Source organism: Patiria miniata, unplaced genomic scaffold (genome assembly GCF_015706575.1).
Source record: "Patiria miniata isolate m_02_andy unplaced genomic scaffold, ASM1570657v1 HiC_scaffold_9, whole genome shotgun sequence".
Taxonomy (NCBI): Eukaryota; Metazoa; Echinodermata; class Asteroidea; order Valvatida; family Asterinidae; genus Patiria; species Patiria miniata.
In genome coordinates this window covers 8,629,173-8,688,431 of record NW_024037076.1, presented here as the reverse complement: position 1 = coordinate 8,688,431, position 59,259 = coordinate 8,629,173, and the positions used below count along the sequence as shown (strand labels likewise).

Below are 59,259 nucleotides of genomic sequence, written 5' to 3'. Positions count from 1 at the left end.
TTAAGAATATTTAATACCCTTTGTAAAATTGTTGAGAACAGGCTTGGCTTAGTTTGTATATTTGCTTTGTTTGTATATTTGCTTTGTTTGTATTATTTTCACAGAGTATTTCATTGAATTTTATATAACTGTCAATATTGTTTCTTTAATATATTCATGTGGAACTTGATCAATTCCTTGTATACACCTTGTAAATACTTGTACAGTTACAGAGTTTTATTTCCATGTATTGGTTGCATTATTTCATTTATTGCTCTTATAATGATTTAAAACAATTGTTAAGGTTATATGGAATTATCTTACATTTACAATCGTATTTCGCAAAATTAATTTTGTTTACTTTTACCTGCTTACATAATTTACAGATCTGTTATTGTTCTTTTCTTTGAAATAGTTAATTGAATTTGACTCTAGTGAGAGAAACAAATACCCAGAAAATATCTGCTTGGCAAAAACCAGGTGCCTTTTTTTTTGGTGGGGGGGGGGGGGTGCTCAGCATGCACTTTGAGTTGCTTTAGAAATATTCTTATGCTGATATATGAGCACTTTCAAGGAACTGGGTTTTTGTAATCAGGCTTTCCAGTACATGTATTCGTACTTTCCGTACTTTTTCCTTGTTTGTTTGTTGTTGTTTTTACATTGAACCTATCTTTCCTACTTTTTTTCTTGAAGTACCTACTTTTGCCTGCTTTTTTGTCCCACAACCTCGAAAATTGAAATCTCAGTGAATATTGTTCATAACAGTGTTACACACTGTCATAATGTAAATCAGACATTGGCCTTTGGCGCAGGGCTACTAGCTGCAACTAGTGTACTTACAAGAGCTTATTAGTTGAGGATGTAGCACAAGTGTTTTGAGTACAGAACATGCCAAACGAGGCTATATGGACATGGGGGGTACAATGTACAACGAATACTACATGTAGGCCTACGCCTAGGCCAAGTCTGAATGCCCGCAAGTCCTACTTCTATCCCGATATTGTCCTCCAATTATAGTCCTGCTTTTGTCCCTTTTTTGTTAACATTTTGAGTCCTGTATACTACATTTTCACCTGGGTCTGCTTGAAAGCCCGTCAGAATAGAAATTTGCCCTCCTACCAAATGGTGGGAGAAAGTGTATACATCATTGTAATTGACACAATAGATCTAGAGGCGGTAGTCTTTAAACAACTACTCCGAATGTCGGATGGGTTACTGCGGCTCTTCTAAGTAATTAGGAGCGCTCTATAATTATAATTACACAGAATTCGAGTCTTTGTCCAGGGATTTATATTGTATAAAACATTCTAGGTGTTTTTTTAAAAGGTTTTTGCTTTGAACATATATGCAAAAAATGAACTTTGCTTTCGTTTTATGAGACTCGAAGTAAATATATGGACTCTTGAATTTGTGTAAGTACATTATGTATAGAAAAAAAAATCTAGTTTTGCTGCTATGTATAAATAGTTTATTCTTTGTAGCTGTTGCTAGTTCGATAACAAATACAGTAATACTCTCTTTTAAATATGGAAATAAATTTGATCAAATGATAATGGTTTTGCAACTTTTGTCATGAGCACATGATGGAATGCTATAGCTGGATTTTGAAAATATATTTGTAACATTTAATAATATCACACGTGATTGTGAATTTATGTATTGTATCTGTGGTTGTTGCGCGCGTCCGCGTAAAGTTCCTCCGTCAAAAGTTTTCTCCAAAGATTTTTGAGCTCCAGGTTTGACCTTGCATTTGCTCGCCACTAACTGCAGGTTGTGGGTGGGTTGGGGCGGTTGGGTATCCTCCATCTTTAATTTGCAGTCCATCAAAGTCTGATTTTTTTTTGGGGGGGGGTTATGGTTGGATGAGTTCCCTGTAAAAAACAAAAGTAGATGGATAAGTAGGCCTATACGCGTAATTAACTGTGGTGCAGGGACAAGTACGCCTATTATGTAATGTATGTGCATGTGCTGGAGGCGCGGGGGGGGGGGGGGGGGTTCTGGACGACCTTAAAAATTAGTGATAGCCACCTATATAGCATGGGCATGTTTCTTTCTGTTGGCCGATGTGACAGTTGGAATTTAGGGGTGATTGTTAATTGACAGTGCTTTTGGTAGGTGTATTGGAGGTTGGTTTTGTGTTCTATTATTTATCGATTTATTTTTATTTTACGATTACTTTACATTTTTGGCGGCCAAATCGGGAAATTCTTTACGGTATATCACTATACGTGTGCTTTTTCAAAATTCGATTTTCTTTTCCCAACGAAATTTAAAAGAATATAATGTCCTGGAACAACTAAATTTGCTTATTTTCTTTTGCAGGCCTTTATACATGTTTTAAAAAAAGTGGATTTTACATGGCGCGCTCCAGTTCAGAAATTGCGCACACTATTCAGATAGGAGTGCGTCCCACTCTTGATTCAAAAGTGGAAATTAATTAATGGATTACTTGTCACGATGGGCCGATTTTTTTTTTTCGTGTCTCATTTGAAAGCTCATAACTAATGTAATGCTAGAAAATTATCAATTCAATATGGAAATTAATCTATTTTTCAAGGTGCCACACCAAAGAAGCACGTATACATCTTCAAGTTAAGCACTCCACGCAATGGGAGTCAGGCATTTACTCCCGGCCCCCATTCCGTCAGCTGAATGCCTTGCGTCATACTTACAGTAGGACTGGTATGAAGTTTAGGAAAAGAAAGAACGAAGTGGCTATCGTTACGGCACTCGTTGTTTAGCGCCCTCTACGATATTTTTTTGATACGCACGCAGGTATATAATTATTTGTTTCCACACGTTTTATCGAGCAGTGCGCCAGCTCAGCCGATAGAGGGTAGGATTTTGTACCGCGAGGTTGCGGGTTCGAAACTCAGTTTTGCACTCGAATTTTTTTCCTTTTCTAACCTGAGGCTTTGGAGGATTTTTTTTAAAAGGGAAATAAAGTCCGAATTTCATAAAGTTCAAATTCACTTTTTTCCTTCTAATTTTATATTTTCTTGTCATGTTTTTTTTATAAAAGATGCCAGGTTGCAGTCTACCGTAACGATAGAAAATGGGAAATGCGATACGGCTGCCGTAAGAATAGCCACTGCGAAGAAAGAAAGCTTTGACCTTTTTTATTTTCATACTTTCTGACAATTTTAAAGGACTTTATACCCCTAATGCATATTGCAGAGAATAAATAACCAATCGATGGCAATCTGGTGCATCCGAAGTGTCAAATTGAACATAATAGTTAATACCAGTACGAGTCAAGTGCTTTTTAAATAATTATATGCCTGGAGAAAATAAATTGACCAATAGGAGAGCTCGTTTTGGCGTGACGCTTTCTTTTGTAAACAACAACAAACGTGAATTGAGATCTCGGCCGGCGCTGTAATTCTGGACGTACAAAAGTGAGTTTGATGATTTTCTTGTGTATCTTTTCTGACCTTATATGAACAGTTGGTTTGGAACAATTAGATTCATCAAAACTCGAAGGAATTTGCATAACTTGACCTGACTTTAAACAGAAAGATAGCTTTGTAAAATGGTAAAACTGTCGTCTGCCACCGCCCAATCCATTTGACAGCGCAGTGATGCGTACTGTAGTCGTGTATTTCCGACACGTGGTTGTTTTGGTTTTTTTTCTTTCGAAGTGGCTATCGGTACGGCGGCCGTTGTTAAGCGCCCTCTACGATACTTTTTTGATAAGCACGCAGGTATATAATTATTTGTTTCCACACGTTTTAGTGAGCAGTGCGACAGCTCAGTCGATAGACGGTAGGATTTTGCACCGCGAGGTTGCGGGTTGCATCTCACTCTAGTCTCAGTTTTGCACTCGATTTTTTTTTGGCAGTGTATATTTTGCCGGAGACGGCAAACCTTTAGTAAACGTTAGTTTGCCGGATATGCACTGAACATGCGCAATTACTGTTTTTTTGTACTTAAACATTTTCCGGTGACAAGTTTTAGTCTGGCTCCATGCCAAAATTATCGTTGTTAGTGTTACCTCGTATTCCCAAGATGGGATTCAGACCATTTTATAATTTCGGACTTTATTTCCCTTTTAAAAAAAATCCCCCAGAGCCACAAATCTGAAAAAGAAAATGTAATACTCTGCAAAAAAATGTTTGAGACATGTTAAAATATAGTCCGAGTAACTTGGACCCAACTTGTCGCCTTTTTTAACATTTGGACATGGTCTGGCGATAGTGGGGTCCAAGCTAATACCGCGACCTGGACAACATCATCCTGTCACTGTCCCCAAAACCAACATTTTCCAACAAAAAACATCAGATTTCACCTTCAAAACGGCCTCCAAATTACTAGATATGCCAGGGTGGCAAGGTACAAGTAGACATCGATAATTAAGATGGTTGTACTGAAGTTTACTTACGATCCGGAAAAAAGTGAAATTTTCCGTTCATTTCGGAGAGCTCCCCTCGCGATTTTGAACACGTTAAATTTCCGATCGTGTTTAATGTTTGAACGACGCGATTTCTTCTACATGCCCAGCGTACATTCTATGGTCCCCGTATCCCGAGTGCGATTCCGTTACCGAGCGCGCGCGATGCATCGATTATGATAATGAGTCACGTTTGTAAACACATACATGTGCATTTCGAACTGTAAAAGGGAATCGGGAACCAGCTTGAACTGGTACCTGCCATAAAAGCTGCGCTAGTTCCCGACTCCCCTATTATCGTTTGAAATGCACATGTGTTTACAAACGTGATCCAGTCTACTCATTATCATAATCGATGCATCGCGCGCGCTCGGTAACGGAATCGCACTCGGGAGCATGTCATGCTACAAAGGTTTTCAAAAACGGCGAAGACAGACAAATTAATTGCAGAACATTCACTTCTCTCACTCAAACATTGTTGTAATTAAAGTTCCTAATCTCTATTACGTATCGTTTTTTAAGGACGATTTTTCTTTTGTTTATAGCTGTCATTCTAACGACTGGCTGGAAAATCTTGTAGAGGATGACCATCGACAAGGGGCGAGGCCCCCCCTCCCCTCCTCTCCATGTTCATGTGGATGAGGTCACTCCGGTCCACGTTCACATCAAGAAAGGGGCTAAGAAATCAGCTACAGCTCGAGCGGTTGAGGTAAACTTGTGTGCAGTGTGTACATTGCATTTTCATACAGGGGACACTTTATAATTTATAAATTTGCTGTACATTGTACATCTTCGGTATGGATGATAAACAAATTTAGCAAGTTGGCGGGAAGTCTTGAGCTGAGCTTGACGCCACATTTGAGAGTTCAATGACTCTGATGGGTTGAACAAATGTTATAACCCTAACCTACCTTCAATCCTCTCCAAAATCCTTCCTTTCCAAAATCCTTCAAAACCTCATTGCAAAACGGAGGACTTTGCAGGATTGAGGCTGTACGGCAAAAAGTGTGGCTGATTTTTGAAGATTGCACTGTGTCAAGGTGTTGGGCCAGACCTTGTGTTGTTAATGCTTATGCAGCCGTGCATACATTAAGCCCTATATTATACTTCAGATCCTCCATACTGCTCCAGGATGTCACTGGCTCTGCCTCAACATATTGACAGTGATTGCTGTAGGATTTTGCAGGATTGAGGCACTGGTCACCCCTCCAAGGACCACAGTCATGAATTAACGGAGGATTGTGTTGGATTGAAGCTGTAAGCTTTTTTTGCATGGAGGCATTTGGAGGATTTTGTAGGATTGAGGTTACATCGTAGCAAAAGTGCCCAGGGATTTTGGGGTTAATGTTATTTTTCAGTCCATCATTTGCAGCCATCCGAGATAGTAACTGACGTGTTATTGTGGAAAAACATACTTGGTTGAAAGATAATCAACGAAAGAAGGCCTTTCCAACGGTGCGTCTTAAGACGCACCGTAGGAAAATTTAAATTAGTAGTTCGTTTTTTTATTCGGCGCAGCGCGCGCAAGCATTGGCATGACGCACAGGCCCGCGCGGTTGCTATAATTCGTCGGATCAGTGCGCGACATCGCGTATAGCTGCAATTCAAAACATGATTCAGCAACTTTTGATTTGAAATTGAGATCCTAGAATGCTGTTTCTTGGAATATACAGCTGAAGCTGAGCTGAAACTTCATCAGGTTAGTTGTTCAATATCCTTCATTAGATTTTGAACACTTTTGTTGCTGCAAACGAACAAAATGCACAAATTACAAATGATGGACTATTATCTTTAATACTATATTTTCTATCACATTGATTATGTCCAGGAAAAGCTGAAGGAGAGCAAAGCACAAAGCAACCGTAGCTTTGGGGTGGGTAACCTCAGACCAACAGCCTCCTCCAAAGAACCCTGGGTGCCGGCTCCTGGCAGGTCCACCAAGGGAAAGAAATTCTCCTGGCAGGTGAGTGTCAAATACAAATGTTTAACCCTCCTGCTACTAAAAAAAGGTCACAAATGGTTAAAATTTCCTTCCTCTCCTGCTGGCTTACTCTTAACAAACCAACATTGACCAATGGGTCACTTGACCAATATTGATCCAGGTAACAGCATGGCTCAGAATGCATGTTTCCATACATGCCATAGGAGGGTGCTTGAACACGTTGGAGCAATAGGGCGTGTTCCCGGCGTACATGTTTACTTGATTCTGACTAGTGCCCCTTGTACAAAGACATTGGCAAATACACAGTGTAGGGGAATCACCAACATACCGGTACCTGTAGGGCTGGATATCTCAGTTGGTATACATGTAGCGCTGGTGCGGTAATCTGGAGGTCGCAGATTCAAACCCCGCTCCTGTCAATCTCTTTGTGCAACTTCCCCCCTCCCCAAAAAAATGTATAGTAATAAAACATACACACTCACTTTAATGCAAATCTCTAGATTTATTGAAAATATTCTTGTGTAAGCCTGTGAATGAACAGCCTCGACTTTTTGGGTGCGTGCGTGTTTTTCACTTACCCTCGCCGTGAGATATACTGTACGTAAATGACGCTGACCGGCTATTCAGAGTGTACTGCACACGTATTTCGAAGACTGCACGCCCTGTATGCGCTTGCGTGTTACCTACTGCACATCACGTCACGTACAAACCTTTTTCAAGACTGCACAAAGTCTGTACAATATGGATTCTGGAAGTCTCGTTTTTTTGCACCTTTTAATATGAATCCTTGCTAAATAACGCCACGTCAAATCTCATGCTTGATGGAGGCTCTGATGGGTTTGGAAAAAAAAAAAAGTTTGTGTGCATTGCAGCGCTATGAAATTGGAACCTGTTCATCTCAAGCTTTTCCTGGCAGCAACTGTGTACATTTCCACTTAGAACTGGAGCATTCCCGGTATCAAAGTGTTCTGCTTTCCCCTCCTTTTTTTGGGTACTAGGCAGGAACGCATTCACTGGAGATCAACCCACCGGAGAGAGATACAGTGCATGCCACAATGCGTATGGAGGACCTGGATGAGGATTATGACGATGCACGATTCGGCCAATATGAGAAGAAGATCGACAGCCTCATGACAGAAGTAGGCACCCTGAAGACAGAGGTACATGTTCATCAATGTTCAACTAGATTTGTATGCTAAAAGGCATACGTGTAGGATCATTTGATTTTCAGGCATTCTATGCGTTTCCAATAATAACACCACTCAAAATCTAAAGAAGAATGTTCTAAACTTAACCTGTTGAAGTTTCAGCTCATTGGATCCATGTATGATACCTTTTGAGAAAGCCGTGAAAAACCATGCACAACCGTTGCTTTTAAGCACTGTTTATTATAGATAATATAGGTATGGTTTGAAAGATGCTTTCCACTCAATCGTCCAAATCTGATAATTTTTTACAGAGTTATGAGTAACTTTCCAAGAGAGGTCAAATCGACCACGGGACCAAGTTTTCAATTTTAGGCATTGGGACAGAGGTAGCCTAATTGCCTCTGTGTGGATGATTGCCTGGCCTACAAAAAATGTGTTTTAGACGTAGAATGCGTAACCAGCATGGATAATGGTTTGAAAGATGCTTCCCACTTTAAAATGAGACATCAATCGTCCAGATCTGATAATTTTTTACAGAGTTATGAGTAATTTTCCTAGAGAGGTCAAATCGACCATGGGACCAAGTTTTCAATTTTAGGCATTGGGACAGAGGTAGCCTAATTGCCTCTGTGTGGATGATTGCCTGGCCTACAAAAAATGTGTTTTAGACGTAGAATGCGTAACCAGCATGGATAATATAGGTATGGTTTGAAAGATGCTTCCCACTTTAAAATGAGACATCAATCGTCCAAATCTGATAATTTTTTAGAGAGTTATGAGTAATTTTCCAAGAGAGGTCAAATCGACCATGGCACCAAGTTTTCAATTTTAGGCATTGGGACAGAGGTAGCCTGTAATTGCCTCTGTGTGGATGATTGCCCGGCCTACAAAAAATGTGTTTAGCGAGTAAACACGATTCTAAACTTTTACTTGCTATCACCTCATGCAAAAAAATGTTTAGCATGTAAACATGTTCACAAACTGATAGCAAGAAAGTGTTAAAGACTTGTGTTGACTCGCTAAACACATTTTGCAAAGAGGATTTGGAGGATTTGGGAAGGTTAGCATTAAAGCTATAGTCCATCATTTGCAGCCATCCAAAAAGTAACTGGCGTAATTATTGTTGAAAAACATACTTGGTTGAAAGATAGTAAGGGGACTAAACTCCCTGTGAAATGATTCTTTCTGGCAAGCTGTCATTTTGAAGAAATCAACGAAAGAAGGCCTTTCCAACGGTGCGTCTTAAGACGCGCGCAAGCATTGACACGTGCGCGCACGTGCACCCGCGGTTGCTATAATTCGTCGGATCAGTGCGCGACATCGCGTATAGCTGCAATCGGCTCAGTGAGAACGCGTCTCGGATGCTGAATTCAGGCCCAATTCAAAACATGATTCAGCAACTTTAACTTGAAATTGAGATCCTAGAATGCTGTTTTTCTCAGAATATACAGCTGAAGCTGAGCTGAAACTTCATCGGGTTAGTTGTTCAGTATCCTTCATTAGATTTTGAAAACTTTGTTGCTTCAAACGAACAAAATGCACAAATTACAAATGATGGACTATATCTTTATAGGGAATATAATTTTCTGATGTGGAAATGTGGACAACGTGAAGAGGTATACATGTACTTGAAACGGTAAAGCTCTCAGTAATGTTATGTATTTTATATTGCCAACAGAGGAAGCTGGAGCGCACCAAGCGTGAAGCGGAGAGGGCCAAGGAAGAATTGGACATCTCCAAGCGTCTCCTGGAGAACCAGGAGGAGGAGATAATTGACTACAGGGAGGAGCTCAAGATGACTGAACGAGAGAATGAGAAGCTCAGACGCTCCGTGGACGTGCTCAGGAATGATACAGACTTCTCAAGGTACAGACAAGCCTCTCTCCTTGAGTCATTTTGTCTAGAGTTAAAGATATAGTCCATCATTTGTAATTTGTGCATTTTGTTCATTTGAAGCAACAAAAGTGTTCAAAATCTAAAGAAGGGTATTGAACAACTAACCTGATGAAGTTTCAGCTCAGCTTCAGCTGTATATTCCGAGAAAAACAGCATTCTAGGATCTCATTTTCAAATTAAAAGTTGCTGAATCATGTTTTGAATTGCGCCTGAATTCAGCGTCCGAGACACATTCTCGCTGAGCCGATTGCAGCTACGCGATGTCGCGCACTGACCCGACGAATTATAGCAACTGGGTGTGCGTCGTGCCAATGCTTGCGCGCGCTTCGCCGAATAACAAAACGAACTACTAATTTAAATTTTCCTACGGTGCGTCTTAAGAAGCACCGTTGGAAAGGCCTTCTTTCGTCGATTACTTCAAAATGACAGCTTGCCAGAAAGAATAATTTCACAGGGAGTTTAGTCCCCGTACTATTTTTCAACCAAGCATGTTTCATTCAACAACAATTACGCCAGTTACTTTTCGGATAGCTGCAAATGATGGACTATAGCTTTAAACGCTGTTGTAAAAGCTGTACTATGAGATGATAAAGTGTTTCTGTACCCTTACATGCCTTAGGGCACTTTTCAGATTGTCTTGTATCTAATGAAAGGCATTCACACACCTTGTCGGTATGTGAAAACCTTTCATTAGATACCAGATAATCTGAAAAGTGGTCCAACTTCAAATTCAAGTCCTTTTGTTTAATTAGCTGTATCTCCAGACTTGGACTGGGACGTCCAAATGAGATGAGATAAAGTCCATTGTGTAGAGTATACCTTCAGACTCTATAGTTTTTTTTTCTTCAGAAAGAGAGTGCTAGTATTATGGACTGACTTCTACATTTTTATTGACATTCATTGTACATGTAACCGGTTAAGTCAGTATTGAAGTGTTTTTAAGTTATTTGAGAAGAAGTTATATTCTGCTGAAGTTGTTAATCAGTTGGCTACACATTGTACATGTATATGTTCGGCGTCTGTCTTTATGAAGTTCCAGTCCCTAACACTGCAGGTGTAACATCGCATATGAGTTATAGATACCGGTACCTTTCATTTGAAGTTACTCATTACCCATCCACCTACACCATGACTGCGTAATACTTCCATTTCACTCCAAACCCTTTACCCTGCAGAACCTTTCCATTCATGAAGCAATAATGAGGCAGCCCTTTTTTTTGAACTGGTGAACGAAATTCCCTCCAAAACATTGCACATAATTCATTGCTAATCATAGTTTTCCTATAAGTAAGACTTAGGTTTGCATGGCGGGCCTACTAGTACTCAATTAACCCTAACCACCCCAACTCCATCAAAATCCATCCCCCATTTGGGTGGATTTTGGGGGACTAATGGTCCAGAAGGCTAGGCATGACTGTATATTGAGTATGATGGACTTGGGCCTAAAAGCCTGAAGCAGTACTAGGGGTATCCCATTAATTTTCCTAGCTTCCTGTACTGCCATTGTAATAAAAGCCATGTGTAGCAAGTCCATGAATGTCAACCAGTGCGTCAGTGGTGGATTCCTTTAAGTCATGTACAGTTTTGTATTAGACGGACAGCGATTGGTGGATTTTGATGGAATCGGTCCAGTTCCTACATGTAGTTAAAGACGCTAGGGAGTTAGAGTTAATGGGAGGCTTGCGGTACCACAATGTGAATGATATTTCTTAGTGAGTTGTTTGGGGCTCAGAAGAACCAGTTTTAGCTTGACGTTTCCAACAGTGCACTGTGTTAGTCATCAGGAGGCTCTTGCTGGTGTAGTAGTTTAAGTAGTGGATGCATTATTTCCTGATGATGATAACGGTTTTGCCTTTTCTCTTTGCGAAGGGCTGAGAAGACACTCGTCAGCACTGAGAGGGAGAGACTCCTCAAGAAGCTGGTGGAGGTGGAGCTGGATGCGGAGGCTGCCTCCAAGCAGGTCACTCAACTCAGGGATGCAGTACACAAACTCAGAGAGGTATGAAGAGATTGCATTACATGTACTTCAGGGGTCAATATCACACACAAAAAAACAAGGCCATTTCCATTATCCGCTTGTTTTTGTTTTCTGTATATAGGAAAAGAGGATGTCTTCTCACGACAGCAAGATCTTAGGCAAGCAGCGAGAGCTACTCCTGCAGAAACTTGAAGACTTTGAGAGAACCAACACAACGCTCAGACAAATGCTACGGGACCAGCACAAGTCCGAGGTATGGTCGCTGACGACACAGCATCTGTGTTTTTACCTAATTACCTCTGCCAAGGAGGTTATGTTTTTATCAACGTTGGTTTGTTTGTTGGTTTGTCTGTTAACAAGATAACTCAAAAAGTTATGGACAGATTGCATTTTTTGGGGTGTGGTCCTTGGTACAAGGGTGTGGGGAGCTGTGGTCCAGTGGTTACGGTGTTCGATTCGTGTGCCGTGACTAGTGTGACGGGGAACATGGTGCTTGTGCGCTTGGGCAAGATACTTTACTACGATTGCCTCTCTCCACCCAGGTATAGTAAATGGGTACCTGGTGGAAAGAAATTCCTTCAATGCTTGAGCGCCGTAATGGCAGCTGTGCTAAAGCCAGGGTAATAATAAGAGCCCCAGGAGCGTCACTTTGTGACAGACATGAGCGCTATGCAAGACGCCATCATTATTATTATTATTTAACTCTCCTGTAGTTAGACCATTCAAAACACCTCAAAATCTGGGTGCTGGCAAATTGGAGGGGAAAAAATGCTGGACCTTTTAAAATCCTCCAGAATTTATTGTTACTGCACTACCACACCTTTCAATTCCTTTCGAAAGGTATTGAAAGGCAACTTACTGAATTTGCCCACAGAGTTGCTTCACCTTCCGAAACCTTTCGAAAAGTTTCAAAGTTCCAGCACTATTTCACCTTTCAAAACCCATTTAGTCAGGCAAATTTAAAATGTTTTGAAAGGTCTGATAACTCTCTCTGCCAACTGCACTGGGCATAGCAGGGTTAAGTACGGATCTGGGTCTGGATCCAGGATTTTTTTTAGAGGATTCTTCACCATTATGTGTGTGTATATGTGTGTGCTGCGTTCATGAGTTGTTAAGACCGCCCATGCCAATACACGACACTGCAATAAACCGCCCATGCAAATTCACAGGCCATGCCAATACACAGGCAATAAAATACACTGGTAATCGATGCCAATACGACGACACTGTTTTTCATTTCATTTCATTTCAGAAACATTTATTTCCACATGAATAAGCACTTTAGAAAACAAAACAATTGTTACATAAGAACTATTAAGTGGAGGCATTACACAAGAAGCCGGAGCTTATAAACGGAATGCCTTAAACACAACAAAAAATAAATATATATACATATAAACAATACTGAAAAAGGAAGACTAAATTCAAAGACAAAACACAACAAAACAATGAAAACAGAAACAGACAAACAAACGAAGTGGACATAAACTTAATCAACTATACAGACTGTCATAACAGGTCTGTAAACTGACCTCATATCGGTGCAGTTGATAGGTCAACATATATATCAAACCACTTAAAACAAGGTTTTGCAGTTACACACTGTAATCAGGCATGCAACTTTTCCTTGGATCAGCTGATTTCCTCTTTTTTCATTTCCCATGTGTGCCATTGAAAATAAAAAAACACTGTACAAAGTCTGGGAAAGATGTGAATTTCCTCTTTTTTGGTGACTTCCCAGTTGCATGCCTACATAATCCGTAGGGTTTTTCTGGTAGTTGGTGACCAGCCTGTGCACTAAAATATGCAAGTCTAGTGGATATATGCGAGTATTTCTTTTGGGTGTACTGACAATATGGGGGGAATTGTTGGCGGAGGTTTGAGCTCTCTCGGTGCTTTCTAATTGTATTCCATCACATTTAGCATAAAAGAAAAGTGTAATGATAAAACTTCCAGTTGTGGTCTTATGAACATGTAGCTCAGCTCCCAAAAATTGTATTTCTACAGGCAAAACGTGACCAAACTGAAGAACAGCGCGACGTCCTGCTCCGCAAGCTGACCCAGTCCGACGCGGCCAACCAACGCCTGCGCGTCCAGACCCTGGAGAAGGACGAAGAGGTCCAGACCCTGCGCGACACCTTGGCCTCGGAGCGGGAGCAGCTGCGATCGGTGACGGACCTGCAGACCTCGGTGGCGGCCACCCGGGGACACCTGCAGAACCAGCTGCGCAAGCGGGAAGGCGACTGCAACCGGATGGCCGTGCAGCTGCGGCAGATGGAGAACCGGCTGGAGCAGCAGCAGATTGAGGCGGACCACCTGCAGGGGTTGCTGACGGCGGCTAAAGGGAAGGCCGGCGCCGACAAGGAGGCCCTCAAGAGAGCCACAAGGTCAGGGGGTGTGAAGAATTTTGTAAATACAGATATGGGTTTTCATGAATTGTCTCGGGATGTGTCCATGTAATCATGGCATCACAAGCCAATCCCAAGTCATCACAAGTCAACCATAGTCAAAACACGAGTCATTGAGCCTCATGTCATGAGAACCTAACCCTTACATTAAGCACTGTGGATATCAGAATTTCCAATAATCGATATATCAGAATTCCAATATCAAGAATATTCAATATATCAATTATCCCGTGTAAGCGTTAAAGGAAATGTCCCATGTAAGAGTTAAAGAAAATGTCCCATGTAAGAGTCAAAGAAAATGTAAAAAACAATTCAGACAACTGAACTTTTTCTAACCAAAAAAATAAAGAAAAAATATGAAGTCCCAATTTTCCAACAGCTTTCTCTGCAGTGATCTGCTCAAACTTTTAAAACAAATCTCAGCACTGAGATTTTGTCCAAAACGGGCAGTTTCTTCTGAGGTTTCTGACCACGAATTCCAGCTAACGCAGAGCTCATAGCGTAACCGCTTGGCATGTCCTGATGTTTTTATTTTCAGTCCAATGCTGGGTATTTTTTTCATTATAAAGCAAACGTTAAAGACAAAGTAAAAGCACAAACAGGAGATTTATTTTGATGATAAACTGAGGCATTTTCGATATTTTCGATATCATATCGCAACATCGAAATGTTCAAATTTTGATATTGATATCAAAATAATATCGAATAATTGAGTTATATCGACAGTGCTTACCTTATCCTAACCCTAACTGTAAATTCAATTGTTCCATGCATAGTTTTAATCAAGTTGTCACAAGTCATTAAGAGTCAGTCCCAAATCATCATAAATCATCAGTAGTCAATCACAAGTCAAACACAAGGCATCCATTCTTCAGGTCATGAAACTTATCTCAAATTTGTGACATAGTTTTTTTTACCACTGTTTTTTCCCTATCGAACCCTAGTATAAGTTTTGAAGTATAGATGGTCACCGAAAGGGGGGAATTGTGGTCACACATTTAGACATTACAGACCAGTTAGTGTTCTGAACAAATTTGTATAGTATTAGGTGAATCTAAAACATTCAGAGCGAATATATATCGGAACGATAGTTCCAGGATGTTTGTGTCGGAACAGTTTTGTTTCTAATCACTGTCTGAATTGAGTGGCCTTTTGTTTTAGAGTACAAAAATGTTGTCTAAGTATTAGATATTGGCAGACTCAAATTGGCTTTCATGATATCTTCAGAGTCCAGAAAGACCGTGCCACACGGAGCGAGGATGCCGTGGAGAAGCTGAACATGCAGCTGCTGGAGACGGAGACCAGGCTGGCCGACTCCGCCATGGTTGGAGATCAGTGGAAAGCCCGGGCCGAGAAGTTGACCAAGGAGAAATTGCAGCAGGAGACTCAGAATGCTGCTCTGATAAGGTATGAACGGTGGGTGGCGCCTTGATGTGAGAGCTCCAATCAAAGGAGACACAGTGAGTGTGCGCACTGGCTCACGTGTGAAGTACGCACAACTACAGTAAATTCTCATTAACTCGAATCAGATAACTCGAGACTCCGTTTATCTTGAAGTAATTCTCCATTCCCTTCAAGCATGTCAAGAGAATAGGATATTATGTACATATTATGCACCAATATCTCCGTTTATCTCAAGACTTTTGTTCGGCCAGTCCACATAAGAAACTGCTGTCAAAACAAAGAAGCGCAAACAGATTGCGATTTTTTTTTCATGAGTTACTACTGCGCAACACATTTCATCTTTTCTCGCGGGGGTGCAGCATAAGGTGGGTAATGTGGTCCAATGGTTACGGTGATCGACTCATGTGCCGTGGTACACGGGTTCGAATCCTGGCCGTGGGAACATGGTGCTTGCGCTCTTGAGCAAGACACTTTACCACTATTGCTTCGTCCTTCGGAAGCCGTAGGTCCCGTACGTTAAAGAACCCTGTAACATATACATGTATCTCTCATGTACTTCATTCATCTAACAATAGACATAACTCCCAGTGCCTTGAGTACCTCAGTACTCCGTTGCGCTAATGCCTGAATAGGTTTCTGCAATCGTAGCCATACAGATACAGACAGATACAGATACACAATGCATTTGTGATCGGACTCCAGACCGTAACTGCAACAAATCCTGGCTGTCGAGAAAGCCTGACCGCTACCCTTGGCCTAATTGTTACCCGCTCGCCGGCAGTGCAATTGCTGGCTCTTTGCAGTGGGCATGTGATCGCATTGGAAACCTTTGCAGATGGGCTTGCCTGGCTTTCGAGTTAGCCTGATCGCTAAAAAGAAAAGTAAAGGGGACGAACCTGTGTTCACAGGAACGGAGTGCCCATCTCTTTTTCATAGCGATTGGGCCAGACTCATATGCTGCTGTGGGGGGATCGCCACACCTCCTCCACAGCGAGTCTGTTACCTTCCCAGCATTGAATAATGCCGGTACCCATTTAACACCTGGGTTGAGAGGAGTAATTGAGGTAAAGCACCTTACTCAAGGGCACAACACGCATGGCCACGGTGGGGTTCGAACCCACAACCTCTCGATCACGAATCCTGTGCTCCACCGCTAGACCACACGTGCCGACCACAGGTGTCGCTACCGCTGGCCCAGTTGCAGCTTCTACGCTTGCGCACCCTCCCATTTGCCATGTGACCACACATGGGAAAAACCCGAGCGTGGTATGTTGATCGAGATAAACAAACAGCACAAACTTAAAATTCCCTACACGCAGTTACACAATTTAAGTGATTTATTGTTACGTTTTAGGCACTTTTTAGGCAACAACGATATGTGATATGAGCAAAATGTACATTTTTAACTTAAAAATTACACATAGGGATGAAGTTTAAAACAGTAAAACCATTCATGTACATAGTACACGTGTAGATACCATGACTGTAGAAAAAATCAGACACCTTGCTCAACTCAAACTCCAGATAACTCAATTTTTGTTATTAATTTCCTTGAGATTTGACTATGAGGAAAGTTTACTGTAATTGTATTCTGAATATGCACAAAATCCTATCCTTATATTATTTTTGTCAAGGTATTCTTCCTTTTCATTTGGGAAAAGAAATTTAACCATGTTAACCAGGAAGTACATGTACTTGTTTTTAATTATTACTACTTTTTGTTTGAATTGTTGACAGGCAAATGGATGACTTGGAAGACAAACTGAAAGACGCTGAAATGAGCTCACGGGTGACAGCAGATGACCTGAATCACAAGCTACACGGCAAGTCAACTGAACTGGCCACATTCAAACTGGAGAATGACAGACTTAAGGTGGGTAGTAAAATGCCACACAAAATATAGAATTGTATGCCCTTTGTCTCCCAGTATGTTATTTATAATACTCTCTTGCCTGTGTGTGTATGTACATTTTTGATTGTTCAAATTCTTTTCAAGTTTCCATGTTCCACAGGTTATCTGTTTCTCTGACATTTTAAAAAATTTCCTCACAATTAGATTGAATAAACAGTGGTTTTTAGAGGCTTTCAGAAAAAAACAACACCCATTCTTAGATATATTTTACCTCATAGCTGCCTTCCTATTGTAATTCTAACACCTATTGGGTATTCTTCTGGTACCCTACTAAAATGCAACAATATCCAACACAATTGAAATGGGATCCCTGCTATATGCAACAGTGGGAGCCGAAAAAGACCACGCCGAGTTTTGCAAAATGCCGGTAACGGTCGTCAAATTCAAATTAGTACATGACGCAGCAAAAAGTTCGCCCCTTGTACACGATGTGAGTAAAAAAAATATTTTTAATAAGCAATTAGCAGTTAATAAAACCTATATTATACTTGGTAATACTCGGGCACTATCCGATTGTCGACGAAATGAATTCGGCAAACTTCGGACATTTTCGGAAAAAGGAGGAATTCCTTCCGTTTTAGTCACGTGACGTAAATTATAATACAGTGTATTACCGGATGCTACCTGACCTTAGATTCATCAGGAATAGTCAGAATCTATTGGTATGGGAACCAGACTAATCTAACCTACGCGCTTCGTGCTTGACCGAGAGAGGGCGCGCTTTCAGGCCAAGTCTGAATTACTTGGCTACGGCTGGATTACACACGTGCCTGTGGGAAGTGGCTGCGGCTGATTACCAATGACTCGTGTGTTCATAGGTGGATCTATCCCAGGGGGAGATGGGGGAATGGAAACATGTCGTCATCCAATATTTGTTGGGCGGACGACACCAAGTTAGAGGGCGCTGTTCTGCGGCGACCACCCGAGTGTTTTTCTGTTTCAACATTTTCGTCAAATTTTGTTTGTTTTCTGGACTTGTGTGAACTGTTTTTGGAATTTTGATGTTTGCTGCAATTGTGTTATGTTGCATAGAACAATGTCGTTGTGGTATGTACTGACTTTCGTGTTAATTTTAAGTGTTTTCTACCATGTTCTTGCAAAACCTACCGGGCCATTTGTACGTGTACTGAACTAGCAGCCATTAGCTATTGTGTATACGAGGGACGCATTATTAAGTCTGAGGTCATCAGGCAACGGCCTTCCCAGTCCAGACATTCCTGCAGAATTATGTCCGCCACGCCGCAAAAGAGGGAAAAAAGGAGGAATCCGAGTCGGGAACCGCCGACGAGGTTTTAAGCCACCAGCACCTGATTTCACGAAGCGCTGCGACCCGTCGCAACTCAAGTTACGACGTGTAACACGTCGAACTCGCGACGCGTCGTATCTTCCATTTCACTAAAGTTGCGATGTGTTGAACGCGTCGTAAGTTCCTTGACAACGGCTTAAAATACGTCGCAAGTTACAACGTGTCTAGTGGTCATCGCAAAATAAGAAGAGTCATTTCTAAGCCAGTTTTATACCACAAACATTACATTTACGAGATTATAATACCGAGGCAATGTGTGAAAAGTTGTAAACAGAAAATTCATGGAATAATTGTGAATTAGACCGGAATATTAGAGTTGAAATTTCACAGTAGCTATACAGTCCACTAAGAGCTTGTTTTCCTTCAAAATTACATCGCACGGCCGCCATTTTGTTTTACGTTTTAACAAATTTCGAGCTGAGATCCGACGACTCTTTGTTGAATATCAGACGACTATATACTGTACGCTGACTAAAGACATAAAACAGTCACCGAGTTGTGCTATAAATACACCTACGACGCGTCGCACTTACGACGTGTTTAGTGAAATGGATCGCAGGACACGCGCAGCTGCGACGCATCGTAGAGATATACGACGCGTCACAGCGCTGCGATGCATCGTAAGTTACGAAGAGTTTGATGAAATCGGTGCAGTTCCCTCAATCATCACTGGAAATGCCCAGAGTTTGAGAACTAAAATGGATGAACTGAAAGCTTGTACCAGTAATCGTCACAAATACAGGGACAGCTGTCTAATGTGCTTTAGTGAGACCTGGTTTAGAGATATCGATACCACGCACGACACAGATATTTCGTGCTTCATCTGTGAGCATTTGGACCGTACACACGAGTCAGGTAAATTAATTGGAGGGGGTGTGTGCATTTACCGTATGTCAACAAAAACTGGTGCACTAATAAATTATCCTCCAAGTGCGCATAGATTTTAGCTTAATGTACCTACCGGTAAGTTTGCACTGTGTGTTCCCCCAAATTGTGTAATAGCTCTCAAATAGGCATATTGGTTATTTCCATCCGTAGCTACCGGTAAGTAAATCGGACGCACCCTAGCATAATATTAGCGACGTCGCTCCGTTGAACGCAATACTCCATATACTACGCACGATGACGAATCACGATCATCCGACACTCGTGAAGTTCGCGTGACGTTTCGCCTCCCTCGGTACTTGTTTGGTAGTGTACAAATAATAAGTCATACTCCGCAAATTTAAGCTGCTAGGTTAATTTAATTTGAAGTTCGAAAATGTTAAGGATGAATATATCTGACCATTTGTTTCAAACAGACTGCACTATTTTATTACCAACCCAATATTGAAAAATAAACACAGCCAAGAGTACATGTACATGTATGTCTGTTGTTGGCCCTTCATTAACTAAATTCCAGAAGTAGGTTTGGACAAATCATGTCAAAATGATTTTAAAAAGGTCTATACCTGTGATTTACTTACAACCGTTAGTGTGTGACACATGTGAATTAAGAAACAGTGAACTTAAACGTCGAGATTAAACTATGAATTATAATTAAATTATAAAGGTTGTTGATGTTTAAATTAACTTTAATTGATATTTCCCAGATAAGACAAAGTATAAATTACGCTTTAAAATAGTTATGGCTACGGATTAAATTCAAGCAATGGAACAGTTATTTTAAACCGTAAATATGTAAAAGCCTTCAAAAGAAGTATTTTGAACTAAATAAAAGGAGACTAAATTTAAAAAGCAGAGAAAGCTAGGCATTGTTAGGCCAAAAAAAAAATAAGTCAGTCAGCGCGCGCATCGATTTTAATCATGTGTGTCGATCTTTTTTTTCTCTCAAAAATGTTCCGCGGTAGCTCCAACAGCGCCCTCTATTTCCGCACCTTCTCAATTTATTTTACCAAAGAGCACCAAGGAATGGGAAATTGCACCAAGGCAAATGATCGAAAGCACCAAGGCAAATTATGGAGGACACTTGGTCAATGTACATGAGGACACCTAAAAAGCAAAATAGTACCCACCTTGTCTGGACAATTCAAGCTTGAAGAAAAAAAAAAAAAAATGCGTGGCCGCGTCAATTCCAGAACTTTGGTCTGACCAGAGACCGAATATTTTTTTGGGGGGGCCTTATTGATTGATTGATTTTTCATGAGCCTTGGTTGGATTTACGTCAAAATTTGTTCAGTAAATAGAAATATACGTACAACACAAAAAGAATTACATGTATAGCATATTCACAAAGCTGTGGCTGAGAAAAAAATTCCCTAAAGTACCTGTTTACTACTACGGGAATATTTAGACACAGATGCTAGTATGATAAGAATGAAGTTTGTTTTGGGACTCAATTTCACTTTTACTATGAAGTAATACATTTACCTCGTATTTTGTTTAGCAAAACCAGCGGTCCTAATTCTCACTCGCAAAATTTGTAAAACACCCAGTCTCCGTTGGCGCTAGCCCATGAAGCGATACCAATACGTACTTGGGTTACTACTCCCTGGTGATGTGCACCGGCGTCCCACTCCAAGAAAGCCACCTCCTGTCCTCCTTTACCAACCCTGACCACGCCCCCTTTGTAGTCGATCCAGAAGGGGCGGTATTCATTGGCGTCAACCAGACCTGCCTCATCGTGAGTAGCATCCACGCCAGGGCACTCGACATAATAGCAGGGTCTCATAACTGCGCGACCATTCACCGAACCTCCAATATCTAGTATAACAAGAAATTGTACAAACTAAAATGTTCTTTCAGCTTTAAAAGATTCCATAAATGCCCACAACCGAATCAAGCTTTGATAGATGCAATGGTTACATTCAACTATCTCCACACTGAAACTTACCTTAAAATACCCTTAAATATTTAGGTGTTGTCCAGTGAAAGTTTATTCACAATGCGTTGGTGTAAGTGTTGGTTGGTTTTTTTTGGGGGGGGGGGTATGAGGGAAAGTTTTTCTTGAATGAAAATCCTGAAAATTGGTCAACAAGGGATCGGAGTTCAACGATTCACCTTCAGCTACTACATTTTTAAAAATACACAAGATTTCTATCCAGACATTCAGACTAATCACTTACTCATCTCGGCAAAGATGGACCCATGTGTGGTGTTCTCTGAGAGGGATATTGCGGCATCTCTCTCGATCTTCACAGCGAAGTCCAACCGGAAAGGCATGCTGAGTGGCTTCAGTATGAACTTGAACGTGTGTGGGTTTGCAGTCACGGTAGAGAAAGAGCAAGCTGTTTTACGAGTCAAAGTCAAATCATTTAGTCATTTTATTTTCAAAGCACAATAAACTATGACCTTTTGACTATTCAATTAACCTACAGGACTACTGGTGCGTACCACTCACGCAAACGGTAGAGAGAACCTGTCCTCGGCCCCCAACGATCGTGCCAACCCTAGTCATCGAAAAACCTGCTGCCAAAATGGCAGCCAACAGTATGCCTACTACAAGCGTCACTGTGAGGATAGCAGTTTTCAAATCCTCGGAATACTTAAACTATTGAGGGTGATATTTCGTTTTTGAAATATGAAGTCTTTTGAGATTTTCGATATAGAAAACAACACATTTCGGCCGAAAAACGTACCCCGTTCTTGTCAACCATGTTAAAAAAAAATCATTTATCCAACGGCTCAGGAATACAGTTCACCCGTGTACCGAACCTTCACCGCTACTGTTCGTTTTAAGTGGAACGCGCCCACGTCTTCAATCAGTGTTTATTTTGACTGAGTCTGTATTCACTTTTTTGTTTTATTACTCTCTATTCTATGTTAAAAAAATCACGAATATGAGTTCAATCAATTGGCATACATGTCTTTTCAATTTGCTTCGACCTTTTATTGTTTGGAGTTTATAGCAAAGCCATTTCATTTCAAAGACAAAATAAATTTTGGGAAATATGACTACTTACAGATATTCTCATCGAGTTGGTCTCTGTTCAGCCGACATTCTTTTCTGAACGCCGCGAATGTCTTGTCACGGAGCGTGGTCAGATCATCGCCGGCTGCAGACTTGATCATGGCGCTACACATCTCTCCTTGAACAGGTTGCACAGAGAAGAGGGCGGCCACACCAAATGGAATGAAAACAGCGAAACTCAAACGCATTTTTCGAAATCAGTCAGCAGAATACAAGACTGAACTACCAGATCAGCTTGTTACGAAGCCCACGAAAATCAGACTGAAAATGCTCGAGGAAATCGTTGTTGAAAATAAATTAGCTTTACTCAACTTTTGGTTCCATGGTAACGTTAATTATCTGTACGTCGTAATATTACAGAGTTGTCAAGGTAACAGTTGACGCGAACGAGGACAACAAAATAATGGGCTTTCTATTTTGCCAATATCACGCATATTTCAAATTCAAGGTTTCAGCTTTACATGAACTACGTTTAGAATAATACGGCGTTCTAGGGTTGCTGGCAAGCAATTAAAATGCACCCACAGTTCCAATAAAGGGCAAAGCAACAAGATGAAAACAGTCAGTGGCAGATTTGTGTTATGATTGGCGGGGGGGGGGGGGGGGGGGTTTCCTTAGCGGTCGCCCGCTCGCCAAATGCGAGTGAAAACAGCGGCGGGCGAGTCAAAACCCTCCTCTCAGTAGTCCGACGGGCGAGTCAAAAAACTGTTAAAAAAAATAAAGATAACGAAGTTTTCCCTACAGTATTTTTCAATCAATCAAAATAAAAAGTTAAGGGTGATACAACACATGAATACTTTTGCCACGCCGACCGAAATAAAAACATCGGTAGTTCGAATTCGTATCACTCCATGTATATTCGCAGTGCGCTGTGCATTGAAATCCCAACGACGAACATGAGGCCAATCAACGTGTATTTGCCATTACACATTGTGCACATGCAGCGCACGTGATTTACTTCGTCTGCAGTCCACACGGTACGGTACGGACGTACGTACGTTAACATCGTATTCGTATCATGCAACGTGGTGAGGAGAAAACTTTCATGACAGTTTCACTGCCAAAACTTGTGCCCGAACGGATTCTTGGGGTGATTTCTTGAACACTAAAACGAATGTACCGAAAAGATGAGGACAATATGAGATTCGAGGGGCCTATTTTGAATGTAAAGACTAGTGAATGTAAAGTGGACCGTGCTCCGGAAAACGTTATGGATTGACGTGACCAGCGTAAGTTCGTGGGTCGCCCGCCCGGAGCGCTTCTTGGCTAGGCATGCTGATTGCACCATTCTTCGCTAGAAATGCATGGCGCGCGCAAGAGATGTTTTTTTTTAAATACTGGCCTTCTCACTCATTTTCAAACAAGTTAAAACAGTTCAGTTACTAACTTGGTAAACTCCCATTAATACCACGATTGTGTGCAATGTTTTCTTGTTCCTCAAGATAACGCTTTTTTAGTTCGTGTTTTATCAAAACATGTCGGAAATAGAACACCTAAAGCCTTAAGTTCGGAACGAAGCACACTGCATAAATTTTGATTATAACTTCTCCCCCTATTTGATTCATGTTAATTAAAGCCTTGGTCTATGTTAAATCATGGACGATTAAAGAAATATTGACATCACTTAAAAAGGAACTACTTGCAATATTATGTACATGATTAAGATAATTGCCGATTGTATTCATATTGCATAATTTATTCTCAAAAATACTTATGGTGATTTGATTGAAAGTTACTATTAAAACATGTGGGCTAGTGAAAAAGGTTGCGGGCCAGTGAAAACTCTGATTTACTGGTCCGGCCGGCCAGTAAAGGAAAAAGTTAAGGGAAACCCCTGGGGGGGGGGGGGGGATGTAGAACACATACAATGATCAGGCCTGCCATTTAATTGTGTGTTGCAATGCCCATTGAAAATCTCACTAAGCATAACTTTCAGTTATTGTGTTTCAGGAGCTTCAGCACTTGTACTCTCGTAGCCTATTCCAATTTGGAACATGCGTTGACCCTGCGTGGGAACGTTGGTGTATGCGCGTGCACACTTACTCAGGATCGGCCTGTTCAAGCTGAGAACATGCCGGGAACACAATGCGTTCACACAGTGTTCCTAACAGGAACATTCCATACAGAATAGGAATGTTCCGACTTTTGAGGCGCTCCCTTAAGAACATTCTCCATTTCTAGAGGGCATTTTTTTCCCACCATGAAAATGTTTGGAATAAAAATTGACATTTGAGCAATTTCTTCCTATGTTTTTGTTTTCAGTCATCTCTAGCCACTGTTCAAGACAAGTTGACCTTTGCCACGAGTGAGGTGGACCAACTCAAGACCAGTATTCACGATTATGAGTCCCTGGTTGGCGAGTACAAAACACAGGTGAGTCTTCCTCACTTCCATTGCTCACACTAGTTGAAGTGTTATCAGTATTGTCATTATTTTCGGAAGAAAGTCGATTGTGACTAAATCTGTGTGACTGTGTGTAGCTAGACTAAACCATTTCATCCATTAAGACAATTTATCAAATATGTGTTGAAAAAATATTCAGGGTTTTAAGTTTAAATTGTTTGCAGAAATGATTTGGTCGTGTTCATTCAGACATGTCAGATATCAGACAGAGAAAAAAACTTTCATTTGCTTATATTATTGGGGACAGTACAAGATAGATTCCCTCAGCTAGTAAATATGTTGTTTTGTTATACCTTAACCCTGCTATTAAAAACCAACAATGTAATAGCGGAATTGCTGTAATCTGTTGGACATTTAACATCAGACTTTTTTTCCCGTAAGACTTGGCAATCTTATGTCTTTGTTTATGTTAGATACAGCAGCTTGTAAAGAAAAGGCTTGCATCAAATTCATATGGTAGCTACAGTGAATCTGCAATCTTGATATTGGGAAAGACCTCGTTGATGTGCACTCTTTTGCCTTTATTGATTTTCAGTACAATATTCCTTCTTCTTGTAGCATCCATTCTCCTATTTTAAGCACAGATCAAGGGTATGTGTCCATTCTGTCTCGATCATCTGCAGCTGAGATTTTTTTTAATTTCAGGCCCATATATGCGGTGATGGGTTTCACTGTGTTTGCTTTTATATTGGACCATGTGCATCAAATAGTGGTGTTCTGTTTGCCCGCAAAACCCCTCTGCGTTTCGGAATATTAAAGTCAGATGGCTTTTAAAACCTATGTTTTTGCTTTCTGGAAATAAGTGCATTGTAACATCTCATAAAGAATTTTATTTAGATATTCCAGAACCCTTTAGAATAAGCCTTTTCGGAGTTCCAACTGCGCGCATTCGTAACCTGTGACAACGCACATTGTTTGTCTCAAATGCCCTTTGACAGTACCCACAATGCACAAACAGCCTTTTTGTAAAGTCAGTGGCGCGATGATGTCAAAGGCCATTTGAGACAAACAATGCGCGTTGTCACAGGTTATGAATGCGCAGTGGGAACTCCGAAAAGGCTTATTTCACGTGGTACATGTAGCCCGATTTGACAAATGGTCTAATATAAAGGCATAGCTTTGCTGCTTGTTTGGTTGCTCCAAAATTAACAAATCATTTTGCACATAACGCTTTGGCTTACGAATGCTGGAATGTGCATAATGCTTGCTTGGGTATGCAGTTTTCTCAATTGTTTTGTAAGGCTGCAAAGAAGTACCGGTACAGAAGTATGTGTAACTTATTTCCCTCTCAGATTCTACGTTTTCGGGTTCTTAAAATTGCATCCTGTCTACAGGTTTTGCAGTGCTTCACACAACGACTGATACATGTACATATGTTTAATGATTTTGTCCCTCTTCTTTTTGTTTCATAGCATGTGTTGCTGAGGAAAATATAATGACACTATGAATGCTATTCAGTATCCACTCTAATAAATATAGCCGTTGACGGTTTGCATAAAATGCATTGCATTGAAACAATCACTGCTTGCTACAACTTAAATATATTACAAGTACATTGTAAGTTCATAATTTTGTCAAAGCACCAGAAAACAAGTACATGTATGAAATAACAGCTACAAATGGATTTTTTGTTTAAATAATCATAACCAGTGAAATATATGGATAAAGTTGCAAAGAGAAATCAAATACGTTTAAGTAAAACTAGAGCAGAACCTTCCATAGGTATACATTTTAATATTGCAGGGTTGTCAGTTCAAACAATAAATCAGCTTGGTCAGCTTTGCAAACACCCCAGTACATTAATACCATAGACAAATTATAAAACCTAGACACGACATTAACTGCTTCTACGTTGTAAATTCTGTGAGCAAAACGGGCTGCGTCACGCGGCCTGGTGTGATGTGGGAATGATCATGTGGCTTCAATTTACGCGCATGCTTCATATGTATACCACGAATGTTCAGGCCATCGCCAATGCACTTGTGCACAACTTAGTATTGTGTTTCCCGCACGGGACCAAAATATTCCAAATAACGTGTGCAGTGAGACTGCTCTCTTGCACGAGGTGTTGCGTAATACGCGTAGCATTTTGCTCACACTCACAGTCGCAATAGCAAATGTCGTGTCTAGGTTATACAATGTATTAGGCCCCCAAAAAATAATAGTTCTGCTTCCGGTTTCCCTACCTACCCTATTCTGACAGCCCCTTCCCTATTTTTTGTATTGGAAAAAAGAAGATAAAAAATCAGAAAAAAACACCCAAAACCATCACTTTATACCTTTTACCCTACACGCAGAGGCCTCCATATGATCGTACACAAAAATATTGGCAAAATAAAAAAAATTCCCTACCTACCTACCCTATTTTCGAATGCCATGTACATTGTAATCGGAAGCAGAACTATTTTTTTTTTGGGGGGGGGCCTTATATGTCTCTATGTCTATGATTAATACGGTACATTCCTGCCTAATCCACCAAAATCAACCACCGTGCGGTTAACCCAGTGCATTTGTTTTGCATGGAAATGAACCCAGGACATTGCAAGAACTAACAGGGCTGCACAAGTCTTGGGTTCATCTTGTACAAATTTCAGATTCTATTAAAAGAAAATGTATGATCACCATGGATTCCAACCCTTGGGTTCGGGGACAGATGGATGAGTTCTAAAGGTGTTCAATTCTGATGTTAGGGTTCAAAATTGAAGCCAACGGTAGCACCTTAGAATACAGTCTTCATTGCTTCTTGTTCGTTTTTTCAGATGAGTAAATCTCGTCGGGAGGCTCTGGATACGTCCCTCCAGCTGGAGCAGGAACAGCAACAGAGGAGCCGCAGGGAGCAAGAGGCAGGCAAGGAGATGGATATTGTAAGTTGATTTCTAGAGGAGACAAACAATTAGAAGTTTTCTTGAGTTTGGTAACAATGAATTGTTGACAGGGAGCCAATGTGAGCTTTTCCATTGTGAAAAAAAAAAAAGGGCAATTGGAAAATTCCAAAATTCATGAAAATTACAACTCTGTTTCAAATACACATCAAATTACAGCTTATTTCATCATCTTTCATTTTCTGTTTATTTATTTATTTATTTATTTTTATTTTTTTGGGGGGGGTTAACCAATTACTTTTGTGGAGATTATTCCAACCCTTGATGATCAGTGGAGTTGGTTATAATGCAATCTACATGCACTGTAGGATCAATCCATCGAGCGCCGCGCTAGACGTCCAAAATGGCGGATCTTTCACTGTTCACGTGATAAGGTCACATGGATGCAAAACCTCAATATGCATAATTTTGCATACATGTGAGGGAGTGTCCAAGTCATTGCAGTAACCATCCCGGTAATATCCAACTACGAACATTGTTAATCAAATGAAGCCTTGTTTTGAAAATGAATCTACACATAAAGTAGCGTCTTTTGAACGGATTTAAATGTTGATAATTTCTCTCAGCTGAGGAACCACCTCGAGCGGAGACTTCAAGAGCTGGAGCCCCTGCCAGAGCAGCTGCGTAACTCTGAGCAGAAGCTCCTGGAGGCCACCGAGAAACTACTCAGCCAGGAGAGACGGTTCTCTGAGCAGACGAAGGTCATCTCGGATCTCTCAACCAAGGTAAGGCTGTGTCTGAGTGACATTGGTTACGGCTTACAATATTCACTTTGTTGCCTGCTGTGGCAGGGTCCATGATGTTTTTGTTGATTTTGTTCTTGCTCTATTCTCATCTTCTAAGGTTGACCATCAAGCTGAGCAGGTGGAAGCAATGAGAGACAAATGGCACACAGCACAGGATGAGAACAGGTCCCTGGCTTCCCAAATGGAGTCCTTCCAAAGGTACGTACTCAATAAACAGTGGCTAATGCAGGATTTCTTGACAGGGAGCGGACATGATTTTTTTCCAGTCGACAGCTGTCACAAAATAAAAAAAAATGTGGGGGGGGGGGGGGATGGTGGCGCAAAGATTTATGCCATGATGACATCATGTTTCATGTGTACTTGCACCTCCGAGTACGAGTACTTTATAGAGTACTTATTGAGTGAAAACAATTATATCATGAGTAATGAGTGCAAACCAACACAAAGGAAATTGATCCTCTCCACCACCCAGTGCAGTTCAGTGAGTATCGATATAACGGAGCACGTGTCTCCAAGTGAGATTTTTTGCATTCAAAACTAAATTACTTGATTTTTTCCGAGTCCTTATAATCGACCACGATTATTTTGATGGTGGAGTACAGTATCGAATAGTGGAGTCCAGATAGTTTGCCACTCGAGTATGAGTGAGTTCGAGTCTGAGCATTTTGATATTTAAGCATGATGAGCGTGAATACAAGCATTCTCAAAACGTACTTGAGTTTGAATACAATAACACATCTAGCTTAGTGTCTCAGTTTTGTTACGTACATAATAAGAAATGAGGTTGTCATATTTTTGTCTTGTGATATGAAGGCGACTACAAGAAGCTGATGACCAGAACAAGGAGCTGCATGCCATTATTGCCAAACGGGAAGAAACCGTCCACCAAAACCAGGTAATGACATAAAACTTTACACCCTCAACATTTACGAAGAAAGAGAGAGAGAGAAAGTTAGGCCATAAAAAAAGGCTCCGAGTTCTGGTATGCACGCGCGTCGCCGTAGCCATGCGCGTCAACAAAATTAAAAAGGTTTTTTTTTTAATGTAAGATGATGTCTCAAAACTGCCAAACTCACTGGAATCCTGCTGCTGCACAATTTTAACGTGTTTTTAGATGGGTTACGATCGAGGAAAAGCTTTATGTGGCCTCTCGGGGCTCCAATATATTTTGCACTAAATTTAGTCGGGCACCATTTGCAGTCATCAGCCGACATTTGAAGTGAAAAAAAAAGGAAAAAAAGCCGCGTCGCCGCACCACTTTTGGGGCAAGCTCCATACCTGAAACCGACGACTTTTTTTTTTGGCCTTGGAAGGCATTCCTAATGCATCGAGTTAAGACGCATTCGGAATAAGAACAATCGTGCTAAAAAGACAAACTGCAGTATCGCCGCAATAATTTTCCCCAAAAAATATCTCTTCGCGAAACATCAAGACCTTTTACAGTGGTCAATTGAAAGATTATCTGAGAAGCAAGGTAAGATGATAATGTTGTCGATGATAATGTTGGTAGATTGGCGTCAGTAAACTACGTTCTTGCCCAATTTTGTTCAGTTTAAAGAACATGTTCAGTGGTTTACTTCTCAATGTTAGAATTCAAGAATGCAGAAGTGCAGGGTGAACCTCACAAAAGTGCCATGTAAGTCAGAGTTAAGCAACACATTAAAAATGTTGGTTTTTTCTTATCTAGTTGAGAATAGAAGACAAAACGCGAGAGAATTCCAGCCTGTCCCGGCAGCTTGAGCAGGCCATCAGCGACAGCCGGCGCTTAGAGGAAGAATCGCGGGAGAAAGCCGTACAGCGAGAGCGCAACGCCCAGGCTAGGATCCTGGACCTGGAGGCACAGCTGAACCGAGTCAAGGGGGAAATCCACCAGTCCAAACGAGCCAAAGAAGACGTGAGTTGGTCTTAGGACTTGTAATCGATACAATTTGGATGGATGGGGAAAAAAAAAACACTTTTGGGGCAAGCTCCATACCAGAAACCGAAGACTTTGTTCTGGCCTTAACACAAGCTAACTAGGGAATATACAACATTTGCAAACATCAAAAAATAAAACTACCAAGTTTTTACGAAATACCTCACTAGGATGTTGGTATATGACAGTCTAAAGCATCCTGTAAAATTATGGCACCTGGTGTCGAGTCATTTTTAAGAAAACGGTATTTTTGCATACATTTCCAACGATGGTCGGCCGACCACTGTTGGAAAAACCTTACTATTTTTCAACTACTGCTCCAGATTTACATTTTTTTTCCAGTCCAAATTGTGTTTGCTATTGGTTACATGTTCTTGAACGGGTGCAGGCTAGCTGGACTGGTTCCCTTACCTTACAATTTTCCGACATCTATAAATTGGTCCATTTTATATTTAGTGGAGTCAGGGAACCAGACTACTTGAACATTGTTGTTTTTCTTGGTTTTTCAAGCATTTTCGAAGACAAAACTTCAAACATGTCAGTGTAACAATATTTGATCTATTATACTAACCCCTCAAATAGTTCGTTTCTGAAAATTACAGCAAAAGCCAATGATGTACATGTACATTCCCTTTAAGCAGCACTATGCAATTGGACCCTAGTTGGCCAATAAGAAATCTATTTACAAATGCACTCCTTTTTCCTTTCTTTTTCAGGCGGAGCGTAAGTTCAACTCCCAGCTGTACGACCTGAAGGATCGCCTGGAGCAGTCACACAGCACCAACCGCAGCATGCAGAACTACGTCCAGTTCCTCAAGAGCTCCTACGCAAACGTCTTTGGTGACACCTCCCTATCCGGGTCCCCTCTAAGGGGCCACACACCATTAAGGACATGACAGGGTGGACCTTAGCATTATCAGATATAGGGGTGTACTATGGTCAGGCAGATGGGGGTGGATAAAAAAAGCAAGGCTTTGCAAGTGGGCTTCATCGCACATGTTAATTTTGCCCAACTTATAACTTATACTGTGTAGAAGAAAGTCCATTTTATTTTTAGAATTAGAGTCCTACACAACTGTTATGATTAATTTTGGTCGACAAAGATATACACACGCTCAATTTAAAGTTGCATACCCTGTTCTTTTTCAACTCCCACCATCAAAAAATCCAATTATTTTCTCAATTGCGCTTTTCCCAGCAATTTAAATGAATTGCTGTAAGCCTTGCGCATTGATGTACATCAATAGTTTCCACACTTGAAGGAATAGTTTTTATATACTTGCCATTCATAGCCGCAGCAGTGCTGTTTTCATTCAGGAAATAGGTATACTGGTAATACCAAATTAATACTAAACACAATATGCTTATCGTAAGTGCATTTATTTTACTAGTGTTGGGAAAAGCCCAGCTTCACCTTAGAAACTATTCATTTTCTACATAAGGCCAAAAAAAAAAGTCTCCGGTTTCTGGTATGCGCGCGCGTCGCCGTAGCCATGCGCGTTGGCAAAATGAAAAAGTTTTTTTTTTCAATGAAAGATGATGTCTCAAAACCGCCAAACTCACTAGTTTGACTGGAATCCTGCTGCTGCACAATTTTAACGTGTTTTTAGATTGGGTTATGGTCGAGAATAAGCTTTATGTGGCCTCTCTGGACTCACATATATTTGCACTAAGTTTAGTCGGGCACCATTTGCAGTCATCAGCCGACATTTGAAGCAAAAAAATCGGGTAAAAAAAAAAAAGCCGCGTCGCCGCACCACTTTTTGGGCAAGCTCCATACCAGAAACCGGAGACTTTTTTTTTTGGCCTAACAGGTACTTTTATTGTAGACGGTAATAAGTTGGATAGGAATCATGATAAATACGTACTTAGAAGACACTTACATACATGTTGTAGAAGTTAAAGGTATAGTCCATCATTTGTAATTTGTGTATTTTGTTAGTTTGAAGCAACAAAAGTGCTCAAAATCTAGCGAAGGGTGCTGAACAACAAACCTGAAGTTTCAGCTCAGCTTTAGCTTTATATTTCGAGAAAAACAACATTCTAGGATCTCGATTTCAAATCAGAAGTTGCTGAATCACGTTTTGAATTGGGCCTGAATTCAGCGTCCGAGACACGTTCTCACTGAGCCGATTAAAGCTACGCGATGTCGCGCACCGATCCGACGAATTCTAGCAACTGCGCGTGCATGTGCGTCGTGTCAACGCTTGCGCGCGCTTTGCCGAATAAAAAAAAAACGAACTACTAACGGAAATTTTCAACTGTGCTTCTTATGACGCACCCATTCTTTCTTTGATTTCTTCAAAATGACAGCTTGCCAGAAAAAATAATTTCACAGGGAGTTTAGTCCCCTTTAATCTTTCAACCAAGTATGTTTTTACTACAATAATTACGCCAGTTACTTTTGGGCTAGCTGCAAGTGATGGACTCTGTCTTTAAACTGACTGTACATGTACACAAGGGACACACAGATCAACTACATGTATATTCATACCAAATCCAGCAGTAGTAAAATCACATGATTAGAGGGCATCAATACCTGTAGTGCTGGCTGACATGAGACAAGATTGACCTAACACTTTTTGTAAATTTGACAAATTTTATTTTTCCTTTGATTTCTTCTTTGTTTGATTTGAAATAGTTGTGTGTGTGTTTACGTTACTTAAATTTCATACCTTTACCTTTATTTTTTGTGCCAGTTAAACTTTATTGACATAACTTTAATTCTGGGTGTCTGTGGACTGAATGACCAACATTCGCAAACAACCCAAGCCACCTGATTAAAATGAAATTTCAATTTGTCGAAACCAAGTTTCATATTTGTACATCCGTTCTTGTAATTGTAACTCCTCAATATGATACACAATACACCAAGATGTGCCTTATGCATTTTCAGTCAGGATGAATAAATAGAAGAGATCTCAATTTTAGTTTGCCTCACTGGTCTTGTATTTCTTTGTCTTCATCCTGTGTGGAAATCTGCAGTAATAATTTGATCATGTGTGGTATAAATATGATCCGCTACAACATGCTAGGTTGCTTATCATTATGTTTGTTTGCGGGTCCCTGGCCGAATGAAATGGAGTGTACTGTACTAGATTGAGAACTACTACCTACAATGTAGCTTCAAAATAAATGTGTTATACATATCGCGCAATGAGCTTTCCAGATTTTTAATCACAGAGATCAAGTGGTTCAAACCACCCTCTCTCTTCACGCGTTGATGAGTCTCTTTTTATACAATTTTAAAAGATCATAATTTATCACAGTTGAAAAGGTAAACAGATTTGAAATAACCGTTGAAATGAATCAGACACTAAGGCCCCCCCCCCAAGTAATAGTTCTGCTTCCGGTTACACTACCTACCCTATTTTGACAGCCCCTACCCTAATTTTTACCCTTGACTACACGCAGACAATATGATCGTACACACACAAAATATCCCCCCCCCCAAAAAAATAATAATAATCCCTACCTACCTATCCTATTTTCAAATGCCATGTAATCGGAAGCAGAACATTGTTTTGGCCTAATGTCTAGTGCTAATAATGATATACAGAACCTGCTGCAGTACTAAATTGAACAATTTTTTAGGCATTAGGTGTCGGGGACAAATCTGTATTTATTTCATTGATTAAATTTCCCTAAAGATAATGCAGACAACATATTTTTTTTCGTTCAAAACATAATAGCTGATTTGATATTTGTGTAATTTTGTTATATGATTTTTTTTTTGTATTTTCCGTTTTGTTTTTGAACCATTTTTTTAAAAAAGGATCACGATACAAGCTCTCAATAATATAACAAATGAATCATTCTTGCAAAAGTCCTCGGATAGAAAAATAATAAAACAAAAAGTTATGTGGCGATGGCCAAGTCTTCAGGAGTCGGACTTATGACCCTAACTTAATGAGCCCCTTACCGACTTCCATATAGAACTCTTCTGGGACTCGGTACCCGGCCCACCACACCTCCTTCCCTGTCCATCCATGTAACTCGAAAGTCAGGCACCATAAAGGGAGGAAACGAGGTGGCACCCTAAGCCTTGCTGCCGAGTCAGCAAAAGAACCCCGTACCTATACGCAGACGCCAACCTGGACTTCGCAGACAGTCCCAACTTGTGAGTCAGCTTACCGACCGACCGAGCTAACTGCTGTTGGTGAATGACGACGGGAAATAAATACTCTTAACTTAAATAACACGGCCACGTGCGTTGAAAACAAAACATGGCACCATGGGGATTCGAACCCCTAACCTTGGGTCCACTGTCAGACAGCTTAACCACTAGGCTATTTTAGTAAGCGATGTTCTCCTTGCGTTTTAAAACATATGTGCATTGTATGCGATAAGATTGGGCCATGCATTGATTTCCTCTTGAGTAAATCGAATTTTGGGGGACTATAAGGGGCTCCTCCCCCCCCCCCCCCCCCCACGCACCACTGGCCGAACAAACTTATAATCCTAGAGCCCATGCAGTGAGGTTTAATTATTAGAATATCGCGCACAGAAGGTTTGATGGTGGCAGCGAGTAGGTTGGGGTGTCCTGATAAGACCCCGTCTGATAAGACCCCCCCCAAAAAAAAAAAATTGACTTTTAATTAGAATATCGCACACAAGCACCGGTTCCAACGCAAAAAAGATAGTATTTGATTAACTTATTAATTACCAATAACTGCAATGAACTTAAGAATGAGAAATCCCGTGCATTCCATGCTTAAGAATGACGTAATTAGTGCTAATTATTGACAGTTAATTAGAATTTTGAGCACAAGAGCGAAACCTTCACTAAAAGCTAATTAATGTGACTATGATGCAAGATCCGCAACTTGAGAATGTATATTCCCGTGCATTTTGTGCTTAAGAATGAGTTAACTTAATTAGCCGCCCTCTTAGGATTTTTTTTATGTGTAATTAGAATGTTGAGCACAACGATCATTCCAACACCAAACGGAAGTGTACGAGTCAGCGTTTGCAGAATTCGAGTTATATTGGTAATTGATAAGTTAATCGAATACTATAATCTTTTTGCGTTGGAACCTAGCTGCTTGTGCGCGATATTCTAATTAAAATTCAACTTGGGGGGTGTTTAGGCGGTGGTGCCTCCTCCCAAACGAGCGGGATGTGACACTAATGACGGTTTTGAAGGTTGGTCACCCCCACCTACTCGATGCCACCATCAAACCTTGTGTGCGCGGTATTCTAATTAAACCTCACTGGGCTCTCGGACTATTAAGAAATGTCTCAGTCACTGATATCCCAGTCTTCAAATCTTATGCACTCGAAATTACGATTAAACCTCGCTGGGCCCCCAGACTATGAACTGTGTCAGTGTGTCTGTCGATAGTTAGTGACCCGGGATCAGTTAATTCCCTTGGCCCGTAGCTGTGACATATGTAATATGGATTCCAGTAAACACACGGTGTTTCGCATTTCCCGGTATATCAGTGGCGTAGCGCGCGGGGGTGTAATTGGGGGCATTTACAATTGGGGGCATTTACCCCCCCCCCCCCCCCCCAATAAAAAAATGACCTTGCAAGGTCACACTTTACGTGGTGTAATCGGTGCCAAAAAGCTCACTGGCTGAAAGTTGAATAGGACCATGGAGGAATAAAAAAAAACATGACAGGACCAAACACTCTAGCTGCCAAGTGTTTCTGCGAAATTGTCTCACGCGACGAATTAAGTGAACAGGACTTACGGTGAGGGGGTGTTTTTAGTGGGGGTTTTTTCAGATCACAATTCGTGGTTGATCGTTATCAAATGGCTCCAGAGGAACATCCGCTTCGTTTTCCTATAAATATTGGTATTTGCGCCTCCTTTCGAATCACAGTCATCTTAATTCGTCTGAGTTTACATCTGACTGATCAGCATCCCAGTCATCTTGAGTTGAACAGACAGTTTGAAGAAATCGGTGAGTTTCGTATATCTTTAGTAACTTGGCCTTATGCACGAGTCGGCCATTTTGAATTGAAAGTGAGGTAAAACCATTTTTGAACTTGCGAAGAGAAATAAAAGCAATTAGTTGATTACTAATTAATTCCAGTCTGCTTCAATTAATAATTTAAAATTTGCAATTAAACATTCCCTAATGTTTAAAGCCAGATTAAAACCAAAATGACAGTAAAATATGGCTGCATTAATGCCTGCATAAATAGTCTGGCGCCATCTCATTCAACAGTTAACAATTAAATAAAATACATTCATGGGAACTTGACAAAAATGGCCAACTCGTGCATAATAGTCCAGCGGATATGTGAAAAAATTGTGCACTTTTGCATAAAAGCGTGAAACTTGGCACAGATGTTTATATTCATGCGAGAAAATGTTTTAGATGTGGAGCCATCGCAAATTTACCCTTTTAGGGGCGTGGCATCCATTTAAAAAAAGGGGGGCGGGACTTGTCATGCCCGCAGTAAAAATGGTTTTTCCCACTTGTTACAAAAGCAGGAAACTTCACAAAGACATAATTATATAGATTATTAGTGTTTTCCAGATTCGGAGCCACCACAACAGTACCTTTTTAGGGGCGTGGCAGCCATTAAAAGAAAAGGGGGGGGGGGTAATTATTATGCCCACTTTGGAAAACATTGTGCCCATATTTCATGAACGAATAAAACGTCCCACAGACGTTAATATTCATGAGAAAAAAAATTCCAGATGTGGAGCCATCTCGAACACACCCTTTTAGGGGCGTGGCAACCATAAAGGAAAAAAAAGGGGGGGCGGGGTTTTCATTATGCCCACCCTGGAAATATTGTTCCCACACTCAGAGAGAAATGGAACTTTCCACAAACATTGACATTCATGAGAAAACAAATTCCAGATGTGGAACCATCTCGAACACACCCTTTTAGGGGCGTGGCAACCATATAAGGAAATAAAGGGGGGCGGGGTTTTCATTATGCCCACCCTGGAAATATTGTTCCCACATTCATAGAGAAATGGAACTTTCCACAGACATTGACATTCGTGAGAAAAACAATTCCAGATGTGGAGCCATCGCGACCACACCCTTTTAGGGGCGTGGCAGCCATATTGAAAAAAAGGGGGGCGGGGTTCTCATTATGCCCAACATGGGAAAAATGTGCCCACATCTCATAAACGAATGAAGCTAATTTCCACAGACATTAATATTCAAGAGAAAAAAAAAGTCAGACGTGAAGCCATCGTAAACACACCCTTTTAGGGGCGTGGCAGCCATAGTAAAATGGGGGGGGGGGGTAGTCATGATGCCCCTATAAAAGAAAGTTCTTATGTAGAGCCACAGCAAACTCATCCTTTTAGAGGTGTGAGGGGCCTATTCACTGTGCCCACAATTGCAATTTTTATATTTTGTTGTTGATTTCGTATAATGTTGATTGGCCCATAACCTATATTATTTGGTAATACAATGACTTACCCCAAAGAGCATGGGTAAGTACCGGTAGGCTAACCCGTGTTATATTGTTCAATGTGTGTACTTGCACCTATATTATCATGCACATCTAAATTCCAGAGTGATTTCATAATTACAAATACACAGCACACAATGGCAGACCTAAACTCTAACATTCAACATTAAAGGGCCATGGAAATCCTTTTTTTACGGGGGGGGGAGTATAAAATCCCCCTACCCCTTACCCGTTGCGCCGCATTGACAGCAGATTGGGTAACAACACGATGTACTCGCCTCACGAAGTGGTGGACACGTCCACTATGACTTCACATTCAATGAATCTGTGTACCCCCACCACACAACACCTCTGTTCTCTTAAAAATGGTATATCAAGCTCTTATGAGTGTTTTTGTTTACCCCGACCAAATCCATTAAAAAAATTATACGTTATACAGGTGCGACACTGCATATGCCTTTTGGTTTGTCAGAAAAGAAGGCAGGGGAAACAATGTATTTGAAGAAGTAACACTAGTCTTTCCAGGCCTAACTGAGGTACCCCAGCTTATACCCCTAATTCAGATATTGATGCAGTTGAAAGGTTATCAATAATTCTACAGACGAAAGAACCAGTAACTGGATTAATATAGATAAGGCAAGAATGCATAGTGTAAGAAAACAAAGGGTTTGTCAACAGTAAATTCCAACTATAAAGGCGGCCCTACTCCAACACATTAAACAGCTATCTGAGGTGGATTTTATTATATGAAACGCGGTCAACATTTTCCACGTTGTGCATATTGAGTACCCCCCCCCCCTTTTAAAAATGGATGCCGCACCTCTAAAAGGGTAGGTTTGTGATGGCCTCACATTAAAAAAAAGAAGAATTTTATGAATATATTGTCCGAGTGGAATTTAATCCATTTATGAAAGGAAGGCACAACTTTCTTTTATAGGGGCATCATGACTACCCCCCCCCCATTATTATGGCTGCCACGCCCCTAAAAGGGTGTGTTTGCGATGGCTCCACGTATGATTTTTATCTCGTGAGTATTAATGTCTGTGGAAATTAGCTTCATTCGTTTATGAGATGTGGGCACATTTTTCCCATGTTGGGCATAATGAGAACCCCGCCCCCCCCCCCTTTTTTTCAATATGGCTGCCACGCCCCTAAAAGGGTGTGGTTGCGATGGCTCCACATCTGGAATTGTTTTTCTCACGAATGTCAATGTCTGTGGAAAGTTCCATTTCTCTATGAATGTGGGAACAATATTTCCAGGGTGGGCATAATGAAAACCCCGCCCCCCTTTATTTCCTTATATGGTTGCCACGCCCCTAAAAGGGTGTGTTCGAGATGGTTCCACATCTGGAATTTGTTTTCTCATGAATGTCAATGTTTGTGGAAAGTTCCATTTCTTTCTGAGTGTGGGAACAATATTTCCAGGGTGGGCATAATGAAAACCCCGCCCCCCTTTTTTTCTTATATGGTTGCCGCGCCCCTAAAAGGGTGTGTTCGAGATGGCTCCACATCTAGATTTTTTTTTCTCATGAATATAAACGTCTGTGGGACGTTTTATTCGTTCATGAAATATGGGCACAATGTTTTCCAAAGTGGGCATAATAATTACCCCCCCCCTTTCTTTTAATGGCTGCCACGCCCCTAAAAAAGTACTTTTGTTGTGGCTAAGAATCTGGAAAACACTAATAATCTATATAATTATGTCTTTGTGAAGTTTCCTGCTTTTGTAACAAGTGGGAAAAACCATTTTTACTGCGGGCATGACAAGTCCCGCCCCCCTTTTTTTAAATGGATGCCACGCCCCTAAAAGGGTAAATTTGCGATGGCTCCACATCTAAAACATTTTCTCGCATGAATATAAACATCTGTGCCAAGTTTCACGCTTTTATGCAAAAGTGCACAATTCATCGATATTTTGTCACATATCCGCTGGACTATAAGGCCCGTTAGGCAAAAAAAAAAAATACTCGGTCTCTGGTCAGCGCACGCGTCGATTTTAATCATGCGCTTCAACCTTTTTTTCTTCAATTTAACACGGAAGCTACAACAGCGCCCTCTGTTGCCGCACCTCCTCAAATTGTTGTACCAGGGAGCACCAAGGAAAATTATGAAGGACGCCAATGTATAATGAGGACACAAAAAGCAAAATAGTACCCACCTTGTCTGTACAATTCAAGCTTGAAAAAAAGAAAAAAAAAAAACTGCGTCGCCGCATCAATTCCGGAACTTCTGTCTGACCAGAGACCGATTTTTTTTTTGGCCTTAGATACAGATAATAACCCCTTCGGAATGTTAACCTTTTTGTATTATTACCACGAAAACAATTCACATGCAGATCCCTATGAGATTGTTTCGTTTTGCTGAAGAATACTTACATTTGTGTGATCCATGGTCAGAACTTTCAAACATTGTGTGTGTTCAAAATTCCGTAACTTGAACAATACGGAGTGATTTGAATTATTCTTGAATTATAAGTAAGCGTAATGACTGTGCGTTCATACCCTAGATTTTGAAAGTGCTACAGACAAAACGTCATTCGAAAATTGTAGGTCCTGCTATTTGGGTTTCGATTTTTTTACTCGCCCTGCATTACATATATCTTAAGCAACTTTCATATTTAATTGAACATGTGTTACTTTTGTAAACATATACGCATCAAATGGAATCGTTTTGTGTGATCTGTGGACAGAACTTTAAAACGGTGTTTGTGTCCAAAATCCCGTAACTTGAACAGTACATGAGTGATTTAAATATTCTTGTACTTAAGCTTACGGGCTTTTATATCCTAGGATTTGCATATGAACAACTTGCGCGCATCTGCTCACGGAGCTCCGTGACCCTACGCTCAGCGCATGAAAATGACACGAAAACAGAGCCCTCATTGCAAACTTTCGTCATCAACAAAAAAGTACGTCAATGTTTCAATGTACGTCATTTCATTCCGAAATCAGGACTAAGATTGTGATTGGTCAATTTTGATGCCGCGTTTTGGTAATGACAACCTGAACAAAAATGGTACTCATCGTGGGCGTGATGTTTATACACACGCGGGAAGCTCGAATTACGCGTGTATAAAAGGCGCCTGCTGATTGGTCAGTTTCTCAAGGTCATAAACAGTCTAGTTGCATAATTAATCGCCAAATCTGTTGACATGTAATAGACCACGGTCGGCTATGGCGTGTCAAACGTTGCAATATTCAATATTTTGCAATAAATATGTTGGATGTTCATTATGTGTTTGTTATCTTTTACATTTATGTGCGATGTTCAATATAAGTGTGCGATGTTTTTCATTATTTGCGCGATGTTGAATATATTTGTGCGATGTTTTACAATATATGTGAGATGTTCAATATATGTGTGCGATGTTTTTCATTTATATGCGATTTTCAATTTATATGTGCGATGTTTTTGACGATATATGTGCGATGTTTTCAATATTATGTGTGTGTTGTTTTTCAATATATTTGCGATATTCTCAAATATGTGAGCAATGTTTTACACATAATGTTTGACATTTCGAGCTATTTGTATTCGATGTTTCATCGGTATGTTTGCATTCGATCTTTTGCAGTATGCATTTGATGTTTCCCTTTTCATTCGATGTTTCGTTAAGAGTCAAAGTCTGGTTACTAGACCGCAAAAGTCTGACTATTTTGTAAAAACCGGAATTGTGGGTAATTCTTTAAGCATACTCAATGCGTTCATCAATGTTTGGGCAGTACCCCCAGCTGTGCCTGTACTACCCATAGTGTTGTGTGGATCATCTATGCATTGAGGAGTGCATGACACATGGTCTGAGCTCCAAGGCCGATGTGCACCTGTCCCAGTTACCTGATAATTTGTTAGCATAAGCTGATGTAAAATTGGACAAAATTAGATGTTTATGAAAAAAAATCAAATTGTAAGGGGTTAACCTTGCATTTTTTTTTTAGCAAAATCGGGAAAAATCAGATGTTTCTGGAAAATTGCAGATTGTATGGGGTTAGATGTTTATGAAACATTTCAAATTGTAAGGGGTGAACATTGCATATTTTAGCGAAATTTGGCAAAATCAGATGTTTTCGAAACATTTCAGATGTAAGGGATTAACCTTGCTTTTTTAGTGAAATTTTGCAAGGTAAGATGTTGCGAAAACTTTCAAATTGAAAGGGGTTAACCTCGCATTTTTTTAAAGCGAAAATGGGAAAAAAATCAAATGTTTTTGGACAATTTCAGATGTAAGGGATTAACCTTGCTTTTTTAGTGAAATTTTGCAAAGTTAGATGTTGCGAAAAATTTCAAATTAAAAGGGGTTAACTTCGCATTTTTTTAAGTGAAAATTGCAGATTGTTAGGGCTTAACCTTGTATTTCTAGCAAATTTGGGCAAAAAGAAATGTTTATGAAAAATTTTAAATTGAAAGAGGTGTACCTTGTATATTTAGTGAAATTTGGCAAAATCAGATTTGTTTCAAAAATCTAAAATGGTAAGGGATTAACTTTGCCTTTTTAGCAAAATTTGGAGCATATTTTACTAAAATTGGCAAAATCAGATGCTTCTAAAAAATCCAAATGTAAAGTTTCCGCAAAAACAGCTGTTGAAAAAGAGCCCAAATGTTGAACTTTACTGAGTCTGAGGTATATCGAGGGGACGATCCTTATTTCAACCCCCGGAGATTCGCTGACAGTCTCTATTTTTCTTTTTAAGAAAGTCGAAAAAGCTGAAGAGGGAGGTGACGGAATCTATATGTGCCCAGATACAAAGAAGAGAAATCTAAGCGTCTGCCTTTTGAAAATACACAATTGCGGTGTTCATTGTTGCGTAATGATCCGCCTACTAGCACACGACTGTTTTGCACATTAGGCTGCGTTATGCAGCTTCCTAACAAACCAAACACACTGGGCTCATTATATCGACTTGTTTTTACCCATTAAGGTAAAGCAAATGGACCCAGGAATTGTCCTGGCGCGTTTGCTCACCTATAAAGACAACTTTTCTCAGTTTAAGGAAAATTCTAAGGTAACGAAATGGCCGAGTGGTTACGATTCGTCGTCCACGATTAGCGGGGTCCCTGGTTCGAATCCCGCTGGTGTCTTTTTGGTTTTTAACGTATGAGTTCAATCATTTACTATAAGAGATTTAATTTCCCGTCGTAAAGTACCAACAGTACCTTAGCTTAATCGGTAAGCACTGCTGCTGGTACTGTCCGCGAGTTCCAGGTTGGCGCCTTCGTACAGGTTCAGGGCATGTGGTCCACTCGGAGGATCAGGGCTTAGGGTGCCGCCCTGTTCCTCCCTTAGCTCTTTGCTTTTACATGGTGCCTGGCCCTCCGGGGTTATATGGATGGATAGGGAAGGAAGTGTGTATTGGTCGGGGACGCCGAGACCCCGGAAGAGAACTAAGGGATCGGCTGGGGCATTGTTATGGCTCAGACCGATCCCTGAAAGCTTGACAAGCACATAACTTTTTGATTTTTTACCCTCTATCTTTTATACTTTGGTTTAGTTTGATATCTACAGCTGCTCGGCAGGTCTACGGGTAGTATCAAAATTGAAACAAAGGTGTATGTCATAAATCAATGAATATTTCATAATTGTCTATAATCAAAACGGAGTTTCGTTTGATCAATTTGACTATCATTATATAATGACGCGATTGCCAATTGACGTAAGAAACGCCATAAATTATACAGGGAAAGAATAAAGATGTACATTGTGATATAAATATTATTTATACATCTTTCAAATAACGTGTCTTGAATTGTGAGCATTCCAAACAATACAGTAAATCGCAATAGTAATAGAATGGTATGATAGCACGATCATTGCGTCTCTATTAAATTAAAAAAAATATAATTTAGGCCCCTATGTGTGAAATATTCTTTGATTGACTATGATCTTCCATACGAATGAGTTAATTCGCAAAATATAGCAACAACAAAAGAGAAAGGAAAAAGAGAACATTCCTTTACCCTAAAAACAGGAAATATAATTTGTTTTAAAAAAGTCAAATGGGACACTTCATGTATTGATTTAACAGTTTGCAAGGAGTTAGCCTTACATTTTTAGCAAAATTGGGAAAAATCAGATGTTTCTGGAAAATTGCAGATTGTATGGGGTTAGATGTTTATGAAACATTTCAAATTGTAAGGGGTGAACCTTGCATATTTTAGCGAAATTGGGCAAAATCAGATCTTTCTGGAAAATTTCAGATTGTAAGGGGTTAACCTTGCTTTTTTAGTGAAATTTGGCAAAATAAGATGTGGATGAAAAATTCCAAATTGTAAGGGGGTTAACTTTGCATTTTTAGCAAAATTGGGCAAAGTCAGATTTGTATGAAAAATCAAAAATTGTAAGGGGTGTTATCCTTGCCAAATTAGGGCAAAATCAGATGTTTCTGGAAAATTGCAGATTAAAAGGGTTCACTTTGCTTTTTTAGTGAATTTGGCAAAATCAGATCTTTCTGGAAAATTTCAGATTGTAAGGGGTTCACTTTGTTTTTTTAGTGAAATTTGGCAAAATAAGATGTGGATCAAAAATCAAAAATTGTAAGGGATTACCCTTGCCAAATTAGGGCAAAATCAGATGTTTCTGGAAAATTGCAGATTGAGAGGGGTTAACTTTGCTTTTTTAGTGAAATTTGGCAAAGTTGGATGTTAATTAAAAATTTCAAATTGTAAGGGGTTAACCCTGCATTTTTGTAAACGAAATTGGGAAAAATCAGATGTTTTCAGAAAATTGAAGAATTGTATGGGGTTAACTTGGCATTTTTAGCAAATCTGGGCAATTTCAGATTTTTATGAAAAATCTCGAATTGTAAGGGGTGAATCTTGCATTTTTAGCAAAATTGGGCAAAATGAGATGTTTCTGACAAATTTCAGATGTAAGGGGTTAACCTTGCTTTTCAAGTTGTTAGGGGTTAACCTTGCATTTTTTAGCAAAATAAGGCAAAATCAGGTGTTTATGAAAAAAAATTAGATTGTAATGGGTTAACCTTGCATTTTTAGCAAAATTGGGCTAAATCAGATTTGTATGAAAATCAAAAATTGTAAGGGGTTACCTTTGCCAAATAAGGGCAAAATCAGAAGTTTCTAGAAAATTAGAGATTGAAAGAGGTTAACCTTGCATTTTTAGCAAAATTTGGCAAATAGAGATGTTTCTGAAAAATTTCAGATGTAAGGGGTTAACCTTGCATTTTTTAGCAAAATAGGGAAAAATCAGGTATTTATGAAAACAATTCAGATTGAAAGGGGTAAACCTTGCATTTTTAGCAAAATAGGGCTAAATTTGTATGAAAAATCGAAAATTGTAAGAGGTTAACCTTTGCCAAATTAGGGCAAAATCAGAAGTTTCTGAAAAAAATCAGATGTAAGGAATTAACCTTAGTAAGGGGTTAAGATTGCATATTTTAGCAAAGTTGGGAAAAATTTTAATGTTGATGAAACATTTCAAATTGTAAGGGATTAACCATTGATTTTTTAGCAAAATAGGGCAAAATCAGGTGTTTATGGAAAATTTCAGTTTGTTAGGGGTTAACTTTGCATTTTTGTTAGCAAAATAGGGCAAAATCACAGGTTTCTGGAAAAGTTCAGATTGTAAGGGGTTAACCTTGCATTTTTAGCAAAATTGGACCAAATCAAATTTAAATGAAAAATCAAAAATTGTAATGGATTAACCTTGCCAAACTAGGGCAAAACCAGATGTTTCTCAAAAATTGCAGATTGTAAGGGCTTAACCTCACATTTTTAGCAACATTAGGCAAAAAGAAATGTTTATGAAAATTTTCAACTTTTTAGTGGTGAACCTTGCATATTTTAGCCAAATTGGGCAAAATTAGACGTTTATGTAAAGATACAAGTTGTAAGGGGTTATAACCTTGCTTTTTTTTTTGGAAAATAGGGCACCATCAGATGTTTCTGGAAAATTGCAGATTGTAATGGCTTAACCTTGTATCTTTAGCAAAATAGGGCAAAATCAGATTTGTATGAAACTTAAAAAATTGTAAGGGGTAAACCTTGCTTTTTAAACAAAATTTGGTGCATATTTTACTAAAATTTGGCAAAATCAGATGTTTCTAAAAGAAATAATATTTAAGGCATTAATCTTCAAGCTTGCATTGTACAGACAAGGTGGGTACTATTTTGCTTTTTTGGTGTCCTTATTGGTGTCCTCCATAATTTGCCTTGGTGCTTTCGATCATTTGCCTTGGTGCAATTTCCCATTCCTTGGTGCTCTTTGGTAAAAAAAAAAATGAGGAGGTGCGGAAATAGAGGGCGCTGTTGGAGCATGATTAAAATCGACGCGCGCGCTGACCAGAGACCGACTTATTTTTTGTTTTTGGCCTAACCTTGCTTTTTTAGTAAAATTTAGCAAAATTAGATGTGTATGAAAATTTCAAATTGTTAGGGGTTAACCTTGCATTTTTTAGCAAATTAGGGCAAAATTAGATGTTTCTGGAAAATTTCAGATGTAAGGGATTAACTTTGCTTTTTTAGTGAAAATTGGCAAAGTTAGATGTTTATGAAAAAAATCAAATTGTAAGGGGTTAACCTTGCATTTTCTTTTTTAGCAAAAAAGGGCACAAACAGATGTTTCTGGAAAATTGCAGATTGTAAGAGGTGAACCTTGTATATTTAGTAAGATTTGTATGAAAAATCTACGATTGTAAGAGGTTAACCTTTCTTTTTAGCAAAATTTTGGTGCATAGTTTACTTAAATTGGGCAAAATCAGATGTTTCTGAAAAATTCCAGATGTAACGGATTAACCTTGCTTTTTTTGTAAAATTGGGCAAAATTAGATGTTTATGAAAAATTTAAATTGTAAGGCGTTAACCCTGCATTTTTAGCAAAATCGGGAAAAATCAGATGTTTCTGGAAAATTGCAGATCGTATGGGGTTAGATGTTTATGAAATATTGTATATTGTAAAGGGTGAACATTGCATATTTTAGCGAAATTTGGCAAATCAGATGTTTCTGAAAAATGTCAGATGTAAGGTAGTAACCAGGCTTTTTAGTGAAATTGGGCAAACTGAGATGTTTATGGAATTTTTTTCTGATTGTAAGGGATAAACCTTGAATTTTCAGCTTAATTGGGAAAAATCGGATTGGGCAAAATGAGATGTTTCTGAAAAATTTCAGATGTAAGGGATTAACCTTGGTTTATTTAAGCGAAATTGGAGAAAAAAATCAAATGTTTTTAGAAAATTGCAGATTGTAAGGGGTTAACCTTGTTTTTTGAATAAGACTGGGAAAAATTAGTTGTTCATTAACAAAATCAAATTGTCGCATTTTTAGCAAAATTGGGCAAAATCAAATTTAAATGAAAAATCAAAAAATGTAATGGATTTACCTTGCCGATCTAGGGCAAAATCAGATGTTTTTTTCAAAAATTGCAGATTGTAAGGGCTTAACCTCAAATTTTTAGCAAAATGCAAGGTTAACCCCTTTCAATCTGCAATTTTCTAGAAACTTCTGATTTTGCCCTAATTTGTCAAAGGTTAACCCCTTACAATTTTTGATTTTTCATAAAAATCTGATTTTGCCTTATTTTGCTAAAAAATGCAAGGTTCACCCCTAACAATTTGAAAAGCAAGGTTAACCCCTTACATCTGAAATTTTTCAAAAACATCTTATTTCTGATTTTTCCCAATTTCGCTGAAAAAAATGCAGGGTTAACCCCTTACAATTTGAATTTTTAATGAACATCCAACTTTGCTAAATTTCACTAAAAAATAAACATTTCATAAACATTTCTTTTTGCCCAATTTTGCTAAAAATGTGAGGTTAAGCCCTTACAATCTCCAATTTTTGAGAAACATCTGATTTTGCCCTAGTTTGGCAAGGTTAACCCCTTACAATTTTATTTTTTTTATTTAAATTTGATTTGGTCCAATTTTGCTAAAAATGCAAGGTTAACCCCTTACAATCTGAACTTTTCCAGAAACCTGTGATTTTGCCCTATTTTGCTAAACAAATGCAAAGTTAACCCCTTACAATCTGAAATTTTCCATAAACACCTGATTTTGCCCTATTTTGCTAAAAAATCAATGGTTAATCCCTTACAATTTGAAATTTTTCATCAACATTAAAAAAATTCCCAATTTTTACCCCATTTTCGCTTAAAAAAAAGGCAAGGTTAATTCCTTACATCTGAAATTTTTCAGAAACATCTGATTTTGCCCTAGTTTGGCAAGGTTAATCCATTACAATTTTTGATTTTTTATTTGAATTTGATTTGGTCCAATTTTGCTAAAAATGCAAGGTTTACCCCTTACAATCTGAACTTTTCCAGAAACCGGTGATTTTGACCTATTTTGCTAAAAAAATGCAAAGTTAACCCCTTACAATCTGAAATTTTCCATAAACACCTGATTTTGCCCTATTTTGCTAAAAAATCAATGGTTAATCCCTTAAAATTTGAAATTTTTCATCAACATTAAAAAAATTCCCAATTTTTCCCCATTTTCGCTTATAAAAAGCAAGGTTAATTCCTTACATCTGAAATGTTTCAGAAACATCTGATTTTGCCAAATTTGGCAAGGTTAATCCATTACAATTTTTGATTTTTTATTTGAATTTGATTTGGTTCAATTTTGCTTAAAATGCAAGGTTTACCCCTTACAATCTGAACTTTTCCAGAAACCTGTGATTTTGACCTATTTTGCTAAAAAAATGCAAAGTTTACCCCTTACAATCTGAAATTTTCCATCAACACCTGACTTTGCCATATTTTGTTAAAAAATCAATGTTTAATCCCTTACAATTTGAAATTTTTCATAAACATTAAAAGTTTTCCCAATTTTGCTAAAAATGTAAGGTGAACCACTTACAATTTGAAATTTGTCATAAACATCTAATTTTGCCAAATTTCACTCAAAAAAGTAAGGTTAGGCCTAATTCCTTACATCAGATTTTTTTTTCAGAAACATCTGATTTTGCCCAATTGGGCTAAGGTTTGCAAGGTTAAGCCCTTACAATCTCCAATTTTTGAGAAACATCTGATTTTGCCCTAGTTTGGCAAGGTTAACCCCTTACAATTTTAATTTTTTTATTTAAATTTGATTTGGTCCAATTTTGCTAAAAATGCAAGGTTAACCCCTTACAATCTGAACTTTTCCAGAAACCTGTGATTTTGCCCTATTTTGCTAAACAAATGCAAAGTTAACCCCTTACAATCTGAAATTTTCCATAAACACCTGATTTTGCCCTATTTTGTTAAAAAATCAATGGTTAATCCCTTACAATTTGAAATTTTTCATCAACATTAAACAAATTCCCAATTTTTACCCCATTTTCGCTTAAAAAAAAGGCAAGGTTAATTCCTTACATCTGAAATTTTTCAGAAACATCTGATTTTGCCCTAGTTTGGCAAGGTTAATCCATTACAATTTTTGATTTTTTATTTGAATTTGATTTGGTTCAATTTTGCTTAAAATGCAAGGTTTACCCCTTACAATCTGAACTTTTCCAGAAACCTGTGATTTTGACCTATTTTGCTAAAAAAATGCAAAGTTAACCCCTTACAATCTGAAATTTTCCATCAACACCTGACTTTGCCATATTTTGCTAAAAAATCAATGTTTAATCCCTTACAATTTGAAATTTTTCATAAACATTAAAAGTTTTCCCAATTTTGCTAAAAATGCAAGGTGAACCACTTACAATTTGAAATTTGTCATAAACATCTAATTTTGCCAAATTTCACTCAAAAAAGTAAGGTTAGGCCTAATTCCTTACATCAGATTTTTTTTTCAGAAACATCTGATTTTGCCCAATTGGGCTAAGGTTTGCAAGGTTAACCCCTTTCAATCTGCAATTTTCTAGAAACTTCTGATTTTGCCCTAATTTGGCAAAGGTTAACCCCTTACAATTTTGATTTTTTTCATACAAATCTGATTTAGCCCAATTTTGCTAAAAATGCAAGGTTAACCCCTTACAATCTGAACTTTTCCAGAAACCTGTGATTTTGCCCTATTTTGCTAAACAAATGCAAAGTTAACCCCTTACAATCTGAAATTTTCCATAAACACCTGATTTTGCCCTATTTTGTTAAAAAATCAATGGTTAATCCCTTACAATTTGAAATTTTTCATCAACATTAAACAAATTCCCAATTTTTACCCCATTTTCGCTTAAAAAAAAGGCAAGGTTAATTCCTTACATCTGAAATTTTTCAGAAACATCTGATTTTGCCCTAGTTTGGCAAGGTTAATCCATTACAATTTTTGATTTTTTATTTGAATTTGATTTGGTTCAATTTTGCTTAAAATGCAAGGTTTACCCCTTACAATCTGAACTTTTCCAGAAACCTGTGATTTTGACCTATTTTGCTAAAAAAATGCAAAGTTAACCCCTTACAATCTGAAATTTTCCATCAACACCTGACTTTGCCATATTTTGCTAAAAAATCAATGTTTAATCCCTTACAATTTGAAATTTTTCATAAACATTAAAAGTTTTCCCAATTTTGCTAAAAATGCAAGGTGAACCACTTACAATTTGAAATTTGTCATAAACATCTAATTTTGCCAAATTTCACTCAAAAAAGTAAGGTTAGGCCTAATTCCTTACATCAGATTTTTTTTTCAGAAACATCTGATTTTGCCCAATTGGGCTAAGGTTTGCAAGGTTAACCCCTTTCAATCTGCAATTTTCTAGAAACTTCTGATTTTGCCCTAATTTGGCAAAGGTTAACCCCTTACAATTTTGATTTTTTTCATACAAATCTGATTTAGCCCAATTTTGCTAAAAATGCAAGGTTAACCCCTTTCAATCTGCAATTTTTTCATAAACACCTGATTTTGCCCTAATTTGGCAAAGGTTAACCCCTTACAATTTGAAATTTTTCATAAAAATCTCATTTTGCCAAATTTTGCTAAAAAGCAAGGTTAACCCCTGGCCTTACAATCTGCAATTTTCTAGAAACTTCTGATTTTGCCCTAATTTGGCAAAGGTTAACCCCTTACAAACTTTGATTTTACATACAAATCTGATTTAGTCCAATTTTGCTAAAAATGCAAGGTTAACCCTTTACAATCTGAATTTTTTTCATAAACACCTGATTTTTCCCCATTTTGCTAAAAAATGCAAGGTTAACCCCTAACAATTCGAAAAGCAAGGTTAAACCCTTACAATTTGAAATTTTTCAGAAACATCTCATTTTGCCAAATTGTGCTAAAAAATGCAAGGTTAACCCCTTACAATTCGAGATTTTTCATAAAAATCTGATATTGCCCAGATTTGCTAAAAATGCCGAGTTAACCCCATACAATTCTGCAATTTTCCGAAAACATCTGATTTTTCCCAATTTCGTTTACAAAAATGCAGGGTTACCCCTTACAATTTTTGATTTTTCATACAAATCTGATTTTGCCCAATTTTGCAAAAAATGCAAGGTTAACCCATTACAATCTGAATTTTTTCCATAAACACCTGATTTTGCCCTATAATGCTAAAAAATGCAAGGTTCGCCCCTAACAATTTGAAAAGCAAGGTTAACCCCTTACATTTGAAATTTTTCAGAAACATCTCATTTTGCCCAATTTTGCTAAAAATGCAACAATTCGAGATTTTTCATAAAAATCTGATATTGCCCAGATTTGCTAAAAATGCCAAGTTAACCCCATACAATTCTGCAATTTTCCGAAAACATCTGATTTTTCCCAATTTCGTTTTCAAAAATGCAGTGTTAACCCCTTACAATTTGAAATTTTTCATAAACATCCAACTTTGCCAAATTTCACAAAAAAAAGCAAAGTTAACCCCTTTCAATCTGCAATTTTCCAGAAACATCTGATTTTGCCCTAATTTGGCAAGGTTAACCCCTTACAATTTTTGATTTTTCATCCACATCTTATTTTGCCAAATTTCACTAAAAAAAACAAGGTTAACCCCTTACAATCTGAAATTTTCCAGAAAGATCTGATTTTGCCCAATTTCGCTATAATATGCAAGGTTCACCCCTTACAATTTAAAATGTTTCATAAACATCTAATCCCATACAATCTGCAATTTTCCAGAAACATCTGATTTTTCCCAATTTTGCTAAAAATGTAAGGCTAACTCCTTGCAAACTGTTAAATCAATACATGAAGTGTCCCATTTGACTTTTTTAAAACAAATTATATTTCCAGTTTTTAGGGTAAAGGAATGTTCTCTTTTTCCTTTCTCTTTTGTTGTTGCTATATTTTGCGAATTAACTCATTCGTATGGAAGATCATAGTCAATCAAAGAATATTTCACACATAGGGGCCTAAATTATATTTTTTTAATTTAATAGAGACGTAATGATCGTGCTATCATATACCATTCTATTAATATTACGATTTACTGTATTGTTTGGAATGCTTACAATTAAAGACACGTTATTTGAAAGATGTATCAATAATATTTATATTACAATGTACATCTTTATTTATTCCAGGTATAATTTATGGCGTTTCTTACGTCAATTGGTCAAACGAAACTCCGTTTTGATTATAGTCAATTATGAAACATTCATTGATTTATGACATACACCTTTGTTTCAATTTTGATACTACCCGTAGACCTGCCGAGCAGCTGTAGATATCAAACTAAACCAAAGTATAAAAGATAGAGGGTAAAAAAAATCAAAAAGTTATGTGCTAGTCAAGCTTTCAGGGATCGGTCTGAGCCATAACAATGCCCCAGCCGATCCCTTAGTTCTCTTCCGGGGTCTCGGCGTCCCCGACCAATACACACTTCCTTCCCTATCCATCCATATAACCCCGGAGGGCCAGGCACCATGTAAAAGCAAAGAGCTAAGGGAGGAACAGGGCGGCCCCTAAGCCCTGATCCTCCGAGTGGACCACATGCCCTGAACCTGTACGAAGGCGCCAACCTGGAACTCGCGGACAGTACCAGCAGTAGTGCTTACCGATAAAGCTAAGGTACTGTTGGTACTTTACGACGGGAAATTAAATCTCTTATAGTAAATGATTGAACTCATACGTTAAAAACCAAAAAGACACCAGCGGGATTCGAACCTGGGACCCCGCTAATCGTGGACGACGAATCGTAACCACTCGGCCATTTCGTTACCTTAGAATTTTCCTTAAACTGAGAAAAGTTGTCTTTATAGGTGAGCAAACGCGCCAGGAAGATTACTGGGTCCATTTGCTTTACCTTAATGGGTAAAAACAAGTCGATATAATGAGCCCAGTGTGTTTGGTTTGTTAGGAAGCTGCATAACGCAGCCTAATGTGCAAAACAGTCGTGTGCTGGTAGGCGGATCATTACGCAACAATGAACACCGCAATTGTGTATTTTCAAAAGGCAGACGCTTAGATTTCTCTTCTTTGTATCTGGGCACATATAGACTCCGTCACCTCCCTCTTCAGCTATTCCACTTTCTTAAAAAGAAAAATAGAGACTGTCAGCGAATCTCCGGGAGTTGAAATAAGGATCGTTCCCTCGATATACCTCAGACTCAGTATAGTTCAACATTGGGCTCTTTTTTAACAGCTGTTTTTGCGGAAACTTTACATCTGGATTTTTTAGAAGCATCTGATTTTACCCAATTTTAGTAAAATATGCTCCAAATTTTGCTAAAAAAGCAAGGTTAACCCCTTACCATTTTAGATTTTTTCATAGAAATCTGCTTTTGCCAAATTTCACTAAATATACAAGGTACACCTCTTTCAATTTAAAATTTTTCATAAACATTTCTTTTTGCCCAATTTTGCTAGAAATACAATGTTAAGCCCTAACAATCTGCAATTTTCCAGAATCATCTGATTGTGTCCTATTTTGCTTTAAAAAAATGCAAGGTTAACCCCTTACAATTTGAATTGAACATCTAATTCTTCCCAATCTTATTCAAAAAGCAAGATTAACCCCTTACAATCTGCAATTGTCCAAAAACATTTGATTTTTTCCCATTTTCGCTTTAAAAAAAAATGCGAGGTTAATCCCTTTCAATTTGAAAGTTTTCGCAACTTCTAACCTTTCAAAATTTCACTAAAAAAGCAAGGTTAATCCCTTATATCTGAATTTTTTCGGAAACATCTGATTTTGCCAAATTTCGCTAAAATATGCAATATTCACCCCTTACAATTTGAAATGTTTCGTAAACATCTAACACCATACAATCTGCAATTTTCCAGAAACATCTGATTTTTCCGATTTCGCTAAAAAAAAATGCAAGGTTAACCCCTTACAGTTTGATTTTGTCCATAAACATCTAATTTTGCCCAATTTTACATCAGCTTATGCTAACAAATTATCAGGTAACTGGGACAGGTGCACATCGGCCTTGGAGCTCAGACCATGTGTCATGCACTCCTCAATGCATAGATGATGCACACAACACTATGGGTAGTACAGGCACAGCTGGGGGTACTGCCCAAACAATGATGAACGCATTGCGTATGCTTAAAGAATTACCCACAATTCCGGTTTTTACCGTTTAGGTCTGGCTCTAATTACTTCACGCGATCCCCTGACGTCTCATACACTGACTTAAGGCAAAATAGTCAGACTTTCGCGGTCTAGTAACCAGACTTTGACTCTTAACGAAACATCGAATGAAAAGCGAAACATCAAATGCATATTGCAAAAGATCGAATGCAAACATACCGATGAAACATCGAATACAAATAGCTCGAAATGTCAAACATATGTGTAAAACATTGCTCACATATTTGAGAATATCGCAAATATATTGTAAAACAACACACACAATTGTATTGGAAAACATCGCACATTTAATGCAAAAAAATCGAACATAATATTGAAAACATCGCACATATATATCGTCAAAAACATCGCACATATAAATTGAAAATCGCATATAAATGTAAAACATCGCACACATATATTGAACATCGCACATATATTGTAAAACATCGCACAAATATATTCAACATCGCGCAAATGATGAAAAACATCGCACACTTATATTGAACATCGCACATAAATGTAAAAGATGACAGACACATAATGAACATCCAACATATATATTGCAAAATATTGAATATTGCAACGTTTGACACGCCATAGTCGGCGTCGCCAGGGTTAGTCTGGTTCCCTGACCCCATTGTCCTTCAGACTTAAAATATTTTTAGGGGGGCGGGAAATAGTCTATATACGCCAGGGCCATATGGTCTATTACATAGACTATATAATTTGTCGTAGGCCCCCGAATTGTTTTCGTGGCCCTATAGGCACAGTGCCTACTGTGCCTGTTGGGTAATCCAGGCATGCCTGGAAGTGTACACAACAAAAGCTTGACAACACTATTTGAATGATTTACTACTGCTTTCTAAGTAGATGCAGGCCATTTGAATAAACGTTTCACTAAAAACGTTATTGAAAAAGTGAATGCTGATTTCAAGCATCAGTCAATTTTGTGAGAAATCGAACAATGTGCCATTAAAATAGTTTGCTTTTTTGGGGCCGGGAAAACCTATTATTTCAATTACTTGACCGTAGGTAAATTGTCCTGTTTTTGGATTGCGATGCATTAATATGAGGATAAACTCACCAATTTATCTTAATTCCTTACCAGAGTATAAACGTAACTTGTCTTTGTTTGTATGTTTTTCAGCCCTCACTCAACTCCTTGTAATCTCTTGTTGGACCTGATCTTCAAGAACGAACCATCAAGGTGGGTGTGATGATGTTTAATATCAATGATTGTATCAGGACCGTGGAAGGGGCAAGATGTGCTCTTCCCCCCCCCCCCCTTCAAAAAAAAAAATTAAAAAAATTAATAAATATCATAGCTCCGCACGCGCAACGCTTCATCCTATCGGCATGCAATTTAGTGACCTTACCTAAATTGTATCGGAGGGCCTCTCGCCCCCGATCGCCACTGTTATTTTACAAAGCACACATTAACTGAACAATTACGGTTTCTCCAATCTCTTTTCTTTTCAAATCGGACGGCGGATTATCACGAGTTTAAGACTTATTCTCCAGTTTGTCTGGCCTCTATATTGTTCTCCACGTACTCTTCCCTATTTCTTTACTCTTTTTTTTTACCCATTCGCACCTGATTTATTTAGTTTCATCATAATTGTTTATACTCTGGCAACTGAGCTTCCACAAGTCACTTTGTGTCGGTTGGTCGGTTGGTTGAATTTTGTGCATGGAGGCAAGATAATGTGGTTAATGTTCACGTGGATAATGCGCGCTACACACCCGTGACTTTACATCACCACTGCATCTGGCCCTTTGTCAGTTTTACGAGTCTCCATGGCTCATAGGGTGAAGATACAGTTGCATTATTAAGATTATTAAGGTCGCTGTCATTTTGCATTGTGACTTTCAACATAATGGGAAATTCTTATTTCAATTGACAATCACGACCAAGTGAGCAGTTATTGTATCATTTCATGTCAGACTTTCATGCAATACGGCCACAGCTTATTGTGCAATCGCACTTGTTTTTGTCTGAACAGAATGAAAATCGGTGTGGCCACCGTTATTGCAGTCGCACTCTTTCTGGGTAACTCTGTCGAGCTCCGAGCTGCCGTTACTACTGGGCCAATTCCTTCGGACGGTGATGGTCCTGCGACTGAAGCATGTCAAACGTCCTGCCAGGGAACAGCTGCAATTGTAGGAATGTTACAAGGGTTGAAGGGCGATGCAGGTCGGCCGGGGGAAAAAGGAGACATTGGGCCGTATGGCCCTCTGGGTGAGCGAGGAGCACCTGGGGTCAGAGGTCAGATGGGAAACTCTGGACCTCCTGGGTCAAAGGGTGATGCAGGCGAGTCGGGTCAACGTGGGGAGATCGGACCTATTGGCCTTAAAGGTGACACTGGGCCGAAAGGGGACGACGCCATAGGCCTACCGGGTTTAGTGGGAGCAACTGGTCGGACTGGTGTCAAAGGTCAAAAGGGCGAGCCAGGGGAGACCCCAGAAAACTCCAACCAGCGGGTAGCATTCACCGCGGTGAGGACGAGCAACGCGTTTACCTCCACGAGTCACAACACCCGTTTGCCCTTTGAGGAATTCGAAACGCTTCTGCCGGGTACCAACTTCGATCTTGAGAATGGCACATTCACGTGCGGTGTACCGGGTACCTACGTGTTTACGTTTTCTGTTCTCAAAAATGGTCCCAGCAGCGTAATGTACGTTTTTCTCGTGAAGAACGGCACGTTTGTTGTCTCTGGCCTTAGCAATGATGGGAATCACTATGAGCAGGTGTCTGGGAGCGCGGTGCTGGTTCTGCAGCGAGGAGACACGGTATATCTCACCATGAACGGTGGGCCGGTGTACAGTGAACCCGTCGCTCACTACACCTCATTCAGTGGCTTCCTCCTGTACCACATATGAAGATAAACGAACATCGTGTTGCTGATACAGTGAAATCTTGATAAGTCAAACTCTAATAAATCGAAACAATTGTTAAAGCCAAACAAAGAATCCATTTCGTTCAGTAGTATAACAATGATATACAACCCTGCTTAACTCAAAACTCTAGCTGCTTAAGTCAAATTTTGAACCTGTTCCCTTGAGGTTTGACTTAAGATTTCACTGTACGTTTATCGCTTTTATTTTGCCGAAATTATAACCAAAATATGAAAATAAATACTTGTCAATGTCACAAAATAATCCACTGCACATGCGCAGATCTGTAAATGGATGCATTATTTGCGACAGTGTGAACTTTAAAAAAAAAAATGTTATTAACCGACCGACTATGAAAAAAAAATGTACAAAGCCTCATTCTAATGATTACAAAAACACACCATCTTCGATTAATACTTTTGGTGGACTTCATGTGGTGAAAACAAAAACGTTTATGTAAATGTAGTTGAGAAACAAATAGTCAATAACTTTTCTCATTTTCTGAATCAGAAAGATGCCAAAAATAATGGGGGAAAAAGGCTGCATAGTTTAAATCCGCAAAAAGTGAGGCAAGTGTTTTTTTTATATTTAAAAGACTGTCAATTATTTGAAGGCTCCTGTTGTTCTCAACCAGCATTACTTAATTGCATTCAAGAAACTCATTGTGAAAACACTAGTGAAAGTGTGAGCCTGTATGCATGGTACAGAAACAAGCTTAACGATTTAATTAACACGACGCGCAAAGCCTATTTGGGTGAGGGGTGCTTTTCAACTGACTGGAATCGTCATTTGTTAATAGAAGCTGCCATCGAATGGGATTACTTTATAATATTCCAAATGAAATTATTTTATTAACTTCTAGTTTGATACCATATTTAGGAAACTACAACTTTTTTACCGTTAAACTGCAAATTTGAAATCGTTTGTCGTCAAAATAAACGAATTCTCACAAGTTCTTAAATCTTTGATCATGATTATTAAAACTGTAATCGCTTTGGTATTAAAATCCCTGCATATAGTATCATTCATTCAGTTTCCAATTTCGTATGTTTTGATATTCTAATTTCTGGCAGGTCAGGGTCATGGGCGTCAATGGGTGGGGGACGGGGAGGGGAAAGTCCCCCGCAGTCCCCCTACTCAATATCATTTATCAATTCCCCCCTCCCCACACACACACACTTTTTTCGTCCCTGAATAAAAAGTGTATATATATGATTCTATAGCTCAGAATAGCTGATTCAGTGACTCCAAACTCAAAAATGATGTTTAAATGACATTCTCTTGCTAAAAAGACTGGTTAAATTGGCTAGAAATCGCCTCATATCGCACCACAGAGCGTCTAGAATCCAAAATGATTTGGGGCCCTTAAGCGGGCCCCGTACCCCACGCTGTTTAAGGGCTTCGCACTTCGCGCTTGCATTAGCTCTATAATCAAGGTATCCCCCCCCCCCCCCCACACACACACACACACACTTTTGAGAAGCGATTGACGCTCTTGGTCAGGGTGTTTACATTTGGGGCTGGGGTTAAAGGTCGGATAAAGGTTAGGTGTTGGTGTCCATTTTGTTGGGGTTAACCGGTGAGTTTAGGGAGAAGATTCCACCCAAAGATACTGGCCTGCGCTCAGATATGATATGTTTGAAAACTGTTTTCCTTAACTGAACGGAAAATGAACGATGACAGTTCGATCATCAATTTTTTTGCAGCCTGATCCACACCTATGTGACAGTTTTGAGAATTAAATCGAATTTTGAAGCATGCGATTGTATGCTTGGGTGCACCCTATATCCAACCTTGTCCCCAGGGTGTCGAGCAGTACGCGCCCACCACTACCTGCTCTCTTACCCGAGTTGGATCATTTATTTTGCATGTGCAAGATTTTTGAACAAGTATGCAAATAATGAATAGTCTGGTACCTGCCTGTGTGTTACATTAGCGTTTGATTTTGTATGCGGTGTCAGGGTGAAAAAAGAACCAATTTGCGCAGTGAGTGACGAAAACACGATTGTTTTCGAAGTTAACATGTTACAAGCCCGCCAATTATGCAGTATCACATTTCATATTAATATGAGCTCATTGGAAAGGAAAGGAGTATTATTGAGAAGGCGTGGACGTTTTTAATTACAATGATTGTGAAAACACGTACTGCACGTTGAAAATATTTTCAATTTTGCCTCGACGGGCGGCCGTACCTCTTTTCCTTGCTCTATGCTCTGACCATCTTTATAATAAGGTCATGATCAGTGATCCCCACAATATTCCGTGAACTTGCTCATCAGCCCTTCCCGCCCAACACCCTGGGCCCTGTTTGTCAGGATCCTGGGTGGTCGGAGGGGGTACGGTACGAGCGAAGC

At 39.2% G+C, this 59,259-nt stretch overlaps 3 protein-coding genes across 5 annotated transcripts; 2 read left to right on the top strand and 1 right to left on the bottom strand.

Moving 5' to 3' along the window:
• The first annotated feature begins 3,276 nt into the window (after nucleotides 1-3,276).
• LOC119720262 (outer dense fiber protein 2-like) lies at nucleotides 3,277-31,348 on the top strand. Of its 3 annotated transcripts, none has more exons than XM_038189884.1 (18): nucleotides 3,277-3,377; nucleotides 4,915-5,078; nucleotides 6,198-6,332; nucleotides 7,310-7,471; nucleotides 9,138-9,325; nucleotides 11,225-11,354; nucleotides 11,455-11,586; nucleotides 13,341-13,720; nucleotides 14,969-15,148; nucleotides 16,883-17,018; nucleotides 24,536-24,646; nucleotides 25,235-25,267; nucleotides 27,436-27,540; nucleotides 28,125-28,283; nucleotides 28,402-28,502; nucleotides 29,118-29,199; nucleotides 29,992-30,198; nucleotides 30,936-31,348. In XM_038189884.1, the coding sequence occupies exons 2-18, from the start codon at nucleotides 4,953-4,955 to the stop codon at nucleotides 31,113-31,115; spliced, it is 2,547 nt and encodes an 848-aa protein (XP_038045812.1). In that variant the 5' UTR covers nucleotides 3,277-3,377; nucleotides 4,915-4,952; the 3' UTR covers nucleotides 31,116-31,348. The 3 variants fall into 3 exon arrangements, with proteins under 3 accessions (XP_038045812.1, XP_038045814.1, XP_038045813.1); XM_038189885.1 differs by having other exon boundaries at nucleotides 3,309-3,377; nucleotides 4,892-5,078; XM_038189886.1 differs by lacking the exon at nucleotides 25,235-25,267.
• LOC119720263 (C3 and PZP-like alpha-2-macroglobulin domain-containing protein 8) lies at nucleotides 20,541-22,088 on the bottom strand. The gene is made up of 2 exons (XM_038189887.1): nucleotides 21,429-22,088; nucleotides 20,541-21,066 (listed from the first exon to the last, which is right to left on the bottom strand). Exons 1-2 carry the CDS (start codon nucleotides 21,523-21,525, stop codon nucleotides 20,771-20,773), a joined length of 393 nt encoding a protein of 130 aa, XP_038045815.1. The 5' UTR covers nucleotides 21,526-22,088; the 3' UTR covers nucleotides 20,541-20,770.
• A 4,716-nt stretch (nucleotides 31,349-36,064) lies between the features above and the next one.
• LOC119719967 (complement C1q tumor necrosis factor-related protein 2-like) lies at nucleotides 36,065-57,046 on the top strand. The gene is made up of 3 exons (XM_038189452.1): nucleotides 36,065-36,130; nucleotides 55,158-55,217; nucleotides 56,014-57,046. Exon 3 carries the CDS (start codon nucleotides 56,015-56,017, stop codon nucleotides 56,888-56,890), a length of 876 nt encoding a protein of 291 aa, XP_038045380.1. The 5' UTR covers nucleotides 36,065-36,130; nucleotides 55,158-55,217; nucleotide 56,014; the 3' UTR covers nucleotides 56,891-57,046.
• Nucleotides 57,047-59,259: the final 2,213 nt, after the last annotated feature.

Coding starts and splice junctions, on each gene's coding strand:
- LOC119719967 (XM_038189452.1), top strand. CDS start 56,015: ATGAAAATCGGTGTGGCCACCGTTATTGCAGTCGCACTCTTTCTGGGT.
- LOC119720263 (XM_038189887.1), bottom strand. CDS start 21,525: ATGCCTTTCCGGTTGGACTTCGCTGTGAAGATCGAGAGAGATGCCGCA. Junction 21,067..21,428: donor GTCCATCTTTGCCGAGATGA/GTAAGTGATTAG, acceptor TTGTTATACTAG/ATATTGGAGGTTCGGTGAAT.
- LOC119720262 (XM_038189884.1), top strand. CDS start 4,953: ATGACCATCGACAAGGGGCGAGGCCCCCCCTCCCCTCCTCTCCATGTT. Junction 6,333..7,309: donor GAAAGAAATTCTCCTGGCAG/GTGAGTGTCAAA, acceptor TTTGGGTACTAG/GCAGGAACGCATTCACTGGA. Junction 27,541..28,124: donor CAGGCAAGGAGATGGATATT/GTAAGTTGATTT, acceptor AATTTCTCTCAG/CTGAGGAACCACCTCGAGCG.